Source organism: Giraffa tippelskirchi, chromosome 3, assembly GCF_054371585.1.
Source record: "Giraffa tippelskirchi isolate mGirTip1 chromosome 3, T2T-mGirTip1v1.2.pri, whole genome shotgun sequence".
Classification (NCBI taxonomy): Eukaryota; Metazoa; Chordata; class Mammalia; order Artiodactyla; family Giraffidae; genus Giraffa; species Giraffa tippelskirchi.
The window spans coordinates 185,670,935-185,742,158 of NC_137277.1; the positions used below are offsets into that span (position 1 = coordinate 185,670,935).

General features: G+C 49.1%; 3 long non-coding RNA genes across 3 annotated transcripts; 2 read left to right on the top strand and 1 right to left on the bottom strand.

Moving 5' to 3' along the window:
• Positions 1 to 34,152: 34,152 nt before the first annotated feature.
• Positions 34,153 to 46,299, top strand: LOC145540269 (uncharacterized). The gene is made up of 4 exons (XR_014078237.1): positions 34,153 to 34,255; positions 36,729 to 37,111; positions 42,568 to 42,618; positions 44,294 to 46,299. It is a non-coding gene; the product is annotated as an uncharacterized LOC145540269 (long non-coding RNA).
• Positions 34,214 to 56,043, bottom strand: LOC145540268 (uncharacterized). Its single transcript, XR_014078236.1, has 3 exons — positions 55,978 to 56,043; positions 38,781 to 38,967; positions 34,214 to 36,396 (listed from the first exon to the last, which is right to left on the bottom strand). It is a non-coding gene; the product is annotated as an uncharacterized LOC145540268 (long non-coding RNA).
• On the top strand, positions 48,359 to 51,758 carry LOC145540270 (uncharacterized). Its single transcript, XR_014078238.1, has 2 exons — positions 48,359 to 48,467; positions 50,204 to 51,758. It is a non-coding gene; the product is annotated as an uncharacterized LOC145540270 (long non-coding RNA).
• Positions 56,044 to 71,224: the final 15,181 nt, after the last annotated feature.

Sequence of the window (71,224 nt, forward strand, 5' to 3'; positions counted from 1 at the left end):
AGGTTCCCGGTCCTGGGGTCACACACAGCAAGCTCTGTGAATGGTCATTCTCAGTTCTCGGTGAGACTCTCAGAAGGAGGAAGAGGTGACAACCGCCGTGGGTGAAAGGGTTGAGAAAGGGGATCAGGAAAAGTTTTGGTGGATGGAGAAAAAGGTTCCAGTCAGAAGCCTTCTTCCATGGAAGAGAAGCAGAGCTGTGCAGGACAGAAGCCACAAAGAACCGTGAGCCTCGTGGACTCAAAAATTAGTGACCTGAGGAAGGGAGCTACCATTTCTATTGATAACTCATAGAGGGTTGAGCTTCCCTGGTGGCTCAGACAGTAAAGAATCTGCCTTCAGTGCAGGAGACCTGGGTTCAATCCTTGGGTTGGGAAGATCTCCTGGAGAATGGAATGGCAACCCACTCCAGTATTCTTGCCTGGAGAATCCCCTGGACAGAGGAGCCTGGCGGGATGCAGTCCATGGGGTTGCACAGAGTTGGACACGACTGACATGACTAAGCACAAGAACGAGAACAAGAGGGTTGGGGAGAGGGGAGAGGTAAGAGGCTTTGAAAAGATTTAATAAGCAATTTTATATAAATAATTCCAATGTTTTTTTAAAATTTCTTCTCTTTCTAAAGGGGATAACTGAGGGTAGAAGTAGGTTGCCAAAGAACCAATAACTGGCAGATGGCTAAACCAGGATAATGAAGTCAACTCCTCATCAAACACCAGTCTCCTCAATAAAGACAAACTCTTCAATTAACCTGATGAACTTGGCAACTCACTTGGTTCTGTGCCAGCTCACAGACCTGCACAGCAAGCCTATGAGGTTAGCATCATCCCCATCTCAAAGTGGAAAAACCAAGGTCTCCAATGTAACAGATATTTCTTGAGAGCTGAGTCTAAATTCCAAGTCTACTAATCTAGTCCACTCATTGTTGTTGCTCAGTCATGTCCTGCTCTTTGCGATCCCATGGACTATAGCCCTCCAGGCTCCTCTGTCTGTGGAATTTTCCAGGCGAGAACACTGGAGTGGGTTCCCAGTTCCTACTTTAGGGGATCTTCCTGCCCCAGTGATCGAGCCCACAGCATCTTGCATCTCTTGCATCTGCAGGCGGATTCTATCTATCTCACTGCCCGCATGCTTTGTGCTTTGTTCTTTTAGCATCTAGAACATGGTAGGTGCCTCAGTAGGACATAAGCATGAAACTCTCTTATCTCACTAGCCAAAATGTGTGTGGAATCAGGCATCAAGAGCTTCAGATTTGTCATTTTAGACGAGTCCCTCTTGGCCACTGTCGCACTCATACCTTGTCCTTTCACCTTTTAGATTTTTCTAGCACTTGTCATCATCCACTATATTATCATCTACCTCCACCACAGACACGCACACACACACACAGGTCCTCAAGACTGCGAATGCCATGAGTACAGCTTCTTTTTCTTCACTGTGATACCCTCAGCACCAAGGACAGTTCCTGCCGCGCAAAAGTTCAGATACTGTCTAAAGGAACACATTGTCAATGGCTGTTCTAATCTTTCTCAAGGACCATTGGGCAGGATATGTCAGAAGACTCCAAAATAATGCCTACCCACTCTGTTTCATTAGGAACTTATTCTAATCAAGTTATCGAGGACACATGCAAAAGTTTATCTACCAAAATGCTTACAGCAATTTTTAATAAAATTAGAAACGATATTCCTAGAAGATTGTGACCTTGGGCTATCCTCAACTCTAAACTGTGTTCTAGTTTTCTTATTTCACATGGGAGTAAAGTGCCTGCTTCATGGGGTTCTGTGTGTGTAAAGAGCTTAGCCTGGTTTCTGCTGCTAAGTTTCTTCAGTCGTGTCTGACTCTGCGACCCCATAGATGGCAGCCCACCAAGCTCCTCCGTCCCTGGGATTCTCCAGGCAAGAACACTGGAGTGAGTTGCCAGTTCCTTCTCCAATGCATGAAAGTGAAAAGTGAAAGTGAAGTTGCTCAGTCGGGCCCGACTCTTCAAGACCCCATGGACTGCAGCCTACCAGGCTCCTCCGTCCATGGGATTTTCCAGGCAAGAGTACTGGAGTGGGTTGCCGTTGCCTTCTCCGAGCCTGGTATCTATCACATAGTAATTTCTTCAATCATTCATCACATTTTCATTTAATAATGGATATGACTAAACAAACTACTGCACTTTGAGATTCAACAGAAAACACTCATTAGCTACTGAAATTGAGATTCAATACAAAGCACTCATTAGCTCTTAAACATGTTTAAATGGCAAGGACATTTTATTTAGTTACTTTGGCTGCACTGGGTCTTTGTTGCTTTGCAAGGGCTTTCTCTACGTGTGGCAAGCAGGGAGCTATTCTCTCATGGCTACTCTTGTGGTGTTCCACAGGCTCTAGGCACATGGGCCTCAGCAGTTTCGGAATGTAGGCTTGGCTGCTCTGAGGCATGTGATATCTTCCTGGACCAGGGATCGAATCCATGTCCTCTGCATTGGTAGGCAGATTCTTATCCCCCGCACCACCAGGGAAGTTCCTGCAAGGACATTTTTAAAGTAAGAAGCGTTATAGAATAGTATGCTTAATTTGAGTGCTGCTGTGAATATCTAGAAAAAACAGCATGAAAAGTAGTTTATCTGTAGTGAAAGTGAAAGTCGCTCAGTCGTGTCCGACTCTTTGCGACCCCATGGACTATACAGCCCATGGAATTCTCCAGGCCAGAATACTGGAGTGGGTAGCCTTTCCCTTCTCCAGGAGATCTTCCCAACCCAGGGTTAGAACCCAGGTCTCCTGCATTGCAGGTGGATTCTTTACCAACTGAGCTATCAGGGAAGCCATAGGGATTTGCAGTTTATGTTTCATATCTGCCGCAGTGAAGAGTAGCCCCTGCTTCTTGCAACTAGAGAAAGTCCATGTGCAGCAAGGAAAGTGCAGCACAGCCAAAAATAAATAAATAAATAAAATATATGGAAATGAGCTCTCGTTCACAAAGATACTTCTATTTTTTTTCTTGAAACACCTATCCCTCACTAGCTTTTGTTTTCTTATGTTTGATGGAAATTGGAGCATAGAGAAATACTCCCTAACTGTGAAGACAACTTCGAGAACAGGATGAAAGGAGAATAAAATGTCACAAGACTATGTACAGTGTCTACTCTAGGTGTTACACCTGGTTCTTCAAGGTGTTTCAAATTTCATAAAATCGTTATTCGGGCCAAACTCAGACCTTACGAGCATCGAATTTGGCCTGTGGGTCCCAGTTTTTGGCCTCTGTTTGGGTTTTTTACTTTGGAACTTTTATTTCCCATCAGAGCCTTCAACCAGGTGGGGGAGATGGACATGTCAAGGAGGAGAGGGGAGGGGAAGGAAAGACCTCACCTGGGGGTGGAGAAGACTTTTGAGAGTCCCTTGGACTGCGAGGAGATCAAACCAGTCCATCCTAAAGGAGATCAGTCCTGAATATTCATTGGAAGGACTGATGCTGAAGCTGAATCTCCAATACTTTACTTTGACCACCTGATGTGAAGAAATGACTCATTGGAAAAGACCCTGATGCTGGGAAAGATTGAAGGCAGGAGGAGAAAGGGATGACAGAGGATGAGATGGTTGGATGGCATCACCATGTCAATGGACATGAATTTGAGCGAACTCCAGGAGTCGGTGATGGACAGGGAAGCCTGGTGTGCTGCAGTCCATGGGGTGGCAAAGAATCGGACACGACTGAGCGACTGAACTGAACTGGGGTTGATATCCATCAGGCTCACCAAGAAGACAGAAAGGTCAAGGTCAAGGTCATAGAGAGAAAGAACCAGATGCAGTACTGGTGACAGACTCACAGCCACAACCAGCACGGAGGAGCCTAGCCCTCCTAGGGGACAAGCTCCATCAGGGTGATCCTGTCCAGGGTGAGGCACTCTCTTCTCTCCCCTCTTTCAGTTCCCCTCCCCCATCCTTCCCCTGCCCTCCCCCCTTTTCCATCTTCTTCTCTGGTTCCTGCCCACCTTCCCTCTTCAGCAGGAGTTTATGGGAAGCACTGGACCTAAGCTCAGATGTGGCACCATCCAGCTGGGGGACCTTGGGCATGCCACTCTGCCTCAGCTTGCACCCACAGAGAGTGGGGAGTGTGATGGAGCTTCCCTCACTGAGAACTTGACCTTGAACTTGATCCATGGTGTCACGAGACCTGAGTTCTGATTTCAGTTCTGTCACTGACTGGCTGGGACAACCTCGAACAAACCACGTACCTCTGGACCTCCTTCCTTCTTTATAAAAAAAAAATTTTTTTTTTAATGTGGCTAGAGATTGGACTAGATAATACAGGAATCTCTTTCAAGCACTGATCTTCTGGGATCAATTCTGCAAGCTCTGAATTCAATTTCTAGTCACCTCCACCCAATCTCTTGGAGAACTTGTGCTCCACAGCTGGCCCAGTCTTTCCCCGCCTGTATAAAGCAGCTTTGATGAACTCATTTGCCCTCCAGCAGTGCATGACTGTGTATTTCTCAAGGGAGAACACCTGATTGGGATCTGAGATTTGAGTTGGCACCTGGTTTTGGAATTTAGGCTGTTAGTGAATCTGCACGCAGTTGAGACTCTAACTGGGAGAAGCAGTTGGTGGCCACGGTGGCAGAGAAAGCCAGTCTCAAGGGAAGGAGGGAGACAAACAGAAAAGGGTACACAGCAGACCCACAGGGAGAAACAGAGGAAAGAATCTCCATTTCAAGCTCGTGGGATCCGTGAGACACCCCTGAGTCTTTACAATGGGTTCTCCTTTCTTCTTTTCTAGTAAGCTCCAGTTAATTTCTGCTCCTTGTCACCAAAGTTTTCTAACCCTTGTAGGTTGAAGCACAGAGGTTTGGTTTATCATTTTTCAGAAAAGCTGAGTATGTTTTCAGTAGATAAAAACAGAAAGCTTGGACTGCCCTGGTGGTGCAGTGGTTAAGGCTCCGCACTTCGAACTGTAGGGGGCGCAAGTTCAATCCCTGGCTGTGCTGTGCTTAGTTGCTCAGTTGTGTCTGATTCTTTGCAACCCATGGACTGTAGCCCACCAGGCTCCTCTGTTCATGGGATTCTCCAGGCAAAAATATTGGAGAAGGCTGCCATGGCCTCCTCCAGGGGATCTTCCCAACCCAGGGATTGAATCCAGGTCTCCTGCATTGCAGGTGGATTCTTTAATGTCTGAACCAGGAAAGCCCAAGAATACTGGAGTGGGTAGTCTATCCCTTCTCTGGGGGATCTTCCTGACCCAGGAATCGAACCAGGGTCTCCTGAATTGTAGGCGGATTCTTTACCAACTGAGCTATCAGGGAAGCCCCCAGTCCATCCCTGTTTGGGGAACTAAGATCCCACATGCCGTGTGGTGTGGCAAAAAAAAACAACAAAAAACAGAGAAAACCAAATAAGGACATACACACCCCATAAGAACAAACTGAAAGGAAAGCAATCATCAGTTATTAATCTGACAAATTATGAGCACCTATACTGTGCCAAGCATTGTGTCCAGTGCCTTGTACACACACATTACCTCCTCTAATTTTTGCCACTACCTGGGTCATGTTTTCCCCGTTTCAGAGGGCATTGAGGCACAGAGAGGTTAAGGGACTCCTGTGAGGACACAGAGCTGGGGAGGAGCAGAGACGCAGTGAGTCAGGGCTTGCTGACATGACAAGAAGCTGGGTCTTACCTGGGTCAGCACAACTCAAGTGTGAGGCGATCTCCTGGGTGGGGAACCATTTGGCCCAGGGGTGTAGCAAGCCGGAAAGATCACACCCTTTCATGACTCAGTTATTCTGGCTACAAGAGAACATAGCAGTCTTTCCAGTTTGAAGCAGGGAGGGATAGATTGGAGAGGAAATTCTTCCAAAATAAAAAGCACTTGGCATCTCTCAGTATCTCTTCTTTTCCATCTTCTCAAGATTTCTCCTATAAAAAGCCTTCTTGGGTTGGGCAAAAACAATTCCTCCCCTAGCTCCGTGGAGGAGGTTAGAGCGAGTAGGAGAGGAACAGGCAATACTCAAATCAGGTTGGAATCAAGCATTTACTCTGCAGTTGCATCATTTTTTTTTTTTTTGGCCACAATGTGAGACATGCAGGATCTTAGTTCCATGCTGCTGCTGCTGCTAAGTCGCTTCAGTCGTGTCCGACTCTGTGCGACCCCATAGACGGCAGCCCATCAGGCTCTGCCGTCCCTGGGATTCTCCAGGCAAGAATACTGGAGTGGATTGCCATTTCCTTCTCCAGTGCACGAAAGGGAAAAGTGAAAGTGAAGTCGCTCAGTCATGTCTGACTCTTAGCGACCCCATGGACTGTAGCCTACCAGGCTCCTCCGTCCATGGGATTTTCCAGGCAAGAGTACTGGAGTGGGGTGCCATTGCCTTCTCCGCTTAGTTCCATGACCAGGGATCTACTCTGGGCCCTGCGAGTGAAAGCACTGAGTCCTAACCACTGGGCCACGAAAGAACACCTTGCATCTCCTTTATATACGAAGATTTCTCTTAAATCAATAAAAACAGGCTCTGTCAATGGCCAAGAAACCAAGAAAAGACAGTCAGAATTTCTAAGAATCAAAGAAATGCAAACTAAAGCAACATATCATTTTTACTTTCTGGGTTTTCAAGCATTAGAAAAAAATAAAGACCGTCGCTGGAGAAAGATGTGAGGAGATGGGCACTGCCATACTTTCTTGGTGGGAATTTCAACTGACAAAATATTTTGCATTTAGAGACTATGCCTCTAAAGCCCTAGGATGTGCATCCTTTTGACTCAGTGATTCAATTCTAGGTGTTAATCGAAAGGAAATATAATCACAGGGGTATTCTTTCTAGAATTATTTACAATAGTGGGAGGGTCTTTGAGGGTGGGCTGAGGCTGCCAGGGTGCTCGGGGCATCCACGGGGCTTGGGGTAGCTGTTATCGATTCACCAGAGGAGAAATATTTTCATAGTTTGCCAACTGGTTCTGCTATATTGACCATCTGTAATGCCAGTTTTTAAAACTATTTTTTAAAAAGGTTTGCATCTGCTTCTCATAAAATCGGACTTGGGATCTGGGGGTTTGGTTCTTGTTCTACTTGAGCACAGGCCTGGGGGCCTGACTGTGCCGTTGCTCTGATGGGAAATGGCATGCGTGTTTGGGTATTCCCAAGTTTTAAGCATTTCTCAATTTTCATTTTCAATATTGTTGTTGTTGTTTAGTCACTAAGTCACGTCCGACTCTTTTGCAACCCTGTAAGCTGTATCCCGCCAGTCTCCTCTGTCCATGGAATTTCCCAGCCAAGAATACTGGGGTGGGTTGCCACTTCTTTCTCCAAGGGATTTTCCCAGCCCAGAGATCGAAACCGGATCTCCTGCTTGGCAGGCAGATTCTTCACCACTAAACCAACCAGGGAAGTCCCATTTTCAATACGGCAGATACTAAAAAAGAAATGATCTACATAAACAAAAGGTCTGTAGGGTCCTTGGCAACGCTCCCAAGACCACAGAGTCTGAGAACCACTAATCCACACAGCTGGGTGTCAGGGCCACTTTCAAGATCTCAAAGATGGGGTGCAGGGTATGTGTGGGTTGCCCAGCCTCACCAGCCAATGGGAACAAGGCCTGCATTTATATCTCAGCAGTCTGACCTCTGAGTCCTCTCTCTCCCTCTACTTACCCGGAAGATCCCCTTTCAATACAACAGAATGACTCAAGTCTGTGTATCTCCTGGTGGGGACCCAGGTGACTTCCTGCAGCATCCTAGCACCTGGCCCAGGGCCCAGCCCTAACTGGGAGAGCAGTGAATGTTTGTTGACTGAGTGAGTAAGTCAGTAAGTAAATTCCAAGCATCTAAATTCCAAGTATCTAATTGAAATTCTCCCTGGGAGTGAAAGGTTAACCAAATTCACTCCTTACAACCTCAGCCCGGCTCCTCCAAGCCCTCTTCTTTGGCCTGAAACTTCCTGCAGTAGCCATGAAGGACAAGAAGCCCTGAGACCAGCAGACGCTTTGGACAGAGGGCTGAGCAGAATAGATTCTGTACTCATGGAGGTCTTGAACTATGATGGCAGGCAGGAGAGGCCCAAAATATGCAGTGACGTGAGTGAATCTTACTGATAATAGGGGGAGTGTGGAAGGGCTGTGGGGGCAGGGAGGAGGGGTCCTCCCCTGCTGCTGACGGGTGAGGGAGGTCAGAGATAATTCACTTCTAACCTGGACTGAAAGTAGAGCAGGGGTTGGCCAGTCACAGAGGTGGAGAAGGCTGTTTCCAGCAGAAGAGGAGGCTGTTGAAAGACCCAGAGGAGAGAGAGCTTGTGGAGTCCCAGAGACAGGAAGGAGGGTGGTCTGGAGACTTCCCTGGTGGTCCAGGGGCTAAGATGCCACGCTCTCCATGCAGGGGGCCTGGGGTTTGATCCCCGGTTGGAGAACTAAATCCCACACACCGAAACTTGAGATCCCCTATGCCACAATGAAGATCCAAGATCCCGAGTGCTGCAACCAAGACTCAGGTGCAGCCAAACAGATAAAAAAAATAAATATTCAAAAGGAGAAGAAGATGACCCGGAGAAGTGGGTCCTGTCCACGCAGGGCCACAGAGACCATGACCAGAGCTCAGACAGAGGGGAGCTGTATCAGCTCAGAATGCCATAACAAGACACCCCCGATTCAGTAACTCAGACAGTAGCAATTGGTTTGCTTCCAGCTCTGGAGGCCCAAGCCCAAGATCAAGGTGGCACTGATGAGTGTCAGGTGAGGCTCTCTCCCTGGATTGGAGGTGGCCGCCGTCTCCCTGGTCCTCATGCGGCCTTTTCTCTGTGCTTGCGCGGGGGAGGGGGCAGAGGCAACATCTCCTGTGTCTCTGTTGGATCAGGGAACTCACCCTTATGATCTCATTCAACCTGTGTTACCTCCCAAAGGTCCTATTTTCAAATACAGTCACATTGGGGGGTTAGAGCTTTAACACACGAAATTGGGGGGCAGAGAGGGCTCAAAATTCAGTTCATGTGTGTCTATGTGTGTGGTCAATCATGTCCAACTCTTTGTGTCCCCATGGACTGTAGCCCACCAGTCTCCTCTGCCCATGGGATTTCCCAGGCAAGAATACTGGAGTGGGTTGCCATTTCCTCCTCCAGGGGATCTTCCCAACCTAGGGATCGAACCCATGTCTTTTGTGTGTCCCGCGTTGGCAGGCAGATTCTTTACCACCATGCCACCAACTCAATTCACAGCAGACAGTCTTGAAGGTGTGAGGCAGGAAGCTGTTAGGGTCAGACTGGTCTTCGGGGAGCTGTCTATGGCTACAGAGGGGAGGAAAGGTCCACAGCAGATGAGACTTGAAGCTGTTTGAATGGGTGCTTTTGTCTACAGGTGAAAAGTGCTGCTTGGATCAGAGGGATGGCATTTGGGATAAGAAGGGGCAGCCTTTTGGGGAACTTGAATCTACTGGGTGGGGTTTGGAGGGGAAAGACCAAAGACGATTGGTTTCCAGCCCGGGTGGTGGGTGGCCTCAGGGCCAACTTCCGGCATGTGACAGGCACAGTCCATACTCACAAGGGCCCGGGGCTGGTTCAATGCCCTGGTGCCACAGTCCTGAGGTTATTAATAGTTTTTTAAACAAGGGGGTCTGCATTTTCATTTTGCATTGGGCCCTGCCAATGAGGGGAGAAGGCAATGGCAACCCACTCCAGTACTCTTGCCTGGAAAAATCCCACGGATGGAGGAGCCTGGTAGGCTGCAGTCCCAGGGGTCACTAAGAGTTGACACGACTGAATGACTTCACTTTCACTTTTCACTGTCATGCGTTGGAGAAGGAAATGGCAACCCACTCCTGTGTTCTTGCCTGGAGAATCCCAGGGACGGGTGAGCCTAGTGGGCCCCCGTCTATGGGGTCGCACAGAGTCGGAGACGACTGAAGCGACTTAGCAGCAGCAGCAGCTGCCAATGAGGTAACCTGTCTGTGTGGGTGGGGTTTGTGGACCAAGATGGGGAGTCTGGAGGAGGAGGAGTTTGGGGAGAAAGATGGAGATTTCACCTCCTACCAATGTCACAAGCTTTCTAGTCTTTTCTGCAGGCCTGCTTTTCCTGGGCAGCAGGGAGAGGTGGGCAGTGTTCTCTGGGCGGGGGTCGGTGGGTGGGGGGCTTTCTCCTGTAGAGACCTTTCTCCTGAGGGGTTACCTGACTTGGGGGAAGCCTCTCTTTCCGTCCTCCATCTCTGAGGTCTTGTTCATGTCTTCCAAAGGGATCCCCCAGGCTCTCCCTTCTTTCTCACCAGGCACCTCTTCTCTCCAAGATCGCTTAACGGGAGCAGGGCAGGAGCTGTCCCTGCAGTCCCAGGAGGACACCAGTTCACCCTGTGACCTCTCTTTTGATATGGCTGGATGACATCAGCTTATCTCTGCCAAGCAACCTCTCCTAATCCACGTGCAGGCATGTGTGTATTTCGTCGGAGTCGTGTCTGACTCTTTGTGACCTCAGGAACTGTAGCCAGCTAGGCTCCTCTGTCCTTGGAATTTTCCAGGCAAGAATACTGGAGTGAGTCGCCGTTTCCTCCTCTAGGGGATCTTCCTGACCTAGGAATCGAACTCATGTCTTTTGCATCTCTTGCATTGGCAGGTGGATTCTTTACCCCTGAGCCACCTGGGAAGCCCCGCCTAATCCACCACCCCACCGCTACTAGCAGTTGAGGGCAAGGGCTTCAGAGCCTGTGAATGTGCAAATCAAGTACTGGATTTACTCCCTCAGGACCTTTGAGAGCCTCAGTGGCCTTATCTGTGGCATCAGAGGAGAGTGAGAATGAAACACTCACTGTGCTGGGACGGTACCTGCAAACTGGGACTGTCCCATGTAAACAGGGACGTGCAGTCTCCCTCCTGACATGTAAAATGAGATTAAGCAGAGCTAGGCACAGAAACCAGGAAGCACAAAGTGCCCAGGGAATAGCACCTATTGTCATTTCTACCCTCTGTGTTCATCCTAAACCCATGTTCAGACCTCATTTGCTCATCAATCAATTGCTGACCACCCACCACGTGTCAGGCGTTCAGTGCTGGTGCGTGTGATGTGAAGTTGTATTGCTTATTCGTCTAGTCAGCCAGCATTTCGTGAGCAGCTCTTGGATGCCAGGCCCTGGGCTAGGTTCTGGGGAACACGAATGGTACCCCTGGCCCTGGGGCTTGCAGTCTTGTAGGGTGTAGAGGGCTGACAAGCGTCTCCCCCTAAATTCATGCCCACTGGAAACCTCAGAATGTGACCTTATTTGGGTCTTTGCAGATATAATTAAAATAAAGATGGAGATGGGATCACACTGGATTGCTCTGTGCGGTGCTATTCTTAGTCACTCAGTCATGTCCGACTCTCTGCAACCCCATGGACTGTAGCCTGCCAGGCTCCTCTGTCCATGGGGTTCTCCAGGCAAGAATACTGGAGCAGGTTGCCATGCCCTCCTCCAGGCGATCTTCCCAACCCAGGGATGGAACCCAGGTCTCCCGCGTTGCAGGCGGATTCTTTAATGTCTGAGCCACCTGGGAAGCCCAAGAATACTGGAGTGGTTAGCCTATCACTTCTCCAGGGTAACTTTCCAAACCAGAAATCAAACCAGAATCTCCTTCATTGCAGGCAGATTCTTTACCAGCTAGGCTACCAGGGAAGCCCCAGACTGGATTGCAGGGGGGATGCCTAAATCCAATGAGAATGTTCTTGTAAAACAAAACAGGACTCAGAAAGGCACAGAGAAAAAGGCCTTGTGGAGGCAACAGAGACTGGAGACCAGTCACCTTCTCAAGGACACCAAGGGTCCTGCCAGAAGTCACCAGAAGCCAGGAGAGGGGCATGGAATGGGACCCCCCCATCCCCAAAGAATCTTCAGAAGGAATCGACTCTGCCAACACCTTGAGTTTGGACTTCTGGCCTCCAGAACTACGAGAGAATAAACTTCTATTGTTTTAAAGCACCAAGTTTGTGGTACTTCCTTAAGACAGGAAAATAATACATAGGGGATACCGGTGCTTTCCACGTGGATAACTAAAGAATTACCCAGTAGTAACTACCTGTGGGGAGAGGCAGTGACTGGGAGGGGTGAGAAAGAGGACTCTAGGGTTGGGTGCTGGTCATGCTCATCATGTCTGTTTCTTTGTCTGGGCTTGGACTGTGCTGGTATGTTTATTTTGCGTCTGTGCATTCAGCTGTACACTTAGGATTTGTGTGCTCTCGTGTGTGTTTATTATACTTCAAGAAAAAGTTAAAAAGATAAATTGCACAGATTGACACATAACTCTGTAAATGCTTTGAAACAAAACTCCAGGGTTATTGGAGACACTGGCTTTCTTCTCATGTTCCCTGGTTTGGGATGCTCCTGGGAGTTTAACACAAAACTATGAACTTTACCTTGAAGTTTGGCAGAGGAAAACCGTAAATAACTCAGCTTTGTTTATTCATTATATCTGATCCACTGAGTTCCTCCCTCTCTTCTGGGATTCCATCTCTAAGAAGATCTGCTTGTTGCTTTTTTTAAAAGTATGTGTTTTACACGTACTCATTGTAGCAATAACAACTACTCACATTTATTGAGCACTTTGTTTCAGGCACCTAACAGCTATTACTTCATTTCACTCTCACTACAATCCTATGGGGAACTTCCCAGGTGGTTCAGTGGTGAAGAATCCGCCTGCCAGTGCAGGACACCCAGGAGATGCGGGTTCAATCCCTGGGTCGGAAAAAGGTAACCCACTTCAGTATTCTTACCTGGGAAGTCCCATGGACAGAAGAGCCTGGTGGGCTACAGTCCACGGGGTTGCAAAGAGTCAGGCAAGACTGAACAACAGAGTGTGCATGCGCACACACAGAGTCCTATGGGGAAGTTTTTATTGCATCCCAATTTATAGAAAATGAAGTAGAGGCTCAGAGAAGGAAAGGAGCTTGTCCAAGTCCACACAGCTGGTTTTTCAACCTTGCCCAGTAAGGACTGCCATTAGCTGCAGAGTCAAGAACCCTGATTCCTGTAAACATCCTCACACCACCCCCTCCCCCTCTTCATGCTCCAGTTTTACTGCCTACTTTCTGCTCTGAGCCTCCCATGGGGTTTCATGCCTCCTTGTCTTTGCACATGCTCTTCTCTCTCTCTGGAGTGTTCTTTCTCCTTCTTGGCCGAGCCAACTCCTATTCATCCTTCAAGACCCTGTTCAGCTCACATTCATTCTCTTTGAGCCAGTCATCCAGCTTTCAGTCAAATCTGTCCTCAGATATATCTTCCCCTCCTCTGTGCCTTGTAGAAATACTATCGTTGAACCCACCGATTGCTAGTGTGGATTTTCATGTATCTGTCTCACTGAAAGACAGTGAGACAGACTGAGAGCTCTTGTGGCCTCCTTTTCTTTTTTTTTAATATTTACTTATTGGTCTGCACCAGTCTTAGTTGCAGCGTGCGTGATCTTCAGCCCTGGCAGGCAAACTCTTTAAGTTGTGCCATGTGGGATCTAGTTCCCTGACCAGGGATCGAACCTGGGGCCTGCTGTATTGGGAGTGTGGAGTCTTAACCTCTGGACCACCAGGGAAGTCTCTGTGGCCTCCCATTCCATCCCAGCACCTGTAAGTGATCAGAAAATGCTGAGCTGAACCAACTGCAGCAAGTCTAAGATGCTGATCCTCCCTCATGACACAGCAAAGGGAAAGAGGCTGCTGACCAGATAATACAAGTATGTGGCAGCGTGGTTAGGGACACCCTCTCTGTAGCCAGACTGTCTGGGTTCAAATCCCAGCTCCACCCCTTATACAAGCTGTGTGCTCTGCTGTGCCCGAGACGCCTCTTCTTTATGACAAAACAGGCATGGCCTTGTATGAGGATTAAGGGATTAATGCTGGTGAAGTGTGAAGAAATACCTGGCGCACGGGAAATGCGATAAAGATTAGGTATTCATCTGTGAATTCATCCACTGCCTTCTCCCCCACAGTCATTTCCTCCCTAAGTGCTACTTCCCCATCAGGTATGGGAGTGGGGGCTGGGGAGGAGTGTTCTATTTCTATTGCCACTGTTCCCAAAAATGCTTCAGGTGACAGTCTCAAGAACAGTACCTGGCCAGGTGCTGGTGGGTAGCCTGGCCCATGGCCCCAGGATGGGCTGCTGAACCTCCTCGGTTTCCCCAGGAAGGGGGTGGGCAAAGAGGGGCCCAGCCATCTGGAGTTGGGAGCGGGGAGAAGGGGGACCCGCTTCTTGCCTTCTCCAGGTTTTCCTTCCCAGCAGCCTTTCAGGGAAGCCAGCCCAGCACAGAGGTGCTGTCTCAGGGCCCCTAGATGCGCCACCCCCCCCATGCTACTCTAGGAGAGGCCATTGCAGAGGGGGCTATAAGTGTCCTGGCGGCCCCCTGCTACCACATGACGCCAGTGAAGCTTGGGTCTCCTTGCCGCACGCCCTCACAATAAACCTGGCCTCCCCAGCCTGTGTCCAAACCCACGAGCTTCATTCATTCGCTCATTTTTTTTCAGCAAGTGTTTACCTGATGCCAGGAGCATATGTGAGGTTTTGTGTAAAGTGCTGGGGAAATAGCAGGAGTCAAGAACACTATCTTGACCCTCACAGGCTGGAGAAGAGGGTGGAAAAATGCATATGAAGCAGACCCCATGGAAGCTGGCTTGATAAAACTCCAATGAACCCACTCGAGGATTAACCACCACCTTCCATTCTCTCAATAAAACCCACAGCCTGGAGCTCAGGAGACATTGAGTGTTCAAGGCCAGTGGCTCTCTCTGCCATCCGTCCCACATGTCTAGTTTTATCTAGAGTTTTGTTACCTGCCCATTACCAATCCCCACTGGGTCAGAGGCAGATTTGTATTTACTGATTTAAATATAAAGACTTAAATATAAAGTTATGACCAACCTAGACAGCATATTAAAAAGCAGAGATGTTACTTTGCCAACAAAAGTCTGTCTAGTCAAAGCTATGGTTTTTCCAGTAGTCATGTATGGATGTGAGAGTTGGACTATAAAGAAAGCTGAGCGCCAAAGAATTGATGCTTTTGAACTGTGGTGTTGGAGAAGACTCTTGAGAGTCCCTTGGACAGCAAGGAGATCAAACCAACCCATTCTAAAAGAAATTAGTCCTGAATATTCATTGGAAGGACTGATGCTGAAGCTCAAACTCCAATACTTTGGCGACCTGATGAGAAGAACTGACTCATTTGAAAAGATTCTGATTCTGGGAAAGATTGAAGGTGGGAGGAGAAGGGGATGACAGAGGATGAGATGGTTGGATGGTATCACCAACTAAATGGACCTGAGTTTGAGTAGACTCCAGGAGTTGGTGATGGACAGGGAAGCCTTGTGTGCTGCAGTCCATGGGGTTGCAAAGAGTCGGACACGATCGAGCAACTGAACTGAACCACTAACACACAGGATGAGAGTTCAACAGGAGAAATATTGCAAGTGTATAACGTGGGGATCTGATGCCATTTTAGCAATGCGGGAGGGCTGCTCAGAGGAGGTGACTTTTTTTTAATTAAAAACATTCTTTATTTGTTTTGGCTGTGCTGGGTCTTTGCTGCTGCACACAGGCTTTCTCTAGTTTCAGCGAGCAGGGGTTCCTCTCTAGTTGTGGTGCACGGGCTTCTCATTGTGGAGGCTTCTCTTGTTGCAGAGCAGGGCTCTGGGGTGCGTGGGCCTCAGTATTTGGGCTCCAGAGCACTGGCTCAGGAGTTGTGGTGACGTGTTTAGCTGCCCTGTGGCACGCGGGATCTTCCTGGACCAGGGATTGAACCCGTGTCCCCTGCATCGGCAGGTGGATTCTTAACTGCTGGGCCACCAGGGAAGGCTGAGGAGGCGATGTTTAAGGTGAGCTGGGAAGGGTGACGAGGAGTCAGCCCAGGGAAGCAGTCTTTCAGGCCCTTCACCAAACCCACCATGCTCAGCCACAGTCAGACAACACATGCTCCAGGGTCGTCACTGAGGTGTGACAGCCGTCTCTCAGCCGTGCTCCCTCCCCGTCACACACTCAGACACGGCACGTCACACACACATATCACACATACATGTCACACACGTCACAGGGCCACAGGACCGTTCGCTCCCTGCTCCCAGCCTGACGTCTGGAGAGTGTGTCTGCTTTCCATCAGTCCCTTTCTCCTGGAGTCACGCTTCCTGTGTTCAGATTCCCGCATCAGGCTCACTTGTGCATAACCTCGGGCAGGGCACATCACTCCAGCCCTCTGATACCGCTGCTCCTCAGTGTAAATGAGGGGTAAGTCATCCTTCCCGCCTCTCAGGGTCATCGACAGGGTTAGGGGTGATGTCCCTCCCAAAGCACCTACCTCCCGTCTGTCCCTCAACAGCAGTAGCTCAGCTTAGGGCCCTTGCTGTCTTTACCCCTCACCCTGGCCTGGCTCTGACCGCTCCCTTCTGCCTTCTGTAGGGCCCCTGTCTCTGCCTCCCCTCCTAGCTCACTGCCCCACCCCCCTCCCCAGCCACCTTCTACCCACTCTCCCTTCTTTTTCTCCCTTTCCTCCTCCCTGAACCTGAGACCAGAAGACCTGGGGGGTTAGGGAAGGAGGAAGGGACAGCCATTTCCCAAGGGGAAGGGCCTTCTGCCTAGAAAACCCCATGCAGACCCTGGGGTGACCCCTGCAAGGCCTCATCCCGCAGGGACAAACCTGGGCAGCTTGGGTCACTACCTGACTAGATTCCCATCTGTGAACCAGAAAGAGAGGGGATTGGCCTAGACACCCTCCGGGGGACACTCTGGGAACGAAGGCCACACGGGGGTGGAGGGAAGGGCAGCTGGGAGGTGAAGGGCATCTCACGGACAGGGATTTGAATCTGGGGTCCTCTTCCACATCTCCGAGACATCTTGGAGAAGTCACTTCTCTCTGAGCTCTGGGCTCCTCATGGTTAACTGAAGCCAGCCAACAATCCCTGCCCACTAGCCTCCCAGGACGGTTGGGAGGAAACTGTTGAGAAGAGGGGTGCTGCTGCTGCTGCTGCTGCTGCTGCTGCTGCCGAGAAGAGGGGTAGAAAAAGAGAATTGTGCTGGGAAGGAGCCAGCCAAGTTCCACGTTTGGCCAGCAGGTGGGGCCATCGTAGCACCCGCCTCGCCTCCCTGCACCCAGGCTCCAGGTCCCAGCCGCGCGGCAGCCTGCCTCTGCTTGGTTGGGGATGTTTGTTGAAGCGGGCAAAACTGGATCTAGAGTGTTCATTAAGAGCCAGACTTTAGAGCTGACAGATCCAGACTGGACTGATTCAGTTCAGTTCAGTTCAGTTGCTCAGTCGTCTCCGACTCTTTGCGACCCCGCGGACTGCAGCATGCCAGGCCTCCCTGTCCATCACCAGTTCCCGGAGTTTACTCAAGCTCATGTCCATTGAGTCGGTGATGCCATCCAACTCGTCCTCTGTAGTCCCCTTCTCCTCCCGCCTTCAATCTTTCCCAGCATCAGGGTCTTTTCCAATGAGTCAGTTCTTCGCATTAGGTGGCCAAAGGACTGATTCTACCCCTTTAATCAAGGCAGTGTGACTTTGGGTAACTGGCTTAACCTCTCTGAACTTCAGTTTTCCCATCTATAGAGTGCTGATGGCACCTTTCCTTCGGGGGTTGCCTGATTCCATCTAGGATGATTCCATTTAGGATGATTGGCTGATTCCATCTAGCATTGATTCCATCTAGGATGAAAGACTTCTGCAGCACCTGCAGGGGGTCAGTGCTCAGTGATGTGATCCGTTCAGCTGGCTTCAGAGAGGCGCCAGCTCCCCTTCCCTCCCATGTGGCCCAGATTCAGCCACACTGCATTAGCTAGGTCCAGCTGCACCAGACTTCACTCCTGCCCTCTGTGTGGAATGTTCTTCCCATCCAGGTTTCCTGACTTCCTAAAAAACTTGAGACTCCCTCCCCCAGCCAATCATAATCATATGTTTAAACTTTATTGAGCTCTAATTTATGTATCATAAAAATCTAACCATTTTAAGTGTACAATTTGATAATTTTTTAGGAACTGTTCCCCGCCTCCCCACAAACTTTGATTTTGTTATTAAATATTTGAATGCAAGCCAGAGAAGTAAACAATAAGCTGGCAATAAACCACATGACGTCTTCTCTTTCAAGGGAGGGATATAAGGCAGTGCTCAAGATTTGATTTTCCAAGCCGTGTATCTCAAATTCTACCTCTCTCCAAAGTCCTGAACTCGCTCTCCAGAGCCCGATTGGACATTGCCACATGGCTACCACCGGTCCCTCTCAGGCAGAGCACCCCCAACCAAACTCATCATCGCATCCCCCTCCTTCTCCTGTTTCATCATTTCCCACCTCTCTCTTCTTGGCTTCTTCAGACCAGCAATCCCACCTGTGTTCTCAGCACTTTGCTCAGGACCTGGCACTTAGTAGGTGCTCAACAGAAGTGTGATCTCTGAATGAATAAAATAATCAGCATCATTCAGTCCCTCAAGTTTGATTGCTCTTCCCTCACATCCCACCTGCCAGCCACCCTGTTGAATGGAACCTGGAACTGTCTGGTTGGGGTACCCCCCTGCCCAAACCTTAGAGTTCCTGCCCTCAGCTGTTCCAGTGGCCTCTCCCTTACCTGTCTCCCCATCCCCTCTGGCTTTATTCACCCTGTGGTCCTAGAGTGACTCTCAAAAAAGCACATCTGATCACAACATCCTCACCCTAAGAACATGCTACCTATTCTGCTAAATGAAGTCCAGATCCCCCAGCTGAACACAGACAGCCCTTCAGGGTTTGGTCCCAGCCCATCTCTCCAGCCTTGGCCTCAACCCTCCTGCCTCTCTAACTCTTCCAGGCTCTAGTCACCCCAAACTACAAAAACAGTTTGACACCATGGCCCTAAGGCAGCTCTGGAGTTAGCCTGGCTGGAGTTCAGGCCTAGCAGCAGAGCCTCTTTGTGCCTCAGTGTTCTCATCTATAAAATGGGAGTGAGAAAACCTCCAATCTTGTAGGGCAGGAGTAGGGATTAAATGAGGTGGTGAAGGTAAAGCCTTTGGAATAGGGCCAGGCCAACCGCCAGTATTCAGCAAATGTTAGTTTCATTTCACAGCATGCTGGCCAAGCAAGCACACACGTTTTGCTCCTTGGGTTTGTCCGCAGAGACTGTCTTTCCCTCGTCTCTCCACCAGGGATGCTGCAACCTGTTCCCTAGCCGGGGAAGATCCTCTCCACCTGCTCCAGGCCCCTCAAGTCCACTTTAATCAGAACTCCTTGCTCACAGAGCTACTCACGTTAGAATTCCTCCTGCCACCCCCAGCCAAGGGAAAATCCAATACCAAGTTATTTACCTTCCATACGGCTCTCACATCTCTCCCCGTCTGCATCCCCAAAGCCACTGCCCTTATATCAGCCACTCTTGTGCCCACCCTGACCCTTCAGAGTTCATGCCCAGGATGAAATGACTACCCTCACCGCCCCTCCCCTCAGGCCCTTCACTGGCTCCCAAGCAGGGTCCACTGGACCCTCTGGGCTCTGCCCTCCCCCAACCACATAACATAACCCATCTCTTCTGCCCAGTGGTTCCAGCCACCCTGGACTCAGAAGCGTTCATCCCCCTCCCACCTCGGACTTCGCATACACGGTTTCTTCCACCCGGACCCTCTTTCTGCACCCCTCTACCTCTTATTAAAACCCCGTCAGGTCCTCAGAGACATCTCTGACCCTCCTACCACCACCAGATCAAGATCCCTTACGATATGCCTTCATAGCACCCAGCACTTCCTCCTCTTAACCTTATCGCAGTCAGTAATTATATATCTGGGTGGCTATTTGATGAATATCTGCCTCCCTCACTTCCTCTGAAAGCTTCCTGAGAGCGGAGGCTGTCTGGTTCCATTGCGTCCCTAGTGACCTGACAACTAGCCGTGGACCGGCCGGACGCAGTTTGTCCGGTTCCCCGTGTCTCCTCTGCCCTCTGCCCCCTTCCAAGGGGAGGGACATAATCCAGGTCTGTATTTCCAGACAGACTCCTACCCCACCTTGGCTTGAAACACCACAGAGGGTCAGTACATGTCCCATGAATGCATGGTGACATATTTTTCTGGCCTTCCTAAGGTTGATACTTTAATTGTGCTTAATATCCCTTGGGGGCTTCCCAGGTGGCTCAGTGGTAAAGAACCTGCCTGTCAATGCAGGAGGCATTAGAGACGCAGGTTCAGTTTCTGGGTTGGGAAGATATCCTCTGGTGGAGGGCATGGCGACCCACCCTGGTATTCTTGCCTGGAAAATCCCCATGGACAGAGGAGCCTGGCGGGTTACAGTCCATGGGGTCGCAAGGACTTGGACACAACTGAGCAACTAAACAGCAACAACAACAAAAAAGAAGCTGTGGGGACTTCACTGGTGGTCTAGTGGTTAAGAACCTGCCTTCCAATGAAGGGGGTGCGGGTTCAATCCCTGCTGGCTGAACTAAGATCCCACAGGCCGTGGGACAACTAAGCCCATTTGCTGCAACTACTGAGCCTGAGGGCCCCAACTAGGGAGAAGACCAAGGGCTGCAACTAGGAAAGCCTGCAGGCCGCAAGGAAAGGTCCCGCATGCACATGGAGTCTAAGACCTGATACAAATAAATAAATATTTAAATAAGACAAAAGCAAACAAAATGAAAGAATCTGAGGCTCCCTTGGTGGTCCAGCGGTTAAGAATCCACCTTGCAATGCAAGGGACACTGGTTCGGTCACTGGTCTGGGAAGATCCCACATGCCACTGAGCAGCTAAGTCTGTGAGCCACAACTACCCAGGCCATGCACCTCAAGCCTGTGCTTGGCGACAAGAGAAGCCACCGCAGTGAGAAGCCCCAGCACCCCCATGAAGAGTAGCCCCTACTCTCCGCAACTAGAGAAAGCCCTCGTGCAGCAATGAACACCCACCACAGCCAAAAAATAAAATAAATAAATCTTCAAACAGAATCTACGATAAAATATTAACAATAATATTATCTACATTGAATCGCCCACTTATTCCCCAGGAGAGCATGGTGTTTGACCATGAACATCTCTGCAGGCCTTTGCAATTTGCTTTCCCAGACCTAATGAGCCCCTAATGAGCAGTTCAGTTCAGTTCAGTTCAGCCGCTTAGTCATATCCGACTCTTTGTGACCCCATGGACTGCAGCACGCCAGGCCTCCCCGTCCATCACCAACTCCCAGAACTTGCTCAAACTCATGTCCATTGAGTTGGTGATGCCATCTAACCATCACATTCTCTGTTGTCACCTTCTCCTCCCGCCTTCAATCTTTCCCAGCATCAGGGTCTTTTCAAATGGGTCAGTTCTTTGCATCAGGTGGCCAAAGGATTGGAGTTTCACCTTCAGCATCAGTCCTTCCAATGAATATTCAGGGTCAACTTCCTTTAGAATGGACTGGTTGGATCTCCTTGCAGTCCAAGGGACTCTCAAGAGTCTTCTCCAACACCACAGTTCAAAAGCATCAATTCTTCGGCCCTCAGCTTTCTTTATAGTCCAACTCTCACATCCATACATGACTACTGGAAAAACCATAGCTTTGACTGGACGGACCTTTGTTGGCAAAGTAATGCCTCTGCTTTTTAATATGCTGTCTAGGTTGGTCAGTTTCCCACTTTCATACAAGAAAAAAATGAAGGTTTGGGAACATGAAGTGGCCTGCCCAGAGGAGGCTGAGCTGGGGCACGAACCCAGGCCTTCTGTGTCCACACCCTTTGACCCTTCGCTCTAAGCCTCCCAAGCCTGGCTCATCTCCATGCGGGCAGATTTCACATGTCATGACCCCTCTATACCCGGGGCCTAGTGCAGGGCCTGGTCAGGAGAGGGAGGGCGTGCAAAGGCTGTTGAATGACTGCAAGAGCAAATGAATGCCTCCCTAGCTGCAGAGAGCAGACCCCAGGACACTCTCTCCACCCTCCAGGGGTCCCTAGGAGGTGCTTTCTCTCATCAAGTTTCCATATCAAAGTCCAGAAGGAGGTGGGGAAAAAAAGGGCCTGGGCAAGAGGAAGGAGAGTCACGTACAGCCACATCTCCTGAGCACAGTGCTTTATATTTTCTTCAAAATTAACTTTTTAGTTGGAGGATAATTGCTTTACAATATTGTCTTGGTGTCTGCCATACATCAACATGAATCAGCCATGGTATACTTAATGTTCCCTCCTTCTTGAATCTCCCTCCCTCCTCCCACCCTATCCCACCCCTCTAGGTAGTCACAGAGCACCACTTTAAGCTCCTTGCATCATACAGCAAATTCCCACTGGCTGTCTGTTTTATATATGGTAATGTATATGTTTCCATGCTACCCTCAATTCATCCCATCCTCTCCTTCCCCGACTGTGTCCATAAGTCTGCCCTCTATGTCTGAGTCTCCATTGTTGCCCTGCAAATAGGTTCATCAGTACCATCTTTCTAGACTCCATGTATATCTGTTAATATATGATATCTGTTTTTCTCTTTCTGACTTACTTCACTCAGTATAATAGGCTTTAGATTCATCCACCATGTTAGAACTGACTACAATGCATCCTTTTTATGGCCAAGTAATATTCTATTGTATATATGTACCACAGCTTTTTTATCCAATCATCTGTCAACAGATATCTAGGTTGCTTCCATGTCCTAGCTATTGTAAACAGTGCTGCAAGGAATGTTGGGATACATGTCGTTTTCATTTATGGTTTTCTCAGGGTTTATGCCAAGTAGTGGGATTCCTGGGTCCTATGGTAGTTTTACTCTTTGTTTTTTAAAGGAATCTCCATACTGTTCTCCGTAGTGGCTGTATCAATTTACATTCCCACCAACAGGAGCATGGCACTTTACAGTTTGCAAAGCCCTTGCATTCACTGCCTTTTGCTGAGATCTCAAGGGAACTCTGCAAGCAGCATGGCAAAGCAAATGAACAAACAAAACAAACAAGAAAGAAAAGTATGGGCTCTAGGAGTACAGCTCAGTAGCTATGGTACATGGGCTTAGTTGTCCTGCAGCATGTGGAATCCTCCCGGACCAGGGACTGAACCTACATCCCCTGCATTGACAGGCGACTTCTTAAGCACTGGACCAGCCAGGAAGTCCAGAAAAGCTCCTTTTCCTCTTTGCAAAGCCAGTGCGTGTTCTTTGTAAACACTTCAGAACTGTGCCACCCGATGCAAAAGCCACTTACTACATGTGGTCATTTAGATTTAAATGAATTAAAATTAAGTAAAATTTAAAATTTAGTTCTTCAGTTTCGCTAGCTACATATCAAGTGCTCAGTCGCCACATGTGGCTAGCGGCTACCGTATTGGACAGGGCAGATATAAAACATTTCCATCACCTCACAAAGTTCTATTGGACAAAACTGACTAATGACATACAAATAAGCAATAGGAAGGAGGGAAAAAAAACCTGTAATTCCATTTCCCAAAGAAAACTACTGCTAACGTTTTGGAGTGGATATTTCCAGCTGTTTCTCTGGGTGGGTGTTATACGTTGTTTTTTTTGAAAATGAGTTAATACCATACAGACGATTTTATGGCCTGTTTTTTCACTTATCAAAGTACTATAAATATCTTTTTTATAACACCTTTTTAAACAGTTGCACAGTCTTTCTATGACTTTCATAATTTATATACCCAATTCTCTATTTGCAAGAATTGGTATTGTCTTTCCTTTTTGATTTTAAACTATCAAGGCAACTATTCTTTTTTTTAAAAAAATAATAAACACTTTGTATGATGAGCAATTTTTTATTTATTAATATTTATTTATATTTCATCCAAGCCACACAGCTTGTAGGATTTTAGTTCCCCGGCCAGGGGTTGAACCCAGACCCCGGCAGTGAAAGCACCAAATCCTAACCCAGAAATTCCCAGGCTATCTTTTATTTTTAAATCATTTCATCATTTTTGTAAAAGTAGTAGATGCTCATTGTAGAAATTTAATGAAACTACAAACAAACAAACAAAAATCTCCCTAAATCATTCTATTCCAAAATAGCCACATTTTCTTTCAACTTTTTTCGGTAAGATTTTTTTCAAATGTGTAGAAAGTTTGAAAAAGTAGCATAATAAACACCCACACACCTACCACTTCAACAGTTGAACCCCCTCCCCCAATTTAAACATATGGGAGCTCTCTTTCTAAACATCCTCCTGAAGCTAAGCTCATACAAATACGTGTATGTAGGAATAACATACATATTGTTTTGCAATCTGTTTTTTAAATTTTTTTACTTTTAATAGTATATTGCAAATATCTTTATCAAGTTTCACTAAATAGGGACTTCCAATGGCTAAGACTCAGAGCTCTGAATGCAGGCGGCCTGGGTTCAATTCCTGGTCAGGCAACTCGATCCCACATGCAACTAAGACCCCATACAGCGAATAAATTTTAAAACAAAAATAAATATTTTGAAACAACACAGCAGCTGTCATTTAAAAATTTTTTTCACTAAAAAAATAAAATAAAATTTTTTTAAAGTTTCACTAAATGTTCTTCCACAACATCACGCTTATGGCCCCTTAGCATCCATTGTATGAATCTATCATAATTTTTCACAACCAAACCACTATGGTTGGACACGGGTATTTCCAAGTTTTCATTATAAAGGGAAAAAAATGTTCAGTGAATGTCCGTGTGTCTTTTTGTCTTTGGGTGATAATCTCCTGATGGTAAGTTCCTAGACTGGTGATTTCATGTCCTCACCAATATTTTTACTTTTAGGGCAATTGTATATCTACATTATTTATTTTCATCTCTGCTTCTCTCTCCAGAGATGCTCTTACTTTGACCTCTGCTTTTTGTTTTTGTTTTTTTGTTTCTGGTGACTTTTTGTTTTGTTCGGACCATCCAGGCTTGCCAGATTTTACTTCCCAGACCAGGGATCACACCCAGGCCCATGGCAGTGAAAACACCAAGTCTTAATGACTGGACAGCCAGGGAAGTCCTTGACGGCTCCTTTCTGAATTTCAGACCCTGGAGCGATAGCACTTGGCTGATGTTCAACATATTCATGTTGAATAGATGGTTTCTGCATCTCACCAGCAGAGCCTAGTGAGGGCCATGACACAGAGAACACGGTGGACATTCACCTTACTGGAGGCTGGGTTTTTCAATAGGCACATAAATACAATACCCAATAAATGTTTGCTGAACAAGCAAATGCTTGAAAATCCTTCTGGAAGATGGCCTAGTGGGTACTAGCAAAAGGTTTCTGAGTTAATCGCACACTTTCATTCATTTAAGGCATATGAATTCAGCAGCCACTAAGAGCCAAGCACTGTTCTGGATAATAGGGAAGAGGATGAAACAAAGTCTTTGCTTTTGTGGGGCTGACATTCTACAGGTGAGACAGATGACAAATAACAAGAAAATGCTTAGTATGTCTGTTTGATAATGATGAGTGCTAGGAAGAAGAGTGAAGCAGGAGAGGGGGCTTGAACGTGGCAGAGATGAGTGGGGAGGACAGGGTGCTATTTTACGTAAGGTGGCCAGGCCTCACATAAAGGCCTCTTTATCAATGAGCAGAAGTGAGCCCTGCAGATGGATAAATGAGCCAGAGGGACGGGAACAGCGAGTGCAAAGGCCCTGAGGTGCAGTTGTGCCTGGCTGCTCGCAGAGCAGCAGAGATGCCAGGGTAGCTGAAGTGAGGGAGCTGAAAGTCAGAGGAGATAAGGTGAAGGGAGTTGTGCACAGTTTAAGTAGGACCTTCTAGGTCTCCCTAAGGTGTTAAGATTTTCTTCAGGTGAGAAGCGAGCTCCAGGAATGAAGTGACTTGACTCACATTTTAAAAGATCATGCTGGCTGCAATGTGGAGAATGGAATGCGGTGGGAGGTACACGGGAGAAAGCAGAGCCCCAGTGGGAGACTTTCGCACAGACCAGAGCAAGAAAAAACGGTGCCTCAGACACAGCTAGTAGCTGTAGAGAAGTTCAGATTCTGGATATCTTTTCTTTTTTTTTTGGCCACACCATGAGGCTATTAGTTCCCTAACTAGAGATTGAAGAAAAGCTATGACCAACCTAGACAGCATATTAAAAAGCTGAGACGTTACTTTGCCAACAAAGTCTGTCTAGCAAAAGCTATGGTTTTTCCAGTAGTCATGTATGGATGTGAGAGTTGGACTATAAAGAAAGCTGAGTGTTGAAGAATTGATGCTTTTGAACTGTGGTGTTGGAGAAGACTCTTGAGAGTCCCTTGGACAGCAAGGAGATCCAACTAGTCCCTCCTAAAGGAAGTTGACCCTGAATATTCATTGGAAGGACTGATGCTGAAGGTGAAACTCCAATCCTTTGGCCACCTGATGAGAAGAACTGACATTTGAAAAGACCCTGATACTGGGAAAGATTGAAGGCAGGAGGAGAAGGGGATGACAGAGAGTAAGATGGTTGGATGGCATCACCGACTCAATGGACATGAGTTTGAGTAAACTCTGGGAGTTGGTGATGGACAGGGAGGTCTGGCGTGCGGCAGTCCATGGTGTCGCAAAGAGTCGGACACGACTGAGCGACTGAACTGAACAGAGACTGAAACTGGGCCAAGGCAGTGAGATCGCCGAGTCTTAACCACTGGACTGCTAGGGAATTCCCTCTGGACGTCTTTTGAAGATAGGGTTGGGGTATTCACGGTGGCTCAGATGTGGGTGTGAGAGAGAGGAGTCAAGGAGGACCCACGTTATAGCCTGAGCAATGGTAAGAATGGGGTTGCTATTTGCTGAGACAGGAAGACCAATGGAAGATCAGGTTTGAGGGTGAAAATGAAGAGTTCCCATCGTGGACATGTTAAGTTTGGGTTTCTTGCTGAATATCTGAGTAGAGATAGATGATTCTGAGTGGGAAGGTCTGGGCTGGAGAAGCAAATCTACAGTCATCAGTATATGAGGATGTGTCTAAAGCCTCAGGAAGGATGAGGGCACCTGGAGAGTGACCAGAGGAGCAGAGAGGTCCAAGGGCCGAGTTCCAGGGAATTCTAGCCTGTGGACGTGGGACAGATGAGCGAGAAGGAGACTGGAAAGGTGTCTTCTAAGGTGGAGGGGAACCAAGAGAGTGGGATCCAGGAAGGTCTCAGAAGGATGAGGGCAGGGAGGAGGGCTCAGTCACCTGGTTGGGATGCTGCTGAGGAGGATGCCTAGAACTGACCGTGGCACTGGGCATGGTCCATGGGATCAGTGAGGACCTTGACAAGAGCAGTTCCAGTGGGGTGGTGGGCAAAAGCCCAACTAGAGTGAGTTGAAGCGTGAAAGAGACAGGATTCCCTTGTGGTCTAGTGGTTAAGAATCCACCTGCCCGTGTAGGAGACACGGGCTCGATCCCTGGTTGAGGAAGATTCCATATGCCTCAGAGCAGCTAAGCCCGTGCGCCATAGCTGTTGGGCCTTTGCTTTAGAGTCTGCGAGCCCCAACTCCTGAGACCTGTACTCTAGAGCCTGTGCTTGGCGACAAGAGAAGCCAATGCAATGAGAAGCCCGCTCACAGAAACTAGAGAGTAGCCCTCGCTCGTCGCAACTGGAGAAAGCCCGTACATAGCAAGGAAGACCCAGCACAGGTGAAAATCAATACATCTTATAAAAAAAAAAAAAGAGAGAGAGAGAGGGAGAAAGGGAAAAGAGCAATTCAGAGTGTCGATCTGGAAAACTCTTGGAGAAGTTTGACTGTTTATGAAGTGTGTCTGTGTGTGTGTGTGTGTATGTGTGTGTGTTTAAGATGGGGAAAATTGCAGCATGGTTGTGTGTTGATGAGAATAACCAGTAGAAGGGAAAGAAACTGATGCTGTCAGAGAGACAAAGAGGACTTGCTGGAGGTACTCAGGGGGCAAGAGGCGCCCAGCGCATCACCCTAGTGGAGGATGTGGTCTTAAGTGTACACTCCAAGCATCCACTTAATGGGGAGAAGCAGAGGAAGGATGCTCAGGATGGCTGGTGAACGAAGGGTGAGGTGGGAGTCTGGGGGAGGCTTCCTTCTGATTGCTTCTGTTTTTCCAGTGAAATAGGAAGCAGGGTCATTCATCAGCTGACAGCAAATGCGGCAGGTTCTTTCTCCAGTATTGATACAGATAGCTGTGGCTTCTGCTGACCCCCATATGAAAAGGTCGGCTTATATTTAGAGCAGCATAAAAGCCCACCGAATGCCAGGATCACCCTGAGCATGGTGAGAACTCACACTTTGCTGGATGTGGGGCAAGTAGGACCAACTGGGGGACCAGGGCAGGTCACACTAAGTCACGTCCCCCTTGAGGTATGAGTGCTCATATGGTGGGAGCAGGGTGACTCCATACCATGATTCCTGCCCATTGCAGTCATTCCTTTCTCCTTCTGCTGCTTCTGCTGTTGCTAAGTCGCTTCAGTCGTGTCCGACTCTGTGCAACCCCATAGACGGCAGCCCACCAGGCTCCCCTGTCCCTGGGATTCTCCAGGCAAGAACACTGGAGTGGGTTGCCATTTCCTTCTCCAGTGCATGAAAGGGAAAAGTGAAAGTGAAGTTGCTCAGTCGTGTCCGACTCTTAGCGACCCCATGGACTATAGCCTACCAGGCTCCTCCGTCCATGGGATTTTCCAGACAAGAGTACTGGAGTGGGGTGCCATTGCCTTCTCCGTTTCTCCTTCTACGTGTGTTTAAATGTAAGCTAAGGGACTTCCCTGGTGGTCCAGTGGTTGGGATTCCAAGCTTCCAATGCAGGGGGCTCGGGTTCTATCCCTGGTAGGGGAACTAGGATTTATGATCTCACATGCTGGGCATGGCACAACCGAAAAAAAAGAAAATAAGTCAAATGCACCATCGTGGGACTCTGGTATAACAGCACAGCTAGAACCTCAGGCCTCCTGACTCCAGACCAGTTTTCTCTGGGCCAAGTTGCTCCCTCTCTCATCAACTGTCAGTAGGGATCAGCAGACTGGCAGGGAGGAGAATAGTGTAGGCTGAAAGGAAGAAGAGGGGATGTAAATCAGGGGATTCTGGGGCATCGGGGGGGGTGGGTCCCCTCAGATCATCTGGTCCAGCGTCCTTATTTTATAGGCTTGTTTTGCAACACCCTGATTTGATTTGCTTTCTCAGCTCAGGCTGGAGAGCTTCAGTGACACACCCAAGATCACCCAGCAGGGCCCCCAGCATCCTCTCTCATCACCATCATCATTGGCATCAGCACCATGGGCATCTTCCTGGGAGCTGGCCGGCATCGATCATCGCTTGCTGCCACTCTGCATCTCATTTCACCCTCAGAGCCCCTCTGAGGTGGACACTTTGCGTTATTTTCGCTTCACAAGTGGGGAAACGTCTCAGGGTGGGTAAGGCGCCAGCTGAGAGACCTTCCTCTCAACCACTCTGAAAACCTTGACCAGAGATCTCTGGGGCCTGATAGCCCTCAGACACAAGGCAGAAGGGGGGCTCCCCTCGAAACCTGAAAGCAGTAAATTTAAGACCAATAAAGGGAAGTTTTGCTCTGCACAGAGGGGGTACTGGCTAAAAATACTAGTGGCTACAAGAAGTATTTAGATGAATTCATAGATAGTTGATCTTCACACAGCAGTTGAAGTCATCTCTTAAAAACATAAACAACACTTCACTGTCCAGAACCTCCCACTGTACTTGTAGGAAAATTTAGACTCTTTGCCCTGGTGGCTTCCCCCCCCTTCCATCCTGCCCCTCACCTCCTGGCTCATTTGGTTCAAGCTATGCTGCTCTCCTGGGGGTCTCTGGACATGCCCTGCTCTTCCTGCCTTGGGGTCTGTGTGTGTGCTCTTACCTCTGCTGGAAGATAATCCTGGGCTGCTGTCCCCTCTGCTCTTTGCCTGGGTGGCTCTTTCTCACCCTCCACACTTCAGCCTAAATGTCACCTCTTCGAGGGGCTTTCCCTGCACGACCACCCAACTGAGTCAGTGCCTGGTCACTCTGATTTGTCACCCATGGTTTTCTTCCTTGCCCTTATTTTAAGCCTACTTAGTTAACTAATCAGCTTGTTTTGTGTCTGTCTCCTTTTGCTGGACAGTGAGCTCGATGAGGGCAGTGTCCTTGCCTGTCTTTTCATCCCCATGTCTCCAGAACAAGTACCTTACTAGCTTACTACCTGGCTTGAGCTAGCTATTTATTCAGCACTGACTGCTGGATACAGTCCTAAACCCTTTTAAATGAATTTACACATTCAGTTCCCATAAATCAGTCCTGTAAAAGAGGTTCTGTTAGTATCAGTATTATCCTTATTTTACATGTAAGGAAACTAAAATACAGATTGGTGAGAAATTTACCCACACTTACAGCTAGTGAGTGGCAGAGAAGAGATTACAATCCAGGCAGAGGGGCTCCACAGTCTATACTCAACCGCAACTCTCTCCTCCTTCTCCAAAGTTTATTGAGAAGGTCATCAGTAGACAGTTGAAGAATGAATGAATGAATGAATGAATGAGAGTGATTGGTACAAAGGGCCCTGGAATCAGATAGACATGGGACTGGGATCCAGGTCTGTCCCCTGTGAACCTGGGTCTCAGATTACAACTCTATTAAGAAACAAAACCAAAACACTTCCCTGAGATTGCCTCAAAGCAATAAGAAAAAAAAAAATTAAACAACCTAAGAGAAAAATGGTGAAAGTTTGAATAGGCAATTCACTGAGAAAGAAACCAGGATGCAAATAAACAAATGCAAAGATGTTTCATCCGGTTAGGGAAATGCAAATGACAACCGACCATGAAGGCACCATGAAGAAGTCTGGTAGTACTAAGTGTTGGTGAGGACGTGGAGCCACTGGAATGCTCATCCCCCCCGGCAGCCAGAGGGGTGTGTTCATGGGTACAGCACTTTGGAAAACAAACTCAGCAGCACTTGTAAAGTTAAACATGTGCATACCTGATGACCCACAATTTCAATCTCAGATATGCAGCCTAGAGAAACTCCCACTTGTGTGCAGCCAGAAACATGTTTAAGAATGATCATGGCAGACCTACTATTATAGCAAAAAACTAAAATGACCTAATGCTCATTGACTGGAGAATAGATAAAGAAGCTGAGGTCTAACTTAGACAATGGAACACTAGGGAGCTGAGAAAGTGAATGTCAGCTAAAATGTAAAATCAGGTATGTATTTTAGAAACCTAGTGATGAGTGAAAAATCAAGCCAAAGAGGAATACCTATGCATCATATTATTTATATGAAAGTCAAAAAGCAAACAAAACTATGTCATGTAGAATGCATCCCATAGAGTGACAGTAGTTTTTTCTCAAAGCAAGTGAATGGTGATCACAAAATTCAGGATCGTGTTGAACTCTGGAGGGAGGCAAGGAACAGAACTGGGGAAACACATAGATGGTTTCAACAGTGTTGGTGAAGTTCTAGTTCCTAAACTGGGGCGGTGGGTTCATCGCTGTTTGTCTTCATAAACCAGATATTCACACATTTTCTTTTGATATTCACCAAATATTACATAGTAAAGGTTTTTTTTTTTTTAACTTCTGTAGTTTTCAGAGTTGTTGTAAGAATCAAATGAGAGTATGGGTAGAGTGGTTTCATTCATTTAAAAGGCATCCATCATATTCTAGTCATCCTCTTAGACACCAAAAGAAAGTGAAAGTTGGTCAGTTGTGTCCGATTCTTTGCAACCCCAAGGACTACACAGTCCATGTCAGTCTCCAGGCCAGAATACTGGAGTGGGTAGCTGTACCCTTCTCCAGGGCATCTTCCCAACCCAGGGATCGAACCCCGGTCTCCCGTATTGCAGATGGATTCTTTACCAGCTGAGCCACAAGGGAAGTCCAAGAATACTGGAGTTGGTAGCCTATCCCTTCTCCAGGAGATCTTCCCAACCCAGGAATTGAACCGGGGTCTCCTGCATTGCAGGTGGATTCTTTACCAACTGAGCTATCAGGGAAGCCACCTGATAGCTTCCTTAGACACCAAGGAAGATACAAAAAATAAGAACATGATCCAACTTGGAGGAAGTGGCTCAAGATCAGAGCAGTGAAAAGCACCAGCTTTGGAGCTAGAGGGCTGCTGCTAAGTCGCTTCAGTCGTGTCCGACTCTGTGCGACCCCATAGACGGCAGCCCACCAGGCACCGTCGTCCCCGGGATTCTCCAGGCAAGAATACTGGAGTGGGTTGCCATTTCCTTCTCCAGTGCATGAAAGGGAAAAGTGAAAGTGAAGTCGCTCAGTCGTCCGACTCTTAGCGACCCCAGGGACTGCAGCCTACCAGGCTCCTCTGTCCATGGGATTTTCCAGGCAAGAGTACTGAGTGGGGTGCCATATGGAGCTAGAGAGACTCGGGTGCAAATCCCAGCTCTGCTATTTACTAGCTGTATGAACTTGGGTGGGTGTCCCTGGTGGCTCAGAGGGTAGAGAATCTACCTGCAATGCAGGAGACCCAGGTTTGATCCGTGGCTATTCACTCCAGTATTCTTGCCTGGAGAATTCCATGAATGGAGGAACCTGGTGGGCTACAGTCCACAGAGTCACAAAGTGTTGGACTTGACTGAGCAACTAACACTTCCACTTTTTCACGTACGACCTTGGGTAATTTACCCTGCCTCCCTCTTCCTTAGTTTTCTCATCAATAAAGAATAACAATCATGGGATGCTATAGGGCTTGGATAAAGCTTTAAAGATAACTGGCTCACCATGATATAAGCATTTAGTAAGAGCTCAATTTTGCTTTTTGTGCAAAATGCTGAGACAGTGGGGTGGAGAGGAGAGTATCAGTCTGCCCAGGTGAGCGCTGAATGGAAGGAGAAGGAGTCTGGATTGTACACTTAAGGCTCCAAGGGATGACTAAAGGTTTGAGGCAGAAACAAGATTTGTGTCTCAGAAAGATCCCCCCAGCTAAAGTGAGGGGTAAGACCTGAGACAGGAAGAGTTTAAGAGGCTATTAAAATAATCCAGATGAGAGAGTATAGAGTCCTGAACCAGGAAGTGTGAAGTACACAGGGACAGGAGAGCTGGAAAGAAGTGGATGGATTCTAGAGCTATGGGGAGATAGAGTTGATTGGACTGAAGACTGTATGTGGGGACAAAGACAGCAGAAATCACATGGGACAATATCTAGGTGTGATACCCTAGGACAGGGAGCTCAGAAGGAGAAGCAGGCTGGAGGGGAGGGCAAGAGGATGAGTCCAGAGTGGGTCGAGTTGAGTTGAGGGGCTTGGGGGTCATCCGTGGACATCTCTAGGAGGTGCTGCATTTACCCGTTGGGAGCTCAGGGCAGAGTTCAGCTTGGAGAAGGTAACTGGGCCTGAGAGAGGTTGCTGATCTAGGGAATGAGGGTGTGCAGCAGGCTGAGTTGCCTATGTTCCCGGGGCCGGAGGAGGAGGAGCTGGGGAGACTGCAAAGGAGCTGCTGGGAAGGAAGGAGGAAAATAGGAAGGTGGAGTCTCCTTGAAGCTGGGGGAGGTGAGAGCTTGAAGGAGAGTGGGTGACTTACCCCAGGGTCGGACGTCAGAGTCTAGCCATAAGGGGTTGTCAGCATCCTAGGCAGGAACATTTCCTGGTGTGGGGACCCATCCTGGAGAAGCTTTTCTCAAGGTTCCCAGAGTGAATTATGGCCCCTTCGATCCCCCTGCCCCCTCCCCACAGCTCTTGTCCATCCTGCCCATCCCTTAGGTCTTTTTTAAAAGAAACTTTTTATTTTGTACTGGGGTATAGCCAGTTAAATAAACAATGTTGTGACAGTTTCAGGTGAACAGTGAGGGGACTCAGCCATGTAACCATTCTCCCCATGTATCCATTCTCTCCCAACTCCCCCACCTCTTAGATATTATCGTATATGTTCAGTGTCTATTCCTGGTTGATCTATAAACTCAGCAGCAACCACCAGAAATCATGCTAACATACTATTTCATTTGAGCCTCTTTTCAGTTTCAAGAGATCTGCATTCTTTTCACCCTCACTTAGCAAACTGAGGCTCAGGTGAAGGCCCTGAAAGTGGGGTGGACTTATTTGGCCAATACTGGGGCCAGGTTCCATCCCTAACTTGTGGGTGGCAGACAAGAAAAATAAACTCAGAGCCTCTGAACCTCCAATACCTGAACTCAGTGGTTCTCAAACTTGAGCCTGTGTATACAGAACACCAGAATTTGGTATGAATTGGCAGATTCCAAGGCCCCAAACTGCAGAGATTCTGATTCAGCAGATGGGAAACAAGGTCTGGGGACCTATTTAATTAAGCAGCACCCCAGGGGATTCCCATGCAGGTGAGGGAGGGCCACCCAGTGGGCAACATTAACCCCATCGTGTGCTGCACACTCGGTCCAATTTCAGGCAGCAGAGTGGTCCCGGACCCCGAAGCTACTGGTTTCTGGCAATCGGTTAGGGCTCTGACTGCAGCTGGGAGCGGGCTGGGGCTGGGGGAGGCAAAGGGTGGTAATAAAGAAACAACAGGAAGCTCAGCTTTTATTAGCCCTGGGTAGTCACAGCTGCAGGTGAGTAATCTGATTTCTGCGGCGTCCTGTTTTCTCCGCTGCCTGGCGGTTCCTCGACACCCACTCACCTGCCACCAGCCACGGGAGAAAGGGCGGGTGGGAGGGAGGATGGGCGTGGGGCTCCGCCTGCTTGGGTCCCTCGCCCGCACCCACGCGGGCACGCCCGCTGTGCAGCGCCCACTGGCCACGCACCTGGCGCACTCACTGCAGAGACCCGGGCTCCGCGGCCCTGCGGCGGAGGGGATGACGCGGACGCCCACTCGCGGCCCCGCCGCCCCCGTCCCAGCTGCACCCACTGCCTCTGGGCACACTCCCCCATCAGAAGGCCTGATGCCATCTCCCAGCTCAGCAGCTGACTTCTGAGCCTCGGTTGTTGCCTCTGTGAAATGGGAGAATGTCCACCTCCCAGTGTCAGGCTGGTGAGATGGGGGAAGGGATGGGGACGTTATAAACTCTAAGGCGCTGTCCCAGTGCCGAATCGGCCAGAAGAAACTAAGAGAAGCAAATCTAACTGCTCTGTGCCTCCGTGTCCTCACTTGTGAAGTAAGAATGATTAACCCTTTTTCAGGAGTAGATAGGGATTCCCTTGTGGCTCAGCTGGTAAAGAATCGCCCTGCAAATGTGGGAGAGACCTGGGTTCCATCCCTGGGTTGGGAAGATCCCCTGGAGAAGGGAAAGGCTATTCACTCCAGTATTCTGGCCTGGAGAATTCCATGGACTGTCTAGACCATGGAGTCGCAAAGAGTCGGACAGGACTGAGTGACTTTCACTTTCCCTTCACTTTCATAAGTAGATAATGCTCACAAAGTGCCTAGAACACAGTCCATGCTGAGGGCATCTGCTGTGGTTGTGAGTATCATCACTTACTGCCTACCCAGAGATAGGCATTCCCTCCTCTCACTCAGGTACTGGGGCTTTCCTTGGTTTTCAGCTCCTATCTGGGAAATGGGGAGGTTGAAGAAGGCTTGTATGGGAAAAGTCTGAGGGTTGAAGAGAGTCAGGGGCTTGGTTCCATTCCTAACTCTCTGAACCAAATTTTCCAGCTACAAAGCGGGGTTGATAGCACGCTCCCTGACAATCTACAGAGGTGTAAAGACCACAGAATGAGAAAATAGACCTGGAAACACCTGTAAACTGTGAAGTGCTGTCTACATCCAAAAAAGAAAAAAACTAAAATTTTGTCTTAAAGGGTCTTGGATTGGTCAAGAAGCAAACTAGATTTAGCCAGTGAGTCACCAAGGGTCTCCATGAGAAAGGCCACTGGACATCACCTTCACTCGTGGAGCCCACCATGTCATGCCATGCCCACACAAGGGTGGGGAGGGAGATCCTACAATCAGGGGGTTCAGGGTCCAGTTAGCTGAGAGGCAAAGTTGTCCTGGGAGCACAAAAGGAGGGAGAAAGTAGGCTCCTTGGGGTGAGGCAGGGAGGAAACTTCCCAGAGGAGTCAGCCTTGAGAGGACTCTCTAAGGAATGGTTATAGCTCCCATGGGGAAAAAGGGAAGTATATTGCAGGCAGAGATAAATTACAGCATAAAAATCCAGGGATGAGAAAGTATGTAGTATGTTCAGGGAAAGGAAGTGAAATGTGGCTGAAATGCAGGGCAGGAAGGAGGGAGGCGTTCAGATGAAGACAAGTTGGGCAGGGCTTCCAGTGCCTCCCGAGGGGGCTCAGACTCTATCCTGAAGTTTATGAGGGTACATGAAGGCTTTGCAATAGGGGAACGATGTAGTCAGGTGGGGGTTCTAGAAAGATCCCTGTGGTAGGTGCAGAGGATGTATAAAGGCAAGAAGAGGGAAAAGAGGACAGACTGAAGCCGTTGCCTTGAGTTGATGGTGGTCTGAGCTAAGGCAATGGCAGGAGAGTGGGAGAAGGGACAGATGGGTGAAAACTTTCCAGAACAGAACAGCGGAATATTCAGTAGAATAATTTGAGGGAGAAAAGGTAAAGATGACTGAATTTTCTGTCTCTGGAGCTCGAGGTGGATAGGGACAGCATTAATGGTGATGGGGAGCCCAGGAACAGAGCAGGGTGGGGTCCTCTTCAAAGTACCCATTGGACATCCATTTCTTCAAGAGTTGTCTGTGCTGTACCTCCAGATGTGGGAGCAGATTAAGACCCAGCATCTTCCAGGGAGAGGCTAAAGTGAGAGAGAACAGAGTGTTAGGGAGAGGCTAACGAGAGACAAAAGAATATTAGGAATCTTTTGGTTGTAAGTGACAGAACTCAATTCAACCTGGGTTTAAAAAAAATTTTTTTTAAGGAAAATGAGAGAGATTAAGAGCCTAAAAAAAAAAAAAGGGTCTAGTGGCTGTTATCTTGGAGTTTCAAGGGAGTGTCAACTTCAGGCGTTGCTGTGTTCAGGGTTCCTGATAATGTCATTGGGTTATCTCCCTGCCACCTCCATCAGTCAATTCTGTTTGTTTCTGCCTTTCTTTAAGAATGGGCCATCTTCTTTCTTTCCCGTGACAGATTGGCCCTCTCCAGTCTCAGAAAAGATACCTGTTCAGAGTCTTTATCAGCTCATACTTCGGAAGGAGAAAGCCAGTGGTCCCTATCTGCTGCATCAGCAATGCTGGGGACGGTGGATGCTTGATTGACCAGCCCGTCACATGTGCAAGACCCAACCCAACCATTGTACCAAGGATAATGGGGCCCTGTGACTGGCCTACTTGCCTTTCCCAGTGGGTAGGAACCTGTGAGGACACCCCCACTAGCCTACAGGTTTAAGGGCAGAACCCTGGGGAACACTGACATTTCCAGGTTGCACAGAACTTGGGAAGGAGACTGACGAGTCTGAGAGAGGTTCTAGGAGAAGCAAAGTCTTCAAGGGAGGAGACAAGTTCTACAAGGAGGTAATGGAAAAAAGCAAATTCTGGAAGGGGTGACAGGCGCCCCCTGTTCTGGGCTCCAACCACCCACCCTCACTTGGTGTGAAAAAAGGCTGTGAGCCCTGATGAGCCAGTACAGGTTCTGCCACGGCTCCCGGTGGAGCCCATTTCCCTACCTGTGATATGAGGACACTCACAGAACACCCACCCCATAGGATGGGTGAAAGGTGGGAGCAAGATGGCACCGAGAAATGCTTACACCGATGCCTGGCACACGCTAAATGCTCAGTAATTGGGAGCTACTTATTCTGCTGGTGGACGAAATTGTTAGTAGTGGCAGTGGTCATAGCCCCAGAATCCTGCGACCCTGATAGGGTAGAAAGTTTAGCTAATACCTTCAGGCCCACTGAGGCCTCATGGATTTATTCATTTAACAGTCTTTAACGGAGCCCCTGCTGTATGTACCCCAGTCCTTGTGTCAGACACGGCAGCACACAGGTGTCTGAGGCATCGGGAGATATGATATGATGGTGAGTAGCTACCATTCAGGATGATAAGTGCCACAGGGCCTGGACTATGGGAGCCCAGAGAAACGTGGCTCATAGAAGGCACCAGGGCAACTCTATAGGAAAGCAACATTCAAGGTGGCTCCAAAAGACAACTGATGGGGACAAAAAATGCTGATGTTCTGGGGATTTCCCTGGTGGTCCAGTGGCTAAGACTCTGAACTCCCAATGCAGGGGGCCTGGGTTCGATCCCTGGTCAGGGAACTAGATATTGCCTGCTACAACTGAAAGACCCTGCATGCTTTAACTAATACCTGGTGTAGCCAAATGTATAACTAAATATTTTTAAAAATTTTTAAGTGCTAATGTTCTGTGCGTGTCTCAGTGGGTCAAGTGCTGGGTATGCTGAGCATTTTCATATAGGAGGTGGGGACTGCTGTTCCCATTTCATGGATAAGGGAATAGGGACTCAGAGCCGGTAGGTGGCTTGCTCAGAGTCACCGTACTTGCAAATGGGGGCACCAGGGCTGGCCTGACCCCACTGGCTGGATTTACCAGGTAGAGAAGAGAGAGACAGGATGCCAGGGAGAAGGAGAAGGACAAGATGACCCAACCCTCTGGGATGGGGAGAGGAAGCCAGGAGTCCCCCCTGGAAAGCCCACACCTGGGAGGGGGCGAGGCAGGGGCAGGAAAGCAAGGACAAGATGGGAACCTTGACCTTCAGCGAGTCCTGTGCCTCCTGGGACCTCGGTCTCCTTCTCTGTACAGTGGCGATGAGCAAGTCTATTATCTCCATCCCCATTTTGCAGATGAGGAAACGGAGGTTAGATCCAAGCTTTCCAGCAATGGTGCTCACATGCCATGGCCACCACACCGTGATGCTACTGGAGCAAATGCGATGCAAGAGTTCACTGCAAACCCTCCTCTCTGTGTCAAGGGTGGTAGCCACAAAGAGCACCCAGAGGAGTGGGAGTCCCCATGGGAGCAGCTCTCAGGGGATCCCAGAAGACAGTCCTGTGCTTCTATTCAGAAACTCAGTCTCTTAAGGACCCTAGAGAAAATTTCATTCATGTCCTGGGAGGAATGCATGCCACTTGCAAATGCAGAAACAGCCCCCAAACAGGGGAGCGTCTTGTTCAAGGTCACACAATGAGCCATGATAGAAACCCATCCAGGGTGCAGCTCACCTTACACCTGGTTCTGTGCCCTTTCTTCATTCCAAAATCTACTCCTCATCAATGACCTCTCACCGTGCCTCCATTTGCAGCAATCTCTATCAATTTGAGCTGTTAATATGGACCAGGCACTTCATCTTTCTTTATCTCTGGTCCTCCAAGCCATCCTATGAAGTATTACCCAGGGCAGCCATAAGGTCTAGAAACAGAGGGAAATATACATACATAATACATGGTTCATTGACTGAATACTACAAAACACGTTAAATAATAATTAGTGCATCTAGACTTTATAGCCACCCTATAAATTATGCAATCCTAATTTACAGATGAGAAAACTGAGGTTCAGAGATGTGAGAAGTCTCCCTCCTGGACTCACAGCAAGGAAGTGACAGCCTGAGGATTAGTATACAAGCGTCTCTGACTCCAAAGTCTAGGTGCCTTGTCCCTACCCCAAGCTGCTGTTGGGTAAGAGGTGTAGGACCTGCAAAGCGAGGTGAGGAGTGACAGGAGGCTCTGATCCCCAGGGATGAGGGAGGTCACAGTTACTGTGAACATAAGGCCTCCAAAGTCAGGCTGCCTGGGTTTGAATCCTGCTCTGCCCTCAGGCAAGTCACTGGTCCTCTCTGAGCGTCAGTTTTCTCATCTGTGTAATGGGGATGGTAATAATGTGCTCACTTCATTGGGTCATTGGGAGGGTTAGATTAGAAGCATGTGTGGCACATGGCTAGCACAGTGGAAGAGTTGCCTCTTGTTTGCTGGCCTCTTGTATGGCATTCTGCAGTGACTGCCTCGCTTACCAGCAGTAGCGCTTTTATACCAACTGTGGGTTCTGGAGCTGGCCACCTGGGCCCAGCTACTTGCTAGCAGGGTGGTCTAGAGCTTAGCGGGAGACTTAAGGTGAGGCTCCTGAAGTTAAGCCTCAGGTCTCTCACTTGGATGGCCTTGTACCTTATTTTATATTCATAATTTTCTATTCTTTTTCTTAAAGGGACCCCCCAATATTGTGTAAGCGCTACAGACAGCCTGAAAAACATGCACCAGCCTCTGTGTGTCTAATGCATTTGGCCTCTCCATGTACCTCAGTTTTCTCATTTCTTAACTAGGGAGGGTGTTATTAAATGAATGAATAGGTGTAGAATGCTTTGAAAACACCTGGCACATAGTAAATGCCCCAGTAACTACTGGCCTCTTAAGTGAGTCTCCAGCTAGTGAATATGCTAAGTGCTAGTCAACGTGCTAAATGCTTTACCCCGGTCGTGTTATTTAATAATGTTTAATCTTCACAGCAACTACTCCCATTTTACAGGTGAGAAAACAGAGGCTCAGAGAAATGAGATCACAGGGTTTGGAAGCTAGACGGGTCTGACTTGAGGGCCTTGCCCCTAACCACTGCCCCCACTACCCCCCAGTTTAGGATGGGCCCCTGTCCCCTTGCAGCTGAACCCGGAGGATCCGAGTCAAACCTCAGGCAAGCAGTCTGCCAGGCTCTGGTCACCCGGAGGTGGGGGACAAGGCCCCCCCCCAAGTCCAGCTGGGCCCTGCCACACCTAGCACTCTCGTCCTGCCTGCCCCCTAGAACTTCCTCCAGAGCTCCCGTCACCAGAGGCCCTGGCCCAGGTGGGGCAGGGGCCAACGGGTGACAATGACCGATTTAGAAAGTAAAGTTGCTTCTCAAACAAATAAGAAAGAAGAGGAAAGAAAGAAATGGCCTGCCCGCTTCCTGCCCCACTCTCTCTCCCAGCACCTGGGGCCCAGCTGCAGGGTTTTCACTGCTTGTTTGTTCATCCTGCCTTGAGGAGCCTCTTCTTAAAGCCCCATGCTCCCTCCCCGCTGGGCCGAGGGATGATTGTGGAGCCCCCGTGGAAATAAGCACCCTTGTGATTGTCGCATTGTTGTCGTCTCGAGTATTGTTTCGGACGACAATACCAATAATCATAACAATCTGGGTTTCCTGCAGTTGGAAGAAGGGAGGGGGATTACCAGCTTGGCTGTGGGAGCTGCCATCCTGGCTCTGAGACATCTGAGGTGTGAAGGCCTGGCCAGGTTATCCCTTCTCCCTGGGCCTGTGTTGCCTTGTCTGTAAAGTAGGGGTGAGGTTGTGGTGAGGGTTGGGTGAGCAGGGAAGACACAGGCATGCCCTGGTGGGGTGGCAGCTACCCAGTCAATTACTGTGCAAGCTGGGGTCATGCAGGAACACAATTCTAAGAGCCTCTGCAGGTGGGGGTAGAGAGCTTGGTGGACTTGGAGGTAAAATAATCCTGAAGCCCTTGGTATGTCCTAGCCAATGTTTTAAGTGCTTTGCGGAGAATGTTCATTTCATCCTTACCACAACCAAATGAAGTAGGTACTATGTCGTCCCCATTTTACAGGTGTGGAAACTTAGGTGCAGAAAAATGACTTGCCGGAGGTAAGCACATCTGGTAGGTGCAGGTGAACTCAGCCTGTCTGGGTCCGGAGTCAGTGCTCTGAGCTGCAGGCACTGGCTTGGGGGCAAGTCTGGCTCTGAGAGTGATTTGCAGTGTGACAGTGGACAAGTCCTTTGCCTTCTCAGCCCCCATTCTTGATCTGCAACATGAGCAGCCCATAATACCTGCCTGAAGAGTCGGACATGGCTGAATGACTGAACACGCATGCACGCACGCACAGGTATCAAAATCCTCAGGGAGATTTGTGGCCAGATTTAGTGACCAGGTAGAGAAAGACAATGAGTGAATATACCAGGGGCCCAGGAAGCCATGGCTGTCACTGCCATCATTATTATTAGTTTTAGAGTCACAGACAAGAGCCAGCCTAGAGGATGCTGAGGGCCCGGCCCAGCTCTGAAAATCTAAATCCTGTGGTTGCAGCTGGGGGAGTGACTCCAGGAGGCACCTGGTAAGAGGTGGCTCCACCCATTGAGGCTAATGGGGCTAAAAAAAAAATCCCTGAGGCGCCACCATGCAATTTGCCAGTCGCCTGCCCAAGGCAAACTCTCCCACCCTACTTCTCCGCCCCACCCCTAGTTCCCATGAGCTGTGTGGCTCCAGAGAAGTCACTTGGCCTCTCTGAGACAGGAAAAGGACATGGCCTACATTAGAGATGCTGTAGATAAAGTGTGTAGCCTAGCTCCTGACATGAAGTCACCAAGAGGCAAGGAGAACCAGAATTTTGAGGGTGACCTATGTTCCAGTCCTCCCTGGGCAAGTTTCTTGGACTCTCTGAGCCTGGAAAAGAGGTTCGCACAGCACCCAACACACAGCAGTTGCTTTACTAACAATTGTGGTTGGCTGTAACCATTTCTTGTACTTTCCAAGGATGTCCAGAGCCCCTCAAAGATCCTGGGGTGTCTAACGTTCACTCTAGTGCTCGATTTCTCTGTTTGTCCCTCCAGAACGGTCCTCTGCCCATCTCCATCTGTTCCATGCTTGGTAGGTGACCTTGGTGGGTCACATCAATGGGCTTTGTCCTCTGGCTTCTGGTGGGGTGAGGCAGGAGGCAGAGGCAGGTGGAGAGTGACAGTCTATTTATTGCCCCAGCCCCTTCCTGCATGGTACCCACAGGCTGCCTGTGTCCCTCACCCAAAGTCTGCAGCTCCAGTCAGCGGCCCCAGGCATACAACTGTGGCTCTGGGTCCAGGTACCCTCTCCCTCCCCAGCCTTTGGCCTGTGAGTGATAACAGGTCTGCATGGTTGCCAGCCCCGGGACACTGCCTTGTCCCTCCTGGTCTCCCTAAATCCTACCCACACCTTTGTCATAGACCCTTGATTAAATTCTCTTCAAATTACTCAATTTGAATGTACCATCTGTTTCCTGCCAGGGCCCTGATCATGTGTGACGTGTACCCTGATGTATTCATCTAGGACTCCAGGTATGGTTGGATAATAAACATTCACACGGCTTTCACATTCAGGTATTTATCCGCTCAATTAATTTTTGCTGAGATCTGCCATGTCGCAGGCTCTGTGTATGGAGCCGGGGGCAGAGATGACCAAGATGAGTTCCTGACCTCAGAGAACTCATGGGCTAGTCAGGGAGATGGATGGCTTAAGAGACAACCACAATATTTGCTGAAAGCCATGACAGAGGCATGGGCGAACACTGTGGCAAGGCAGAAGGGAAGCCATCACGCTCGGAGAGGCTGTACAGTGGAAGGACTTTAGAGTATCGTCTTTAAAAAAAAAATGTAATAACATTTTATTTAGCCTGGTGTTTCAAAATATCAACAAATAATATTATCAAGTAAAACTGATAGAAAAATTCCAGAGGTTTTTACATCTTTTTCGAAGTCTTCCAAATCTGGTGTGTGTTTTGCACTTATGGCGCTTCTTAGTTCATCCTGATCACATTTCAGGGTTCCGTAGCCTCTAGTTTGGAGCAGCATCTCCTTCGATTCTCACAACAGCTCTGGGAGCTCAGTAGGGCTTTTGCTCCCACTTTGCAGTTGAGGAAGCAGAGACTCAGAGCAGTATCTTGCCCAGGGTCACGATTACTCCCTGATGGGGGCAGGCTGGAACCTACAGCTGTGTGGTTCCAAAGCCTGTCTTCCTCTGGACCAACCCCTTCTTGCCAGAGTGAAGCAGCTGACAAGGGCTAAAGTCAAAACTTTAACTGAAGTCCTCTGACCCCAAATCCTGCAGGGTTTCTACCTCGGCTGATTCCAGGGGACAGATTAAGGGAAGGTTGTTGTCGTTCAGTTTCCAAGTCATGTCCAACTCTTTGTGACCCCATGGACTGCAGCCCGCCAGGTCCCCCATTCCCTCACCATCTCCCGGAGTTCGCAGATAAGGGACGGTAATAAGAGAAGGTAATAACCTTCTAAAATGGGTTCCAACCCCTATTCTTCTAGGACCTCGAGACAGCATGGGGGTAGGGTGATGGAGGAGAACTGAGGACTTCTGGTTAAGTTGCTAAATTCTCTCTTGGGAGGAGGGGGTAGTTAAGGGGTGGAAGATGAGGGCTGCACGGGATGGTGGCAACTAGACTAGGCAAACTGGAAAATGGCTGCAAGTGATCCTGGCATCTTTGCCAATGCCATGGTCCACAATTCCTTCTGAGCTTGAATGCGGGACTATCCAGAAACGTTCACTCCCAGAGCCTAGGGTCATAGTTGAAGTTCACAGTGACTTTGTCACCATCATTTTCACACTGATGCTTGGGAAATTATAATGGGATGATAAAGGTAAGACATTCAGATGAGCGGCTTACCCCAGATTCTCATGGGTAGATTCTTAGACCCACATTCATGCATTGGAGGGGAAATCAGAGCCAGGGAAGAATGGCTGGAAGCAAGGGGAGTTCCCTGGCACATACAGGGTGTGTGTTTGTGTGTTTGTGACTCCAGAGATGTGTGATGCTAAGAGTAGTGATCAGTAGTTGAGTATTCCCGACCTATTGATTACTCATCGATTATCCATCCCCCCATAGAATCATCCATCCAACCCTCCCCTTGAGATGCTATATACCTGTCCATGCATCTGTGTCTTAGTTTGTTCTTTCCTTCACCCACCCTTCATTCATTCTGTCCCCCTCCTGTCACCTACCAGTCTATCACCATCAACTCTGGACCCAATCGTCTGTTGAATGCTCAACGGGCAACAGTGAGTAAAATTCAAGCCTTCCTTCAGACCTGGTGAGTGGACAGCCCTTAGTCTAAGCAAGGGAGCAAGAGTGGTGATGGAGAGGAGTTCTAGGAGCTTCGAGGAGGAAATGCCCAACTGTGACTTCCTGTGAGTCAGGAAGGCTGCCTGAGGAAAGAACACCCAAGCTGGTCTAGAATGAGGAACAGGGGCTTGTGAAGGCTGAAGAAGGATGCCTGGCTGATAAGATGGGCAGTGATACGGGCTGGCCAGTGACACAAAAGAACCCACCACAGGAGCTGGTGGGAGGAAGTGAAGGAGCACTGGCCTCAAGCCAAGGTTTCACCCCTGGCCCTCGCGGTCACAACACAAAAGTCCATCGCAACCTTACTTGGCCTGGCCTTCTCTTAGCACAGGGTCTGGGATGTCAGACTCAGAAGACCTAGAGAGCATCCAAGATATCCTCCTTACTGCATCCGAGAAACTGACCTGCCGGAGTCACAATGGACAGCCCGGGTCTCTAACTCCAGTACCTTCTGGGTTCTCTCCATTAGCATCTAGACCCCAATTCCTCCACACTCAACAGACACTTGCAGCCCCTCAGGGCCTGGCATGGAGTTGGGCCTAGAACAAGGGACCTTCCCCCCCCATTCCTGTTTATCAATAATCAGATTGGTAGAGCTCACTCATGCTCTTTCCATTGTTCCATTTAATTCCTGCAACAGTCCCAGGGGGCTGGAATTCCTTCTCTTTTTACAGATGGGGGGAGGGAAGTCTCAGAGAGGGCCAGGGACTTGCCCAGAGTCACACAGCTCAAACGCAGCAGAGCTGACGTTCTGACTGCTGGCCTGCACCTGCTCTGGGACACCAGGTGGCACCTCACATAGGCTGGTCACCTGTTGATCCTGTGCTGTTGAAGTCGGGGGCTGTGGACCGGTGGGTTCGAGAGAGACAGAAACCAAACCCAGGTGAGGGCCTGGGAGGTGGGGGAAGGACCCTGGAGAGGAAACCTCGGAGCTTGTTTTCACCTGTAACCTGCTCTGCCCCTCCCAGAAATGGAAAATGTGTGTCAGAGGAAGCTGCTGGCTGGGGACGGGGTAGGTGTGCGTGGGTGACAGCTTGTGGAGGGCCACCTCGGGGGGCAGGATGTGCTGGGGCTGGGGGGCGAGGTCGGGGGTGCTAGAGTGGAGTTTGGGTTCTGCTCCTGCCCTCTGCCTTTTCCTCTCGGGGTCGCACTTTCTTTCTCCCCCGAGGAAAGGGAAGCAAGACCCTGGGCTGGGGGCACAAAGGGTGACGTGGAGGGAGTAAGGAGAGGAAAGGCCCAAAGAGATGGTGTGTTAGCGCCAAGGGCAGTGGAAGGTGCTGAGTGGTGAGACTGAGGAGGCAAGGAGTCGCTCAAAGCCTTGCCTGGGGCCCTGGGGAACTGTGGACAAGTTCTGAGCAAGGGAGCGGTGTGGACGTGTTTGCTCTAGGGTACCCTCCTTTAAAGTGGTGATAGGGGCTGAAACGGACAAAAGTGAAATGAGATTTTTTTCGATGTTTTGCTAGTGTCTCAGGGCTACCTGTAACATGGTAGCACAAACCAGGTGGCTTATGATCAGAGAAATGTCTTTTCTCACTGTTCTGCAGTCAGAGGATGGATATTAAGGTGTCCTCGGGGCCATGTTGTCTGAGACTCTGGGGAGAGAACCCTTTCTTGCCTCTTCCTATCTTCTAGTGGTGGCCGTCAGTCCCTGGCATTCTGTGGTTTTCAGCTGCATTGTTCGAATCTCAGCCTGTCATCACATGGTGTTCTCCCTGTGTGTCTCTCTCCTCTTATTTGGGATCTTCGTTTCCTCGACGGGGGATTGAACCCAGGCCCCCGGCGGTAGAAGCCCAGAGTCCTAACCACTGTACCACCAGGGAATTCCCTACCCCCCTCTTCTTATAAAGACAGCAGTTATATTAGATTAAAGGCCTACCCTATTCCTGCATGACCTCATCTTCTATTTGCAACAACTTAATCCCCAAGTAAGGTCACATTGTGAAGTGCTAAGTTTTAGTCCTTCAATGTCTATCTTTCGGGGACACAATTCAACCCGTTACAGATGTCGTTCAAGTGCTTATCCTGTAGATAAATCTCAAATTTGAAAAGAAAAAAAACCCCTATGCAGATTGGATGTCCCACTTTGAGACCTCAGCCTATCTGTTCCCCACACCAATACTCTGCCCCAGTGAGTCCTAAATAAATGGTTGAGAAATAATTGACTTGTGGTCCCCTGAGGCCCTCAGGTTTTTCCTTAACAAGTTGGAGAAATAGAATAAAAATTCCCAGCGAACTAAGTCAAGCTGCCCTCTGTCCTGGATTCCTGGTGAGCAGCTGCTTCACGGACCTGGGCTCTTCCTTCCCCTCCCGCCTGGGCACCAGGCTAGGGGAGAGCCCCCCCTGAGAAGGAGAGAGCAGGGGCCTGAGCCTCCATCCTCCCTGGATTAAACAGAACTATTCACCCTTCTCAATCCTCTCCCTCGCTTCCCCAACCCAACAGGCTCAGATTGCTCAGTTCACACGGGAGCCCATGCTGTCCCTGCTGCCTGCTGCCCTTGGTTCTGGCCTTTGCCTTAACCCCTGGGACTGATTTCCCTGCTGCCAGCAGCCAATCGGGTCATCCTCCACATGAATTTGATGACTTCTCTCTCGCTGCCATAAAACCTTAAATGGCTCCCTATTGTTCTCAGAATAAAGTCAGGATCTCTCCACGTACCATTCCAGGCCTTGTATATGCGGCTCCACGCATCCCCCTCCAGCTTGGTTTTCACTCTTTCCCTGTATACGCTCTATCCTATGGACAGTGGAGAATTTCTGTTCAAAAGAGACTAGAGGGGGGCTGCGTCCTGGTTGGAAGGGGGCACAGTGGGGAGCTTGTCTAGAAGTTGTCTTCAAAAGCAGGAACGCTTGGCCTTGGCTGTGCTGCCATCACTTCTGCAGCTGCTTCTTGGCAGGTGTTACTCCTTCTACAGGGCATTCTCGCTCCACATCTCCATTTTCCAACATCTGATTCAAAAGACATCTTCACTCTGATCACAGAACCAAAAGGGTATCTCCCTGCTCCAGATATAGAGTGTTTTGGTTGAACTTACTGCCCAAGCATATTCTCGTCCACTGTGTGTTGACCGGAGGATGCACCTCCCTTCCCTTAGAGGCAGGTCCTAGTCCTAGGCCTGCAGTCAAAAGGCAGGAACAGCAGGTGAGAAAAGTGCCAGAAGGCTGACCTGGCTGCTAATACCCTTTGCCAGAGTCTTGCTTGGTGACCTTGAGCAAGTCACTTTACCTCTATGGTCACAGTTCCCTCTCTATTCGAGTGGGGTGTGGGGCAAGACAGCCAAGCAGGGTGAAAGCATGAACTAAGTCTTTCCCTCCAGCCTTGGTCAGGCCAGACCTTGGTCCTGTGAACAAGAGCTTCTGGGGCCCTTTATTTTTACATTAATTTGCATACATTTGTATAAGGGCTATAAGAGGCCCCTGCGACACTTTGTTCATAGAAAGAACTGAGATCTGCCTGTAATTGATGTTTGGGGATGGAAAAGACTCACTCACTCATGGTTTCATCCAAATCTTAGCAGTCAGAGTCTTGAGTAACTTACTCCCCAACCCCCTCTTTTTATAGATGAGTAACTGAGCTCAGAAAGGGAAAGTGATGAGCCCAAGGTCACACAGCAAGTAAGGAGCAGCAGGCTCCGGCCCAGGCTTCCCACAGTATGCCAGGGGATGGTACTAGGCACCTCAAATTTCTGACCACGCAGGGTGGAAGAAGGTGCAAGAGGGGGGTGAGTTTTCTCCTCAGGCCCTTCGCTGCACCCCAGAATAACAAAGCCTGCAGGCTCACAGCCTCCGCAACCACCACAGGAAACCAAATTGTAGTAGAAAGGCAGATGGGAGTGGAAAATCCTCTCAGAGATGTTAGATCATTGCTTTCACCTGTTCTAAAAATAACCTGGCTTATTAGAGATTGATAGATGACAAGATAACCCACGAGTTCTCCCACTGCGGTCTCTGAGAGGAGAGAGAGTGGCTTTGTTTGAACAGAAGGGGAGTTGGGAAGTGTTGCAGAGGGTTGATGCGCTGGCTGGGAGGCAGTGCCAATACAGGCCGGCTGCAGGGCAGGTACGATGCTGGGCTGTAGGAATACCAAGGGAGGGAGGCAGACATGGACCCTGCCTTCAAGAGATCTAGTCACATGAGGGTGGGAGACAGATGACAAAAGTGGACAAGTTAAATAATTGCACATTGGGTTAAGTGCTATGAGGGAATGAGCACTGCTGAGATGGAGACTAGTAGGGGAGACCAGGGTAGGTAGGGAGGCTTCTGGGAGGAGGTGACGTTTTATTTTATTTTTTTTACTTTTTTAATATAATATGGTTTTATGGCTGCATTGTGGGATCTTAGTTCCCCAAGCAAGGATCAAACCCACGCCCCTGGCACTACAAGCTCAGAGTCCTAACCACCAGGCTGCCAGGGAAGTCCCTGGAAGGAGGGCCGTTTAATGGAGTCCTGGCAGTCAGTCTAGTGGTTGGGACTTTGCCTTCTAATGCAGGGGGTACAGGTTCGATCCCTGATCAAGGATCTGGGATCCTGAATGCCTCTCGGCCAAAAAAATCAAAACAAAACAGAAGCAGTATCATAACTAATTCAGTAAAGACTTTAAAAATGCTCCACACCAAAAAAAAAAAACCACTTAAAAATATAAATAAATACATAAATTGAGACCTGGAGAATGAGAAGGAACCAGTCCAGCAAAGAATGGAAGGAAGGGCATCTCAGGAGAGACAGTAGCATGCACAAAAAGCCTAAAGGTGGGACAGAGCTCGGAGGTTCAAGAAGCTTGGAAAGCCACTGCCAGGGAAAGAGGGAAGCGCTGTAGCCTTGCAGGAGCTTGGAAGGAGGCAGGCCCAGGCCTGTGTCGGCTTTGAGGACCTGCTGGGGCTTATGGATTAGATTCCAGGTCCATGGGAAGCTCCTGAAGCAAGGTTTTCAGCAGTGGACTCATGGGGTGTGGTTTGCCTTTGAAGAAGCTTGCTCGTGCCTGCTGCCCGGGGTAATGACGGAGGGGCCCGTGGCAAGAAGACCAGTTAGGCAATGGACATGGGATCCAGATAGGAGTGCTGGTGGCTTGGACTAAGATGGAAAAGGAAACACAGAGGGAACTAAATGGATTCACAGTATGTTTTGGAAATAAGCTTCCTAGAAGCTGCAGATGGATGGGGTCAGAGGTGGGGTGGAGGGAAGAGAGGAAGAGAGCCCTGGAAGGGATACCTAGGCCTCTGGACCTAGCGCCTGGTGGGTGGCAGGGCCACTTCCTGAGGTGGGGAGACGTGCCGACAGGAAGAGCAGGGGTGGGAACCCAGTTTGGGGCATGCTGGGCTTGAGGCATCTGCAGATTGCCAGGAGGCGGCTCCAGAGGCCCTAGCGGTCTCAGGCCATCTGATGAAAACCGTCAGTCCTTCCATCACTGGACAAAGTCTGAACAGTGGGCACTGGGGCACCAGGCACAGCTCTGGTTCGTTTTGTAGGTTCAGCATCTAGGAAAGTGCCTTGCACACAGTAGGTGCCCAAGGAGAAGTGGTATATGAATGGAGCTGGACTACTATGAATGGGTGAATTAACTCATGACATGATGAGTGCTTAATAAATATCTAAGCAATTCTCTGACTCCTTATCTCACCCTGCAAAGATTCCTACAGATGTGACTTTCTCCGTGTTTCTTTAACCAGACCCTCGTCATTTAACCATATTTACAGTGACCTTTAACTGAATATCTACTGTGTGGCAGGCACTGTGCTAGGCCCTTTAGAAGTATATTATTCTCTTTGAGCCTTCCCCCATTTGACTTCCTATGGCAGTACTACACCAGCCAGCTTGTGATCTCCCTGGCTTCAGGCTCCACCCTCCAATCCGTCCATCATACTTCAACCAGGGCGACTTGAGAAGAATCAAAATCTGATCTGTCCTCCTCCGCCTGAATCTTCAATGGTCTACAGGATCAGGACCCATCCCCTTCCCACAGCTTAGAGTACCCTGAGTCCTAGGCCTGCATCATCTCCCACTGTGCCTCGTCTGGATCTCCACTTGCCCTTGTATGGAGCATCCAATGCTGCTTCTTGCCTCCATACCTTTGCTGGCATTGTGCCCTCCTCCAGGTCTGCCCTTTCTGGCTCATCCACACCATTGAAGGCTCAGCTTTTCATACCGTCCTCCACTCCAGCACTAGCTGGACTGGGATGTCAACAGGCCACCTCCTCGCGCCTCCGTGTTGACTTCATCAGCACCTGTACATAAGAACTTTTTTCAAATGCTAATTTTGCTTTTAATGTACAGGATCATTTCCAACTTGTCAAGTCTGATTGTTCCTTAGTCACAGCTGAACATGAAACAACTGGGCAGCTTTTCCTGATAGTCAGGGCAAGAGCAGTAGTCAGAGGTGCTGCTCTTCCTTTGGGTGAGCTTTCATGGGAATGAGTTGCTGTGTCCAGAGGATATGTACATGCCAGTAGAAAGGGGTTTGGGGCCCTCATCCCGTACAAATCCCTTGACCCAGTGGTTCATTCTCACCCAGGGCATTCCCATCTGGATCCTCCATCTCTATTGGGATTCAGGGGCTTCTTTGAGTTTTCTTGCTCCCACCCAAGCAGTGGGGGACTGAACCCTCATGTCTGGTTGAGGGTTCTCACTCCACTGGACAGGGGTCTGTGCCCAGATGGTCATCTCATGGCCTGGCCCAGCCAGCCTCTCAGACAGCACAGTGTGGACCAGTTCGTGCCGTTTTAGGGAGCTCAGTCTCAGGAAGCAAGAGCCCATCAAGACCACAAAGAAAATGCTTTTTCCACTGCCTGATGTGACCACGTGGCCACCAGCAGCTCCAGTACCTTGGGGTTCAGGATCAACTCCAACTTCGTGCAAATGACCTTGGATGAACTGGTGATCTCTGATCCTGTGCTGTCCTGGACAGACAGACATGACTACATGGAGATCGGGCGCCTGACCAGCTGCTCACTCAGTATCACTGGCCCTTCTGCTTTGGTTACTGCAGTTCTGCTCAGAGACAGGGCTCCTGATATTCTGGGTGAAATGCAATCCCCATAACTTTTACTTATTGAGACTTATACTTTGGCCCCCTGATGTGAAGAGCTGACTCATTGGAAAAGACCCTGATGCTGGGAAGAACTGAAGGCAAGAAGAGAAAAGGGCGACAGAGGATGAGATGATTGGGTGGCATCATCAACTCAATGAACATGAGTCTGAGGAAACTCGGGGAGATAGTGATGGACAGAGAAGCCTGGGGTGCTGCAGTTCATGGGGCCACAAATAGTCAGACACGACTTAGCTACTGAGCAACAACAAATGTGACAGGTACTGTACTAAATGCTTTACAAATATTAAATAATTGAATCATCACAATAATCTTACCAGGTGGGTAATTATTCTCCCCATTTTATAGATTTGAGAATTTGAGGCCGAGAGAGGATAAGTGACTTGCATATAGCCACACAGCCAGTAAGTGGCGGGGCCCAGCAGGCTGACTCCAGAGCCAAACTCAGAGCTGGCTGGTTCAGATGCTTCAACCAATTGCCTGATGTGTATCTGTCTACTTGTCTGTCTCACTTGAAACTGAATCTCGTTGCCCCTTTTCTGCAATGCTAGCATGCAGTAGGTGTTCAACCAAGCCTTCCTGAGCAGGAGCCAGTTGGTAACCTTCCTACTTTGGATAGGAGAGCTGGAGGGGAAGAAATGCTTTTCATTTTATGGCGTTTGGCAACCATCTATCCTCCACGATCACATTCATTTTTCCAACACTGCTCGGCGTGGATTATTAGACTCACCTGCCAAATGAGGAACGCTTGAGGCTCAGAGAGGCTACAGAATTTGCCTAAGTCACCCAGCGAGGAGTTGGCAGAGCTGGACATAAACCCCAGTCTCCAGACGGCAAGCCTTGCCCTCGTTCTACACCACACGTCAGAAATGGGGCCAGGAAAGACGTGGCTGAACCCAAACCCCATCCAAGGGGCATGGAGGCCCTGCTGAGTCAGCGGTCATTAATCACTCCCTCCCCTAGCACGGGGGGCGGTGGGCGGGGAGGCTTTAGGGACAGAGGTCTGCTTCCGGTCCGCTCAGCCCTCAGGGTCTGCCGCCTCTTTAGGGCAGGAAACTCTTCCTTGTCACAAAGCTCTAGCTTCCCCCTCTCCCTCCACCCCAGGCCACTCCCCTCCCCTGTCCCCCTCGAGGGTCCTGGTAAAAGCATCCGCTTGTCAGTGTAAATCTGCAGGGTTCAGACCAGCAGCTGGAGATGGATGGGCAGGAAGCAGTAACAATGGATGAAAGACCCTCTGTGCCCAGGTGGGTGGGGGAGGGAGAAACAGGAAACAGAAGACTCCCTCCTAGGAGGCCAGGAGCTGGCTGGTGGGCGGGAGGCTTGGGATGCCAGAACCTGCGGGGTTTATTTGGATTCCCCAAGGACCCAAGCTGGGAGCCCTTCCCAAACGTCGGCCCAGCTCATCTCCGTGGGGGTGCCAGGTCCCTGAGGTGTGTGACAAGAATGTGGCTCTCAGGCATCACTGCTGGTCTCCTGGGCCTAGCACAGGGCCAGCTAGACAGCAAGTGCTTGTCTGTTGAATGAATTAATCTGGCACTACTATTAATAATAACTGAAGAGTTACAGTTTTACTTTTCTTTAAGAAAATGGAAAGGATATCCAATTATCGTTTTTTTCCCTTTGGCGATTTGGCACAAACTCTTCCTCTTGCCTGGTATGCTCTTCCCTCTGCTTTTTGCAAAGTCAGTGCCTTCTCCAAAAAGCTCTTCAATGAAGCTTCAGGACCAGTTTTGACCCTCCCCCTCAGCTAAGGTAACCCCCTTTAGCCCAGCACCCTGATAATTTCCTTCATGGCACTTATTATAATTAGAAATCTTCCCATTTAATATGTAGCCTTATTTTTTAATCCCCTGTCTCTCACACCAGAACACAAGCTCCCAAAGGGCTTTTTATTCATTATTGTATCTCCAGGGCTGGGTACTTAGAAAATGCTCCATAAATAGTGGGTAAATAGATAAAGAGATGAACAACTGAATCCCTGCAATCATGTCATTCACACCCGATGCTCCGCAATCTGCTTCCTTGAAGAGAACAAAAGAGGCTTGCTCTTGCATAGAGGATTGTAAAGCCCCAAGCCACAGTGAATGGCTAATTCCCAGGTCCATCAGTTTATGATCACAAATCATTTTAGGGCTTTGCTTCCCCCACAGCAGTTATATCCGAGTGTGCACAGGGGTGGGAAGAAAGGCTCTGTGTGGGGAATGCCCACTGCTGGCTGAAGTGGATACAAGGGTGGACAGGGCTGGTTCCATCCAACCCACCCATTTCAAAGATGGGAACATCAAGGCCTGGAAATGCCAAGGCCACACACACACAACAGTCCAGAGCTTTGTCAGCAGAGAAAGCAATAGAGTTGTAGGTATGTTGAGTCCTGAGATGTGTTCATTCATTGAACAGATATTTATTGAGCACCTATTACGTATCTGACACCGTGCTAGGAACTGAGGAGTGGGCAATGACTAAAGACTGTAGGACTCAAAACAATTAAGTTAAAAAGCCCAGCTCACTTGACATGGAACTACTTCAATGATCCCCAAAGCAAGTCCTACTTAGCCAAGTGCAAGAGCTAGATATGAAGGACTTCCCTAGAGGCCCAGTGGTTAAGATTCCATGCTTCCAATGCCAGGAGCACACGTTCGATCCCTGCTCAGGGAACTAAGATCCCACATGCTGTGTGGCGCAGACAAAAAAATAAAAATTAAACAAAATAAGGGAGAGAGAAGGAGCTGGGTGGGGGACAGGGAAGCACTCTAGAGTCTCAGGAGGCAGAGAGAAGGAGGGTTGATCTGGGGCTGGACGGGGAGAATCCGAAATGGAAGAAAGTGCTGACTCTGACTAAGGAGCCAGCTCGGCCAGGGGCTGAGCCTCTCAGGTATCTGCTGTTGCCAGCTGGGTTGGGATGATGCCCAGAAATGCAGTGCCTTCACATGGAGCGGTTTGTACTATCTCAACCGTATGGGACCCAGTCAGAAGAGAAGGCCATTCGTTCACTCGGGAGACTCCTCTCTTGCTGTAAGATTTGCCAGACCCTGTCCTCAGCCTGGGAGTTACTGAGCTGAAGGAGACATAGGCCCATTCCTAATGGGGCACACAGACCCGCAGACAGGCCCTTCCAATCCCAAGGTCCTGGCCACCTCAAGGCAGCATAGGTCAGCACGTGTGCCTTCCCGACTCCCTCGTCTGTCTACACCAGCAAAATTGGAGATGATTAAGAACTTTGGGAGAACAGGCAGACCTGGGACTGGACTCAGCTCCACTTCTAGAACAAGTGACTTAAGTTCGCTGGACCTCAGTTCCCTCATCTGTAAAATGGGGATAACAGTACCAGCCTGTGAAGTGCTGTAAAAATTTGATGAACTCAACTACAAAGCTCTTGGTATACAAGTGCTTAAGAAATGGTAAGCCAAAAGCAGGCTTCTCTTTTCAGTAGAAATTCTGTGCACTCAGATAGCCTGTGGCCTGTTGTCACAGTTAGCACTTTGCACCACCTAACAAGCTCCAGGCCTGCACTGGGTCAGTCGGCTGTACAACAAACATGTGTGGAGGACTGTGAGCACCTGGCCCCGGGGGAGCAAACGTGAATGAGAGTGAGCACCAGCCCTGACCCAGGAGCTGCTTGCTATCCACGGAAAGGAAGCACACACAGGAATCCACTCATAACACAATATGATCCTTGTTATTACAGATTCCATCCGAGGCTCAGTAGACAATTTTCTCGGGTGGCCTCCTTTACACCTCACAGTGGTCCTTTACAAGGTACGTGATGTTATGCCCATTTCACTGATGAGCAAACTGAGGCTTGGAGAGGCCAGTTCACCTGCTCAGGGTCACATAAACTCAGACTGTCAGTCTATCTGCAGAATTCGTGCTCTGTTTCCTCACAAGCATCAGGCACACAGCAAATCCTGCGTCTTCAAAGTCCCGTACAAATGCTGGCCCATTCAGTCAGTGAACACTTACTGCATCCTTGCCAGGTGCCGAGCCCAGTCTTAGGTACGCTGGGAGTGGAGAGGAACAGGACCGGGTCCCTGCCTCCAACTCCAGCCAGCAAAGAGGTTGATGTGGGGCATGCTGGGGCTCTGTCCCCCTGTCTTCTTGGTGACACTGCTAGGGGGCTCTTTGGCACTGGTTCTGCTCCCCCCCCCCCATCAAAGTGCTCATAGCACTGCTGGGAAAGGCTGAGGGAGGGAGGCTGTGACAGCATCAGGCCCCCAGGGCCACCATGTCCGCTCAGCCCAGCTCTGACTCACCACCCACACCTGCCACCGGCTTCAGGCAGCCGTGTGGCTGGAAATAGACCCAGAGAGAAGAGCAGGAGCTGGGGAGGGGGAAGCGGGGGGAGGGGGTGGGGGGAGGGGGACCAGGAGGGAAGGGAGCTGGGAGGTAGCACCTGCAGACGAGGCTGTCATTTCCATTCTCCCCGCCAGGAAGCAGAGAAATGTCATCCGATAGAGTCCACCCAAAAGAGCCAGACTTAGGGATGCTCCCTCCGGTGGGGGGGGGGGGGTGTTGAAGACCCCAGCCTACCTGGGAGGCTGTCCTGGGAACAGTGAAGATTCCACGCTGTTTGGTGGTTATGCGCACTTGCTGTGTGCCAGGCATTGCCCTAAGTAAGTGCTTTGCATGTCTTAGTGATCTCATTAAACTCTCACAGCTCCCCAGGAGGTTGTACTGTGATTAAGTCCATACTACAGATGAGGAACTCGAGAATCAAGAAGAAAAGTAACTTGCTTAAAAACCACACAGCCCCTGGACTTGGCAACGTGGACCCTCCTTAAGCTCCCCCCAGCAATCCCAGCTCAGATGGCTCATTCCCGGTCACACGTGCCATCTGTCCTGCCTGTATCACCTCCCTTCTTTGCCAGGGTCAGGTCTCCCTTCTTACTGCTCTGGTAGGCAGAAATTAAACCACAATCCTGGACTTCCCTGGTGGCCCAGTGGCTAAGACTTTGCGCTTCCCCTGCAGGGGGCACAGGTTCAATCCCTGGTCCTGGAAGTTTGGCATGCCTCGCAGTGCAACCACAAAACAAAACACCCCCCCCCATCCTCCTTTCTTCCCTCCTTGTCTCAGTTCGGCTCAGCTTTCAGCGGGAGCTGATCACCTTGCCCTCTCTACCCCTCGGTCCCCTCCCCTATCCTGTCTAAAACCCGCCACGGCTCCCATGACCCTCCAGATAGAGTGTTTTCAAGGACTTTTGTAAACCGAGCCCTGCCCACTTCTCCAGCTTTATAGCTCAGTGATCTTTGCTTGGGCAAGTCAGGGCACCTCCCAGGGCTCTCTCCTGGTAGGCTGATAACAACTCTGTGCGGTGAGGAGAATGAAGGAGCTGATGCGTAAAGAGTGCCTAGGAGGGCACTTGTGCCGGCTGGTGTTTGGTAAACTTCCCTGTCCCACCACCGGCTCTTAGTCAGAGTCACTGGTGAGTGAAACCGTCTCCGCTTTCAGCCAGCCTGGGGTCAAGGGCTTCCTGGTGGGCCAGCCAAGGGCTGTTAGCACCACTGGAGTTCATCAGTTTAAGAAATTCTGAAAGACTTCAGGGAAGCAGTAGTTGGAACAAGGGTTGGGGTGGGGAGGTAAAGGAACTGTTGATGAGAACATAAAATGGTCCAACCACTGTGGAAAACAGTATAGTGATTCATCAAGAAATTAAAAATGGACTTGGCATATGATCCAGCAATTCCACTTCTGGATATATACCCAAAAGAATCAGAAGCAGAGTCTCAAAGAGATATTTGTATACCCATGTTCATAGGAGCATTATTCATAATAATGAAACATGGAAGCAACTCAGCTGTCCAGCTACGGGTGAATAGACCAATAAAATATGGTCTAATGGAATACTATTTAGTCTCCAATAGAAAGGCAGTTCCAACACAATGCTACAGCATGGAGGAAGCTTGAGGGCATAAGTGAAATAAACCAGTCACAGAAAGACAAATAACCACGTGACCCACCTACACAAGGAAGTTGGAGGAGTCACCTAAAGTCATAGACTCGGAAAGTAGAATGGTGGTTGCCAGGGCCTGGGATGAGGGGGTCACTGTTCAATGGGTCCAGAGTTTCAGTGTTACAAGATGAAAAGAGTTCTGGAGATGAAAGGTGGTGAGCATAGCACATTGTGAATATAGTTAATGCCACTGAACTATATACTTAAAAGTGGTTAAGATGGTAAACTGTCTGTGTGTTTTACCACGATAAAAAAATTGGGGGAATAAAAGGCAAAGGAAGCCAACTTTCATAATAGGATCTTTTTTATCTTCAACACAACCTGGAAGTTAGATATGCGCGCGTTAAGTTGCTGCAGTCGTGTCCGACTCTTTGCGACCCCATGGGCTGGAGCCCACCAGGCTCCTCTGTGTCTATGGGATTCTCTAGGCAAGAATACTGGAGTGAGTTGCCATGCCCTCCTCCAGGGGATCTTCCCGACCTGCGTCTCTATGTCTCCTGCATTGGCAGGTGGGTTCTTTACCACTAGTGCCACCTGGGAAGCCCATATGTTAGATATCCCCACTCTATAGGAAGGAAAAGGGAGGTGAGAAAGGTGAAGGTTCACCAGGTGTCAGGGAGACAGCTGGATCTGGGAGCAGCCCTGGTCAGGCCCCCAAACCCGTGCTCTTGCCTCGCCTGCCCCTGGCGCCTGGAGGATGGAGAGCATGGCCGTAGGAGAGGAGGTCCTGGGGTGGGAGTCGGGGGTGGGGAATAAAGAGCTTGGATGGAGGCCTAAGGCAGGACTGGTTCCAGCTCTCCCAGCAGGTGTGCTTGCCGTTGAGTGGAGGTGAATAGCTGGGGTGAGATCATCTGTGACCAGCAGAGACACCTGGACTTGAGCCTTCTCCCTTCGCCGCATTTCCCAGATGAGAAAACTGAGGAGCTGTGCCTTGCCCAGGCCTCTGTGATGCAGTGGGCAGGCGGCCTGCAGGCGAGGAGGCTGAGGGAAGGAAGGAGATGCAGGTTAAGCAGCAGCTGCCTCCTCTGCCTGCTTGCCCGCCTGCCCACCGCTCCTCCCAGGACCACACCCCCACCCCGGGGTTTGGCCTGGTCCCCTGACTTACAGGTGGGAGTGACTCAGGCCCCGGGGCCCCGCTCTGGTGGCCCTGGCCCCTGGGCCACAACGGAGCTCTGGGCCTCTCAGCTGTGATGTCAGGGCCCTTCCTTCCTCCCACATCTGCTTGAAAAGGTCACCTATTTTAAACTCTTTCTCACCCCACCCTGTCCCTCCCCGCTCCCCTCACCCCCCAAAGAGGATGAATTTTTCTAACCTGTGTCAACAGTTCAGTTCAGTATCCAAACAGCTCTCTCTCCTGGTGCCCATCATCAGGGCCTCCACCAGAGAACTCCAGCCCCAGCAGACTCCCCCAGGTTGCAGGAACCCACCCTAGCTGCTTTTCATTTGATAAAGAATTCTCGAGCAGGCTTCCCTGGTGCCTCAGGGGTTGGGAATCCACCTGCCAATGCGCGGGAGACACGGGTTTGATCCCTGGTCCAGGAAGATCTCACAAGCAGCGAGGCAACTAAGCCCCTCTGCCACAACTACTGAGCCCGTGCTCTTGAGCCTTGGAGCCGCAACTACTAAGGCCTATGAGTCCGAGAGCCTGTGCTCCGCAACAAGAGAAGCTACTGCAGTGAGGAGTCAGTGCACCGAAACTAGAGGGTAGCCCCCTCTTGCTGAAACTGGAGAAAGCTGGTGCAGCCATGAAGAACCAGCACAGCCAAAAATAAATAAATAAAATTATTAAACAAAAAAAATCCCCGAGCCTCTGCTGCATGCCAAGCTCTGTCCTCAGGCCCCAGGGATAGATCCCTGCCTTCCTGGAGCTTACATTTTAATGGAGGCAGACAGATGACAAATGGATGAGTCAATAAATATAGTAACAAGATAATTTCTAATGGTGACCGGTGCTCTAAAGAAAATAAAACAGGCTGAGAAGTTAGTGACTTGAGTAGCTACTTCATACAGAGTAATCAAGGAAGGCTTCTCTGAGGAGGTGACAGATTTGGGAAAGAGCATGCCAATGAGAGAAAACAGCAAATGCAAAGGCCTTGGGGGGGGGAATGGCAAGGTATGTTTGAGTGGGGGTTCTCGATGCGGGTCCCCAACCAGCAGCATCATCGGGGAACCAGTTAGAAGTGTAGGTTCTCAGGACCCACCCCAGACCTACCAAAAAACCTATAAGGGAAGAACCTATAAGGGCAGGCTGAGTTTTTAACAAAGTCCTTCAGGTGATTTTTTTTTTTTAAGAGTAGATATATATTTTTATTTTATTTTAATTTTTTTTGGCCACCCCGGCAGCACGTGAGATCTCAGTTTCCCAAACCAAGGATCGATCCTGTGCCCCTTGCAGTAGAAGTGCCAAGTTTTAACCAGTGAACTGCCAGGGAATACCCCCTCCAGGTGATTCTGATGCATCTTAAAGTTTGAAGTTGGTGGAGTGTGGTGACGGGGAGAGGGGCACTCCTGATCCTCAGTCTTACACAGCCTATCCATTCATTAAACTGATTCCTCCTGGCCTCACCATCCTGGCCCATCAAGGCAAAGCTGAAAGTCCTTCCAAGGCTCCCCGTTACCCTCTGGATGAAATTAAAGCCTCTCAGCTGGGTTTAGGAGGCTGCTTACGATCTGCCCTCAACCACCTCTCCAACCTCATCCCTCATCCTTCTCCCTCTCAAATCTTAAAGCTCTTAAATATAGATGTGCCTTCACTCCTCCGAACATACTGTTCCCTTCGTCTGGAATCCTGTTTCTCTAATTCTTTATCTGGCTAGTTTTCATCCCTCCTTCAAAGCACAACTCAGGATTCACCTCCTTCAGGAAGTCCTCCCTGATTGCCTAGTGTTCAGAACCCCACCTCTCTGCTTCCACACCAACCAGCCCCCATGCTTCCCCATCATTGTGTTTATCACATAGGTTTGACATTATCTGGGGGAAGAAAGGTTGGTTTTTATTTTTATTTCCAGTTTTATTGAGATATAGTAGGTATATAACATTTTATTAGTTTCAGGTGTACAACATAATGATTCGTATATGTATATACTGTGGAATGATTGCTACAGTACTTTTTTCCCTTTGGCCATACTGAGAGGTATGTGGGATCTTAGTTCCCACAACCAGGGATCCAACCTGAGCCCCCTGCATTGGAAGCTTGGAATCTTAACCCCTGGACACCAGGGAAATCCCCCCATAATAAGTTTAGTCAACATGCATCACCTCACATAGTTACAATTTTCTTTTTTTCTTGTGATGGGAACTTTTAATAACTGCTTACTCTCCTAGCAACTTTAAAATATACAGTACAGAAAATTTCAGCCACCAAGTTGCACATAGCATCCCAAGAATTTATTTCTCTTGTACCTGGAAGTTTGTAACTTTTGACAATCTTTATCCAATTTCCCCCATCCTCTCACTGTTTTTTAAATGAATATTTTTCTATTTAATTACACAGATAATGTGCTTCCCTGGTGGCTTAGATGGTAAAGAATCTGCCTCCAGTGCAGGAAACCTGTGTTCTGCCCCTGGGTGGGGAATATCCCCCGGAGAGGGAATGGCTACCAATTCTGGTAGTCTTGCTTGGAGAATTCCATGGACAGAGGAGCCTGTTGGGCTACAGTCCACGGGGTCGCAAGCACGTGACTGAGCGACTAACACTTTCAGTTTCACACAGGCGATACATGAACATGTACTTACTATAAAATTTTCAAACATACAGATACAGTAAAAGACCTCCTCATGGATGCCAGTTTGCTGTCCGTTCATTCATACATTTTTGGGCGCATTGCGCGCATACACATAGGTGTACAGATGTTTCAGTTTCATTTGAGTTTTTTTTTTTTTCATTTATAAAGTGAAAGTGTTAGTCCCTCAGTTGTGTCTGACTCTTTGTGACCCCATGGACTGTGGCCCACCAGGCTCCTCTGTCCCTGGGATTCTCTGAGCAAGAACACTGGAGTGGGTTGCCATTCCCTTCACCAGGGGATCTTCCCAACCCAGGAATTGAACCTGGGTCTCCTGCACTGCAGGCAGTTATAAATGGAATCATATGAGTACGAATTGTTCCATAACTTGTTTTCTTTACTTAACAATGTCTTGGAGGTCATCCATGTTAGAACACAGAGACCTACCTTTACTGTTTCTAACTGCTATATAATAACCCAAAATATGACTGTACTGTGTTTTTTAGCCATTCCCTAAATGTATTAATCATGTTTTAAATTTTCTGTATTTTATGATGCTTTCACATCCTCAGCTCAGTCAGTTCAGTCGCTCAGTCGTGTCTGACTCTTTGCGACCCCATGAACTGCAGCATGCCAGGCCTCCCTGTCCATCACCAACTCCCGGAGTCTACCCAAACCCATGTCCATCGAGTCAGTGATGCCATCCAACCATCTCATCCTCTGTCGTCCCCTTCTCCTCCTGCCCCCAATCCTTCCCAGCATTAGGGTCTTTTCCAATGAGTCAACTCTCCGCATGAGGTGGCCAAAGTATTGGAGTTTCAACTTCAACATCAGCCCTTCCAATGAACACCCAGGATTGATCTCTTTTAGGATGGATTGATTGGATCTCCTTGCAGTCCAAGGGACTCTCAAGAGTCTTCTCCAACACCACAGTTCAAAAGCATCAATTCAAAAGCATCAATTTCACATCCTAAGGCCTTGCTAATCCTGGAGAGATTGCTCTTCCCAGGGCTAGCAATTTTGTAGAGGTAGTAAACATAGTAAACAACTTGCCTGAGAACGTACCTTTCATATAAAACCAACCCCTATTTAAAACCCATATCCCCAACCACCTCCTCTATCTGAGTCTCACACACCAAGTCAATATTTTCCCTGCCCTAACTCACCCCAGAGCCAGGTACTGGATACCCAGGAAACCACCCATGTAGCCCAGAGCCTGCTAACATGCAAACTAGCAATCCTAAGCTTGTTCGAACTTGCCCCCCTTCCCTCAACTGTTCCTTCCAAGGCAAACCACAATAAAGGCTCTGAGCCATGACCTCCCTTGCTTCTGCTGCCTTCTGACTGACCCCAGTGCTTCCTCATGTGGCCTTGTGTGGTGTAATATGTCCCTTCCTCTTTGGACCTGTAAGTCACAAAACTTCTTTCAGTGGCATTGGCTTCACTGTGTTGTCACACAGTCTCCTCTGTAAATTAACCCCAGATACAATCAAAACACAGAATGATGGACATCTAGAGGTTTTCAATTTTCCACGGTTACGGAAAAAAACTGCAATGATCATCTTGTATATATGTGTATTTCTCTAGGTGGTGGACCTGCCAGGTGTTAATTACCTAATTACTCATTGACCTCTATGGGCGATGCCCCTCCCAATCTGAGCCCCCGCTCCCCTCGCCTTGTCAGACTCATGGCTGGTGAATCACAGAATGAATGAGATGCCTCCACAGGGATGGTCCCTGCAATGGTTTGGTACGTACCAAAGAAGCTCTGTGGTATAAAACATATTTCTATCCACTCTGTCCCCTGAATTTCCTCCCATGTGAGCCTAAGAGTTACCTGGTCAAGGGAAATTTTCCTGGAAAGAACATGGCCAGAAAGTCAGTGAGAACTCTGTCAGCATCATGCTACAAGGAAAGGATACAGGAGCTTCCAGGTTAGTGAACGCTTAGAGATTTGTGTCGGGGCATAGAAGCTCCATGCCCCTTCCCACGTACCTTGCCCTACTCATGTCTTCCATCTGTTCCTGAGTTATATCCTTTTATAATAAACTGGTAATCTATGGATAATGTTGACCTTGTGCCCTGGAAAGCTATGGACTTCCTGGAGCTTCTCTGCTGGGATTCCCTTCTTCAGCCTACCCGGAGCTGTTGCATTCAAACACCCCTGGCTTCCAAGCTCTGGTGACGCTAGTCCAGGCTGAGGCTGTGCTTTGCATCTCTTTGGCTTTTAAGAGATTGGAATATCCTCCTATCTCCCATAAAACTAAAAAAGAAAAAAGTGGAAGTGTTAGTCACTCAGTCATGTCCAACTCTTTATGACCCCCATGGACTATAGCCCACTAGGCTCCCCTGTCTGTGGGATTTCCCAGGCAAGAATACTGGAGTGGGTAGCCATTCCCTTCACCAGGGGGTCTTCCCACCCAGGAATCGAACTCGGGTCTCCTACATGGCAGGCAGATTCTTTACTGTGTGAAGCACCAGGAAAACCTAAAGACTTCATTAATGCATCTTTTCAAGGAAGAAAGAAGAAAAGAAAAAGAGAAAGGAAGGAAGAAACTGGTTTTGCAGTCAGAAGACCTGGACAAGTCACTTTACCTCCTGAGTCTTGGTTTCCTCACCTCCCAGAGTAACTGTCAGAATGTATGTAATACATACAATAATACAGTAGCGGATGTAAAGCCCTTCATTTATAGATGTGCTAAAACCAAAACATGCTGTGTCTTCTCCATTTGCCCCGCTCCCCCACCCAGGTTGTCTCTCCCTTTCCCACCTGGGGAAGAATCTGGGCTCCTCTGCGCTCTGGCTTTCGCTTGGAATTGGCCAGTAGAAGCACTGGCAGAAGACTGGGGTCTAAAGGAAGAGAGAGGGTCACGTATTTTTGTCCTGCCTCCCTTTTCCCTGTTGGGCTCCTCTGACTGTGTTGAGTTCGTCTACCTAAGGCCACAGCTCCTTTCTTGCAGCTAGAGGTGCTCCACTCATTCCCTTTACACCTTCAGGGCTGTTGCTGGTCCCCGGGCGCCCCTCTACCCCTTAACCATGCCCACCCCTTCAGAGATTCAGTCAGTTCAGTTCAGTCGCTCAGTCGTGTCCGAGTCTTTGTGACCCCATGGACTGCAGCACGCCAGGCCTCCCTGTCCATCACCAACTCCTGGAGTTTACTCAAACTCATGTCCATTGAGTCGGTGATGCCATTCCACCATCTCATCCTCTGTCGTCCCCTTCTCCTCCCACCTTCAATCTTTCCCAGCATCAGGGTCTTTTCAAATGAGTCAGTCCTTCGCGTCAGGTGGCCAAAGTATCAGAGTTTCAGCTTCAGCATCAGTCCTTCCAATGAATATTCAGGACTGATTTCCTTTAGGATGGACTGGTTGGATCTCCTTAAGTCCCTTTATTAAACTCTCTCCAGGTGCCTCTTCCAGTGGGCCATCTGTTTCCTGCTGGAACCTTGACAGATGTAAGGAGCCACTTTCCTTTTATATATATATATATGTATGTATTTTATTTATTTATTAGGCTGCACCAGGTCTTAGTTGAGCCACTTGAGATCTTTGATCTTCATTGTGGGCAAACAGGATCTTAGTTGCAGCATGTGAATGCTTAGTTGTGGCGTGTGGGATCTAGTTCCCTGACCACGGATTGAATCTTGGCCCCTTGCATTGGGAGCAATTAGCCCCTGGACCCTGAGGGAAGTCCCTTTCCCGGTTTTTATCAAGATGTTCTCCCTGCCTGGCAGAAAGAAGGTCCTGTATCCCAAAGGATAGCCCCTTCTTGGAGAAGTCTTCAGAGGTGTGGAGTCAGACCCCAGCTGGGAGAGAAGTCTCTGCAGAGCTGCCTGCCCAGCTGAGCCCCACAGATGGTGGCCCTAAATGAGGCCTTGGTGCCCCAGTTCTCTTGAATGTTTTAAGATCAAGGTGTTATCTATTCAACCCCCTTCTACCAGCCCCAGGATCCAGGCTCTGGGACCCTGACTGACACTAGTAGACCCATCCAGGACCATCCAAAATACCCCAAACCAGCATCTTCATTGATCCTGAGAGAGACAGCTGAATAGCAAGAATCCTAAAGTCAGCTGGACAGAAAGTTCTCTTGCAGGAATCAGTAGTAATAATAAAGTAAGCAGGTACTGAGCACCTACTATGTGTCTAGGAACCTTAGTTTCATTCGTTCATTCAGCAGATATTTATTAAGGCTCTGCTATATGCAGGATACCTTGGTAATCCTTAGGGATACAGCCGTCAATACAGCAGATAAGAACACTGCACCTTTGGAGCCCTAGGAGATGGGCCTCTGGGATTTTAGTCCTTCAGTAAGGGTATTGAGGTTCACAAACTTGCCAAAGGTGCTCAGCTGGCAAATGGGAGAGCCGAGATTTGAAGGAGAGCCGAGATTTGAACCCAGGCTTCCCAGCAGGAACTATCATCTTAGAAAACTACAGAAGGATTGAGGGCTGCTTGGAAAGAGCCAAACCCAATTTTCCCAAGAGACAAGACCTGGGGGAGGATGTCTTGAGCTTGGGAGCGGGGCTGCGAGACTCCCATCTGTATTCCAGACGCCTGCTGTGACTAAACTATAGGATCAGGGGCCCAGGGTGACACAGCCTGGGAAGGACGCCCTGCGAAATGATGCTCCTAGTTATTACTTCTTTGTAATTTCCTTCTTGACGTAAAATCTGTGAATCACGGTCTCAGAACTTGTCTAGGTTTCGCAATCCACACAGATGATTGCAGACACTACCGTGTCTCCTGCCAGCACTTTTTCCCCTTCCTCCCCCTGTGGGGGACCTTAGGGATTTATTTTGGAAGGTTGGTGGGAGCAAGGCAGGGCAAGGTAAGCATAGGACCTCATGGGTCACTCAAGGGGCAGCCGTGCCACAGGTCTGCTGAGTTCCCTCTCCCTAAACACAAACAGACATCCATTTCGTTTGAGTACCTACTCCGGGCAGACAGTGGGTTAGGCAAAGTTGAGCAATGGTTGAAACCAGACCCTGGACTGACTGGATTCAAGTTCCAGCTCTACCACTTTCTGGCTGTGTGACTTCAAGCAAGTCAGTTTACCTCCCTGAGCCTCAGTTTCATTATGGGTAAAATGGTGGAAATCGTAGTGCCTCCCCAACGGGGTTGCTGTGAGAATGAAGCCATGTATCTAAATGCTTAGAAGAGGACATAGCACTTGTGAGTGTGCAAAAAGTGTGAACAGTCGTTACTGTTACATCAAGCACGTGCCATGTTGGCATCATATTTGCACATTTGTAATAATAATGCAGTTGTGATACAGATGGGTATTCGTGGTAGTCAGTATCATCCCTCACCTGTCCTCTTTGACACCGACACAGCACCCTCCCTTAGCACGAATTCCCTAGGTCCTCACCCTTCAAGGTCTCAGTTCAAATAGCACCTCTTTAGAGGAGTCTCTCCAAGTGTGCAATCTAATCAGAGATGCACCCTGTCTCTATCCTGTTACCCTTTCTATGTTCATCATAGACTTAACATTCTCTGACCCGTTTCTATTGACATTTATTTGTTTGTCTATGTTCAGCCTCTCCCATAAAAATTTAAGTTTCCATGATAGTGGGAGCCTGACATTCTGGTCCCGCCTCGATTCCCAAAGCCAAGTACAATGCCTGGCACATACTGGGCACTTAAAAAATATTTGTTCAGGTGCTTTCCTAGCTGTCCAGTGGTTAGGACTCGGTGCTTTTACTGCCATGAAAGAAAAGAAAGTGAAAGTGAAATCACCCAGCTGTGTCCATCCAACTCTTTGTGACCCCATGGACTGTAGCCTATGAAGCTACTCAGTCAATGGAATTTTCCAGGCAAGGGTACTGGAGTGGGTTGCTATTTCCTTCTCCAGGGGATCTTCCCAACCCAAAGATCTAACCCATGTCTTCTGCATTGCAGGCAGACTCTTTACCGTATGAGCCACCAGGGAAGCCCATGACCCAGATTCAATCCCTGGTCAGGGAACTAAGATCCCACAAACCACGCCATCAAAAAAAAAAAAAATTGTGCAAAGAACAGCTAATAAATCTGAGCTCCCCTTCACCCCTCTTTAAGCACCATGTCTCTCCTTTGTACAGAGGAAGGTAATGGAGGATCAGGGAGGCAAGGTGATTGCTCGTTTAGCCTCAACCTTGCCTGTCTTAGTCACTGAGTGACCCCACTTTGCATCTGAGCTGTGTCCCAGAGAGTGACGGGATGAGATGGTGCTTGTCAGATGTGGCAACCTGAGCTGTCTGCCCTCCACCCCACTCCTGGTACCACCTGGTACCACCAGTGCAGACAGCATCTGGCTTGTGGCAGGAGGCCTGGTTCCCAGTTCTATCACTGACCTACTGGGTGACCACGCATGGGCTGCTCCTCCTCACTTGGCCTCAACCTCCCATCTAGAAAATGAAAGCAGTAGAAGAGATCAGAGGATTTTTCAAAAACTGAGCTATAACTCATATACCACAGAAGATCAAAGGTTTTTCAACTTTCTCTTCTCGAGAATCTTTTTCACCAAACTTAAATTTTACGTAAAGTCCCAATATATAAACCAGACAAAAGTGGGGCTGTTTGGAGGAGTGGAGGGGTGGACTGAGAAGCTGGTCTGCTTAGTGTACCCCTTCTTTCCATCACGCTCCTGCGCCCCACTCTCAGTGGTCCCTGGGGCCCTTCTGCAGAATCCCAGGGCTTGGAGGAACCCAGTTTGAAAACCACTGGACAAGACTCACTCTTCAGGGTCCCTCCCGAGATGCAGGAGCCCTGGGGAGGGAGGAGGAGCCCGTGCTCTCCCAACTTGCAGATGGGAGTTGTTTCTTGAACTGCCGTCCAGCTGCCTCCCCCGGGTCATGAGAAAGAAGCCAAGGGCAGGCTCAGGGCGCAGGAAGTGGAGCTGGCCAGCTGGGAGGCAGTGACAGGCGTGGGTACCAGGGCCTCCTGGATGGGCTGGTGACATCACAGCCCCAGGAAGCAGCTGCCCGAGAGGCCCCTGCGGTCCCCCAGCCCTCCTCTGGGAAAAGCAGCCACCAGCTGTTGTAGTTCTCTTCTCACTCCCGTGCTGTTCTGGACTGTCCCCTCCTAAACCATCATCTTCAACGCAGCGGACACTTCCTCTTGTTGATGACCTCCTGTGTGCCAGAACCACACTTTGGAACCCTTCACAGAACAGCTTGTAATTGCATGCATTCCCTTATATCATTTGGGCTTCTCTGGTGGCTCAGGTGGTAAAGAATTCGCCTGCAATGCAGGAGACCTGGGTTCGATCCTTGGGTTGGGAAGATCCCCCTGGAGAACGAAATGGCAACCCACTCCAGTATCCTTGCCTGGTAAATTCCATGGACAGAGGAGCCTGGTGGGCTACAGTCCATCGAGCCGCAGAGAGTCAGACACGAATGAGTCATCACATCGACATCGACATCACGAAGTCGGGACCAGTACCAAGCCCACTTTATAGATGATGCAACTGAGGCTCAAATGGGCAAAATAGATAGCACAAGTTTACCCAGGTGGTAAATGCCAGAGCCAGGATGTGAACCGGGTTCTGCTTGACTCCATCTGTGTTCTTGTCATTATCACATAGTCAGGTTCAGAGCCAAACAGTGCCAGGTGCAAAATTCTTCAGGTGAGATTATAAATTTCAAACCCAGCTCCTTTTATTAATGGTTGAGTGAAGTGAAAGTGCTAGTCACTCAGTCGTGTCTGACTCTCTGTGACCCCCATGGACTGCAGCCCCCCAGGCTGCTCTGTGCATGAGATTCTCCAGGTAAGAACACTGGAGTGGGTTGCCATGCCCTCCTCCAGGGGATCTCTACCCAGGGATCAAACCCGGGTCTCCTGCAATGCATACAGATTCTTTATCATCTGAGCCACCAGGGAAGCCCTTATTAATGGTTACTCCTAGCCTATTATTCAGGCTGGGCATGGATGCATGGAAATGGATTAGCATGCTCTCTGTCACCCCATAGATGTTAGCTATTACTGTGACTGTCCCCATTCTACACAGAAGGAAACTGAGGCTCAGAACAGCAGAGTCCATTAATGAAGACCATAGAACAGGTAGGTGCCAAAGCCAGGTCTATGAGACCCCCAAAGTCAAAGCTGTTTCTCTCAAGCCCTGAATTTCTTAGCCAGGATTATCCTCTTGTTCAACCCCTCTACTCTCCTAGGGCTGCTGTAATGAACTTGGTGGCTTGAAACAGCAAGAATAGATTCTCTTACACTTACACAGCTGAGTGGTCCAAAGTCAAGGGGTCAGCAGGGCTGGTTCCCTCTGGGGGCTCGGAAGGCAAACCCATTCCATGCTTCCCTGGCTTGTGATGGCTGACCACAGTCCTCAGTGTTCCTTGGCTCGGGGGCTTCGTGACTCCAATCTCTGCCTCTGTCCTCTGTCTTCACTCAGCCTTCTTCTCTCTGTCTCAGATCTCACTTACCTTTCTCTTATAAGGTTGTGCTGTGCTCAGTCGCTTCAGTCATGCCCAACTCTTTATGATCATATGGACAATAGCCTGTCAGTCTCCTCTGTCCATGGGATTCTCCAGGCAAGGACACCGGAGTGGGTTGCCATGCCCTTCTCCAGGGGATCTTCCTAACCCAGGGATCAAACCCACATCAGGAGATGTGCTCCTGAGTCTTCTGCATTGCAGGCAGATTCTTTACGGCTGAGCTACCAGGGAAGCCCATCTTATAAGGATACCAGTCCTTGGATTTAGGGCCCACCTTGAATGCAAAGGGGCTTCCCTGGTGGCTCAGCTGGTAAGGAATCGCCTGCAGTGCGGGAGACCTGGGTTTGATCCCTGAGTTGGGAAGATCCCCTGGAGAAGGGAACAGCCACCCACTCCAGTGTTCTGGCCTGGAGAATTCCATGGACTCTATAGACCATGCAGTCTCAAAGAGTCAGACATGACTGAGCGACTTTCACTTTCACTTTGAATGTTTGACATTCTTACCTTAATTACATCTGTAAATATTCCTTTTCCAAATAAGTCACATTCACAGGTATAGGGGGTTAGAATTTGGACACACTTTGTTTATTTTTAATTATTTTTTAAAATATCTGTTTATTTGGCCATGCTGGGTGTCAGTCATGGGGCCCTTCTGTCTTTGTTGCAACACGCGGGATCTTTAGTTGTGGCTGGAAGGATCTAGTTCCTTAACCAGGGATCAGACCCAGGCCCCCTGCATTGTGTGCATGGAGCCTTAGCTGCTGGACCACCAGGGGAGTCCCTGGACATATCTTATTAAAGGGTATAATTCAACTCACCCTGTTGCCACCCCAGGTCAGTAAATCTTCACGGAGCACAAAGCATGTGCCAGCCAGGGCATCAGCAGGCATATTACATTAATGCTGCCGCAGTCTAATGGGAGGTGCAGACAGCCATAGATAACAGCAGAATGGTTTTTAAAAAAAGTGTAGACATAAAACAGATGGACTCACAAAAGACAGCAAATAGTAGTGTCTGGGGTGGAATAAAGCAGGAAGCATGGCATGTGTCCTATTAGTCAGTAGCTATTTGTTAAGCACTTACTATATGTGTAAGATATTTTAGGGGAAAAATATGTATGAAAAAAACCCAAAACCAATGTGGAGTAGGAAAATGAGCTTGAACTTTAGCTTTGGAGGCAGAAAGACCTCAAAGGCAGGCTTTGACCCATCTGTGCCTCAATTTCCTCATTTCTAAAATGGGAATACGCATAGCATTTGCCTCAAAGAGTTATTATTAGGTTTAGGTGAAACCACCCAAGTATTCGGTCCGCAAATATTTAACATTTTCTCTGTGAAAGTGAAAGTGAAAGTGTTAGTTGCTCAGTTGTGTCCGACTGTTTGCGATCCCATGGATTGTAACCTGCCAGGCTCCTCTGTCCATGGGGTTCTCCAGGCAAGAATACTGGAGTGGGTCGCCATTTCCTCCTCCAGGAGATCTTCCCAACCCAGGGATCGAACCAGGGTCTCCCGCACTGCAGGCAGATTCTTTACCAACTGAACCACCAGGGAAGCCAGGCACAAAATGTGCAGGAAGGGGCTAGCCTGGCACCAAGAAAGCGTTTAATAAATGTTAGTTCTTGTCCTCTTTCCCCTGGTTCACAAGTTAGGTGAAAGTTCAGGACAGAAATACAAGAGAGGCCA